The sequence below is a fragment of the Salarias fasciatus genome, chromosome 3, assembly GCF_902148845.1.
Source record: "Salarias fasciatus chromosome 3, fSalaFa1.1, whole genome shotgun sequence".
Lineage (NCBI taxonomy): Eukaryota > Metazoa > Chordata > Actinopteri > Blenniiformes > Blenniidae > Salarias > Salarias fasciatus.
The window spans coordinates 29,685,499-29,757,587 of record NC_043747.1 but is presented as its reverse complement, the minus strand read 5'-3'; the positions used below and the strand labels follow the sequence as shown (position 1 = coordinate 29,757,587).

General features: G+C 47.1%; 2 protein-coding genes across 2 annotated transcripts; both read right to left on the bottom strand.

The window, feature by feature from the left end:
* Positions 1-2,436: 2,436 nt before the first annotated feature.
* Positions 2,437-3,342, bottom strand: LOC115409419 (coxsackievirus and adenovirus receptor homolog). The gene is made up of 3 exons (XM_030120597.1): positions 3,295-3,342; positions 2,782-3,141; positions 2,437-2,675 (listed from the first exon to the last, which is right to left on the bottom strand). Exons 1-3 carry the CDS (start codon positions 3,308-3,310, stop codon positions 2,470-2,472), a joined length of 582 nt encoding a protein of 193 aa, XP_029976457.1. The 5' UTR covers positions 3,311-3,342; the 3' UTR covers positions 2,437-2,469.
* Positions 3,343-35,260: 31,918 nt separating this feature from the next.
* On the bottom strand, positions 35,261-58,768 carry LOC115382910 (uncharacterized). Its single transcript, XM_030084880.1, has 8 exons — positions 58,676-58,768; positions 58,172-58,525; positions 57,898-58,068; positions 38,294-38,458; positions 38,178-38,222; positions 36,068-36,316; positions 35,728-35,967; positions 35,261-35,385 (listed from the first exon to the last, which is right to left on the bottom strand). The coding sequence occupies exons 1-8, from the start codon at positions 58,755-58,757 to the stop codon at positions 35,273-35,275; spliced, it is 1,419 nt and encodes a 472-aa protein (XP_029940740.1). The 5' UTR covers positions 58,758-58,768; the 3' UTR covers positions 35,261-35,272.
* Positions 58,769-72,089: the final 13,321 nt, after the last annotated feature.

The window sequence follows — 72,089 nt, the reverse complement described above, 5'->3', positions numbered from 1 at the left end:
AATGACAAATATTTAACAGATGTTTTTCTGATACACATTACATTGCGGCTGACCTTGCACGTCGTCCCCAGAAAAGAGCTTCAAAATGCTGCTACGTGTCCTTTAACTGAGCATTTTATGCTGTGTGTGCGCATGCGTGCGAGTGTTCCATTACTGAAACCTTTATAAAGCCGTCAATACGGTGCTTCAAATGAACTGGTTTCCTTGCTAACTGGTGACTGACTTCCTTTAGCACTTCCTGCTGCTGCTGCTAGTAGCAGCAGATGTTGAAATCAGACTCATAAAAGGTCTGAACGGCTTTTTGTCTGGTTTTTAACATCTATCAGCAACAAGGGACGAGAAAGAAACCCAGTCGCCAGTTAACAGGGACTCAGTTATTCCAAAACACCGGCTCCTCTCCGGTTTCGCGACACTCCTCCTCCGCTAGTTAGCTGCTGCGTTCAGGTGACTGGAGCGAGCTGCGGAAAACTGAAACTCCGTCATTCACATGAAGGCAGCGGAGACAGCTGGACTCAGGAGACACTCAGGAGACATGTGAAGGAAGCGTGGACAGTTTGCACAAAGGAACGACTCTCAGACAGCTGTGAACCGGCTCTCGTCGTTCACTTGAAAGAGCCGTTCAAACGAACGACTCGTTCAATGAACGTCGCAGCACTACGAGGGTAGCACGTGTGTTTCCTCCCGGTTCCAGAGCTGCGGCGCACCAGCCAAATTACCGGTATTTTTTTCAACGTGACAAATACAATGTGTGCCGTGAATGCGTGACAACATACCGAAATGCGTGACACTTCAGAGCCCTGCTGCTGCATCGTGTTGTCAGACATGAGAACGTCCACGGTCCGCATTTATAACAGCGCTCACAGACGTCTGCAGCTTTTTGCGTAGTTTAATGAGGCGGAGCGTACCAGCGTATTTTGATGTCAAATTGCGTACCTGCTACGCAAAATGCGTACAGGTTGGCAGGTCTGTTTTTGGAACGAACCCGGGATTTCTTCAGGCACTAAACTTTACAAAGACTGAGGAATGATTTATTATTGCTTCAGTGTGTTTCTAATAAAGCTCAGCTGCAGACAGGCTGTCCTCACTGAGGCTCCAGGTCAGTGGAAATAGAACGTCTGGTCTCTGCTCTGCCCTGGGAATAGAACAGAGTACAATAGAATAGGATAGAATAGCCTTTATTGTTATTGCACGGGGGGGGGGGGGGGGGGGGGGGGGGGTACAGTACACCATAGTAAAAAGGTTCTGTAAAGACAGAAGGGACAACAGAGGCAACACAAGGCACCACCAGGTACAAGAATAATAGTTTAAACATCCAGGTGGCGACTGTGCAGCACTGAAGGCTGGGAGGAGGGAGGAGGGAGGAGGAAGGGTGGGGGACTTAGTTCATGGAGGGGGGGGGGAGGGGGTGGTGGAGACTGTTCATGAGTGAGTGTGTGTCTCTGTATCAGTGAGTGTATGGACACCATCTCGTCTTCGCCTCAGAAGGTTTGTAGTCGGGGGGGGGGGGGGGGTTGGGTTTGTAGTGCTTGCAGTTTGTTGGTGAGGATGTCTGGGATGATGGTGTTGACCGCTGAGCTGTGCTCCAGGAAGAGCGTCCTCACGGAGCTGTTCCTGTTCTCCAGGCGGCGCAGCGCTGGGTGGAGAGTGACGGGTTGACAAGTCTGGTGGTGGAGGAGGAGGGTCTAAAGCCGCCAAAAGTAGAACCAGCTGCGGAATGCCAACGCCAACCAGACACGAGCATCAACAGCCCTCCTGACATCTTAACCCGAACAAAACAAAGGCTAGCACCTGGAGTCTCTTTTAAATTTAACTGCACAACAACATAAAGTTCAATTAAAGCTTAAGGCAGCGGCAGCGAGACGCCACCGTGCATGTCCGCGACATGTTTGGAAGAAAAAAAAAAGAAATAATCAAAACTCAATGATGTCAAAATTATAAGTTAATACAGGTCTTGCTGCATGGTTCACAGAACATTACTTAGACAACCGTTTTCAATGTGAATAAATGGAAATGAAATACCAGAAGCGCAAATAGACACCAGTCAGAAACCAACTTCAACTTGCAAAAAAAAAAAAGAAAAAGAACTCTCCAGCCTCTAAAGAGAAAGGGTAAACAAATTAATCCTTATTGCTGTAATATTCTGAGATCACACTCAGTTTAGTAATCCTACTCGGGGTCATCTTCCCTCACATTCTTGGGCTGCAGCTTCATGTTTTAACGGAGAGAGATGAGAGCATCCTCATGCGCTGGATGAAGGCTGCAGCTGTGGGTGATCCGGTGAGAGAGAGAATAACCTACGACTGTCCACTCCTCCAAATTTACGTCAACTTGTGCGACGGGAGTCGACGAGTCGACATTTCTGTTAATGCCCTGCTACCTAATAATATGGAATACTACATTCTGAAAGTAACTTGCCCAACACTGCTGATCCAGCAGCAGCAGCAGGGTCCCTGGACTGTGTGACGGGCTTCAGAGTCCAGTCTGTCCTCCTGGGTCTCCAGCGTCTCCACCACGGAAGACGGAGAGTCCACAGCCTGCAGTCAGTGTCTCGGAGACGACCTGATTCTTCAGGTATCTTTGAAGCATCACAACACCAACAACAACCAGAGCAGCTACAGTCACACCAACAATCAGACCAACATGTCCTCCATCCCCTCCTCGTCCTCCTGGGTCTCCTGCAGACAGAAACAGAGTGAGGTAGAGGATGATGAAGAGCTGCTGTCTCTTCTCCAAACTCTCAGCAACAACATGAAGAAACAACCTGCAGCTGAAACTACTGACCTGGAGGAGGAAACACTGAGAGAGAGACCAAGCTGAGGGACTCGGTGTCTTCAGATCTCTTCTTTCTGGACTGTTCTCCTCCTTGGATGACGTAACACTCGAATGTCCCACGGTCATTGAAGGTCACGTTCTTCAGGATCAGACTCACGTCTCCGTCCTTCACGTCCTTCAGATCCACTCGATTCCGATAAGAAGGATGATTATCTGGATCAAAGTGTCCGTCTCTGTATAACAGAACAGGCTGGTCCTTCAGGTCCGGTCTGGTCCACTCCACCACTCTGATGGTCTCATCGTTCGTAGCTTCACACGGCAGAGAGACAGTTTGTCCTTCAACAGCTGAGACGGTTTTCTGGACTGAATCTGAGAAGAAACAGATTCAGGAGAGACTCTTCACTCCTCCAGCAGCCAATCAGAGAGGAGAACACAGAGGACCAATGGCTGAGGAGGGAGAACCCGTCGGTAGAACATGTCAGGTTATTAAAGTCACATGATAGAAGTCCTGAAAACACTGACCTGAGTCCACAGGCATCCCGCAGATCACAGTGAGGACCAGGACCAGGACCAGGACCAGGAGCCGGGCCATGTTCTAGAGCTCTGGACGGTTGAAGAACAGATGAAGACGACAGACTGCTGAATAGCTGAGAGGTCCGAGCTAACAGCTAGGAGCAGCTAGCAGAACAGAATAGGATTGAAGAAGACTTTATTAATCTCACAGAGGAGAAATGTACCGGAGCAAGAGGCTCACAGAACACAGGGGCTGCAGGAAGAGCTGGAAGGTGCAATAAGGACGAGTCACGGTGCGAATCGTAGTGAGGATTTATAAAAGAAAGCAAGAAACAAGGAAGATGTGACTGTATGGACACCATGGATCTTAAAATATAACAGGAACCTTACAATATGTACGTTATATACAATACAAGATGCAGTGTAGGTTACAGGTAGCAGCTAACAGCAGCTAGCAGCTAGCAGCTAGCAGTAGCTAATAGCACCGCCGGTCCAAGGCCACAGCTCAACACTCCTGCTTACCTCCGACAGAGTCGAGTCGTGGATCCGTGAAGAAACTTCTCCGTCTGGCGAGTTGGGCTGGGCGGATCGATACCAACACGTCCAGGTCGATCTGTTTGTTTTCTGCTCCGAGCGTAGCCTTTCCTTCAGCCCTCGTGTGCAAACAGCTCACTTTAGCATGAAGGCGCTTTGTGACTTCTTCTCATCACTTCCGAGGTCAGGGGGCAGTGCGAGAGCGAGAGGAAAAGCCATGGCGGACAGAAAGAAGTGCTGTTTGGATTTATTATTCCACAGCTTCAGACACTGCAGCATGGAATGGAATGTGTGCAGGAAGGAAATCCTCGTCTGTGGAAACACCAGCAACCATCACAAGCACTGAAAAGCAGCGTAAACAGAGGAGGAGGAGGAGGAGGAGGAAGAGGAGGAGGAAGACCCTGGACTCAGAGACAGGTCTGAGGCTTTTCAACAGCAGCCTCCAGAACATCAGGAGCTGTTTTAGAGAAGTGAAGTCAGGATTCTGGTGTTTCAGCATCATTTCATGTTGCTTTTCAAGCTGTAATTCTTGGTCAAAGATGTAATTTCAGCAGAGAATAAACTGTTTTCATAGATTTAGTCAGTGGAAATGAATCAGGATTGTGTTAAAGGTGCATTAAAGAGTTTTTCAACTTTAAAAATACTTATTTTCCACCATAAATATGTTACAAATATTCAACGATGGGCCACATGGTGGTGCAGTGGTTAGCGCTCGTGCCTCACAGCAAGAAGGTCCTGGGTTCAAATACCGACCGTGGCTCGGGGCCTTTCTGTGTGGAGTTTGCATGTTCTCCCCGGGTTCTCCAGCTTCCTCCCTCGGTCCAAAAACATGCACGTCAGGTTAATAGGTCACCCTAAATTGCCCCTCGGTGTGAGTGAATGGTTGAATGTCTGTGTATGTCAGCCCTCCGACAGACTGGAGACCTGTCCAGGGTGACCCCGCCTTCGCCCACAGCAGCTGGGATCGGCTCCAGCCACCCGCGACCCCGAAAGGGAGCAGCGGCAGAAAATGAATGAATATTCAATGGTGTGTACAATGTGCCCTGACATATTCATTGCTAGTACCGTTAAATTGCCACTTGAAAGTTGCAGTGCCGGTCCGGCAATTTCTATTTCTTGGGGAGAATTTGAGAGGAAGTGACGTAATGCGCCTCCCGCGGGCCTGCTCTCCGCCATTACTCCACCAGATGCTTAACTGAGCAGCATTGAGGATGGATCTTCCAGAAAGTGAGAACAGACCGGCTTCCAGCACTGCCACAGCTCCACACAGACCCACCAGGCAGGAGAACCTTAAAGGTTACTGCAGCGCTGCTCACAGAGTGAGGAGGGAGGCTGACCAAAAGTTACAAATGTAACTTTACTTACTTCAGTTGAAGCCATTCTGCGAATCCGTCACCTCTTCTGTGTGCCAAGGCTGCTCATGCAGTTTAGTTCCCCTCTTCCGTGCACGTACATGGACGCAAGCCACAGGCACCAGCGTTTCACTAAGCTGCAGTTACGTCCAAGGCCTGCAGGGGCCGCTGTTTCATGAAACGTCTAAAACTCCTGAATGAAGATGAGGAAGAGGAGCAGGAATGCTAGCAGCTACTCTACAGCGTCAGACGGAGAAGCTGGCTCCTGCTCTGGATGTAAAATCACGTTAAAAAATCTAATTAAAAAAAAACCTAGTAAAAAGGATCGGTACCGGCGATACTGGCCCAGTATTCACTTGGTATCGGACCGATATCAAATTTTGGCGTATCACCCAGGCCTATCACTCAGGTTAAAACCTCTCCTCTTGTCCTCGAGTGAATATTGAACTGTGTCCTCTGACCGGTTCATTATGAGAACCAGAGTCCAGCACCTCCCTCCAGCCCCCCTCCAGCTGCTACAGCCTCAGAGACCAACACCGAGAAGAACTGAACCCTGGAGCAAACGGCGGACCACCACTGGAGAGGGAAAACGCTTCAGTCTTTAAAGATGTTTTGCAGTTACTGTTTGGAAAATGGGACTTTTCTGAGCGACAGAGGACTGGGGGTTCGGCTGATGGAGGAGGGAGAACATGACAGCTGCTCCACATAGAAACAGTCTAAGTTCCTGAGCTGCTCATCCTCGTTCCTCTCTTCTTCATGTCAAACAAAGTCGTGCTGGATTCAGTCCTCTGCTCAGGCTGTGACCCGGTCTGGGTCAAAGGTCAAAAGACTGGTTTTTATTCAAGAGTTCAAAGAGCCAAACAGTAAACCATCAGTGAAAAAAATCAAGGTCACACACACACACACACACACACAGACACACACAGACACACACAGACACACACACACACACACACACACACACACACACACACACACACACACACACACACACACACACACACACACACACACACACACACACACACACACACAGCAGGACGAGACTGAGTCTCCTCCTGCTGCTGCCTTTATTTAAAGCTGGCATCCGGCATGGCTGAGGACAGGACCGGGACGGAGACGCTCAGAGAGCGAGAGACAGAAGAGAGAGAGATAGAAAGATAAAGAGAGGGAGAACGGGCGGGGGGGGGGGGGGGGGTCACAACCTATGTACAAATCACGATGCAAAACAGTGTTGTCGACGCACCACACGTAACCAAGAATCATCATTACCAACAATCTAGACAACACCAAAACAGAGCCGACAACAGAGGCGTCACTAGGTTTTAAGTACAAGGGGGGCTTAGCCCCCAGGAGATGCACAGGATGTGAACGAATGCGAGCATAAACGCTCACAAACAGCAAACAAAAACTGATAAGTTGTTTTTTCCACTTTTCTGGACAGATTTAACAGAGATACATTAGTATGTAAATGTTTTAAGCAACCTTCAGATTTTTCATACAATATAACCAGGGGTCATCCACCTTTTTGACCTTTAGAGCTGCTTCAGGGTCACCGAGTGCCGCGAAGGGCTACTTGTTACAAACTTAATGATTTTTCTAAGAGCTGCATAGTTTCTCTACAACCAAAATAATAATAAATGCATGTAAAAGAATCAACCACTCAATATGTGCAGGACTTCCCCTTGTCAGAGAGAGGGAGATATATTTTAACATGTCACATGACTCACTTTGCTTTTGAAAGTCATTTAACATGAGATCATTTTGTGGCACCTTTGAATCTACTCCAAATCACATCCGGTATATGTCTGCACAAAGTATTATTTCAAGAACATTTATTTAGAGAACAATATCCACACCTTCCAATTATTTTATGTTTTTTCTTCATTTTATTTTAATATTGTTGCTTTTAAATCCACTCAAGGGAAAATAATTCAACAACAATCCTCCCCAACTCAATTTCAGAGACTCAGCTTTCCAGAAGAGCTCTCTCCCCTCTCATCTCTAAGCTGCTCTGTCCTCCTGACTCCTACAGGTCGACAGGGATGGTTAAGTGATTATTGTTAGTGTATTATTATTATTATTATCCGCTGCATAAAAGACTAACAAGTTAGCTCAATAGCAGCGTGTTTTTTTAGCTGCTACTTAGCGGAAATCTCTCTCTCTCTCTCTCTCTCTCTCTCTCTCTCTCTCTCTCTCTCTCTCTCTCTCTCTCTCTCTCTCTCTCTCTCTCTCTCTCTCTCTCTCTCTCTCTCTCTCCTCTCTCTCTCTCTCTCTCTCTCTCTCTCTCTCTCTCTCTCTCTCTCTCTCTCTCTTCTCTCTCTCTCTCTCTCTCTCTCTCTCTCTCTCTCTCTCTCTCTCTCTCTCTCTCTCTCTCTCTCTCTCTCTCTCTCTCCCCCCCCCCCCCCCCCCCCCCCCCCCATCGGGAGTGTGCCAGCCAGGTTTTTATTTTTTATTAAATACACGGGGCTTTCTGCTGTTAGACAGGGGCTGGAGCTAACTGTTACTACCAGCTGTGATAAATACTGACTTTCTTGAAAACCCTTCGTATATCCATTTTTCCTGAATCTTCTCCTGATCTGAGGCTCTGAGCGCTGCGCAGCAAGCCAGGTGGCAGAGAAAACCTGGACTGGAGTTCAAGTGATGTGGGTGAACTCTACGTGAACAAGTGGAATGGACTGGATAACAGCTCTGACGGGGCTCTCTGCCTTAACCTGTGAAGTAAAGGGAAACTGACAGATTTATGATCATATTTGCGTTAATAATGACAGGTTATATGATTATTTAAACTCATATTGTGGGCACGTTATATTGAATTTGTCTGCACGTTTTTGTAAAAAAAAAAAAAAAAAAAAATTAAATAAAAAACCCCACCAAATTATTTAGGGGGGCTTGAGATTATTTTAGGGGGGCTGAAGCCCAAAATAGGCCTAGTGACGCCACTGGCCAACAACCAACACAAAAACTGACAGAACCATACATATACCTATATATAATCCCCCCTCCCCCTGACGAACCACAGCAGTGAACAGACCAGGCCACAAAAATAAAAAGAGGTGTAGGGAAGGAAATGCAAGGACACCACAAACCTTTTCTTTTTTTGTGAGAATAGAGCTAGTAGTAACTAGTAGTAAACTCGGGGCGTGCATCAACAGAGGGCTACTACAGATCACCATTAAAGCTCGGGTCGACGATCTTGGAAAACTAGCATGTAGCACGAATGTAGCATCTCCCAAGGCTCCGCCCAGCTGCCACCCCATTGGAGGAGCTCCGTTGGGAGCGAACGCACTGGAAGCGGAAGCGCCACGCGCACGGAGTTTGTGTTCGCCTCCAATGTCATTAACCTTTCTGACTGCCGCACACAACGCGCACAGGAGCGCAGCGCGCCACTCCGCTTCATTCTATTTTTCACGCGAGCTGCGAGCGCCGAGAGCTCCTTGGCAACGCGCGCTCTGAACCAGGGCCAGTGCACGCCATTGAAATGTACGCGCAGGAGGCTGGTAGAACGGCGAAGGGATTTGATTGGTTCCTTAAGAGCGGTCCGCGCCTTTCGATTGGTCGGAGTTTTTACACTCCTGTGGCCGCTACAGTGGTCAGATTTTTTCCGCACCTTTTTCCATCCACATAATGTATTGACTTCTCCCAGGGGGGAGGAGCATTTCAATCACTGTGACAAAAAGTGCTTTTGGACAACATCGTCTACCCTGGCTTTAAGTGTTGACGATTCTACCAGCTGGACTGCTTGATGGTTTTACCCTGGGAGGACAGCAGGGGGAGCCAGAGCACAGCAGCAGGTCTCTACTTCAGCCTGTCTTCATGTCCTGCTTGTTCCTCCCTCCGCCATAAAGAAAGGCTTTTGGAAAAAGAATGACTCTTCATTCTACACCTGCAGCCCCTCCAACAGAACACCACCTCCACCTCAAGACGGGGTGGAGCAACTACAGAACAAAAAAACTCATCAAGGCTGGGTGGAGCAAACAAATAAAACTCCTCCATCTCAAGGCTGGGTGGAGCAAAACAACCAAGCAATACAAGAATAAAGTCAATCCGTCTTTCCCTTTGTTGTCAGACAGCTGCTCTGAGTCTCTGGACCAGCACCACCCAGAGGGTCCAGCACCACCCAGAGGGCCCAGCACCACCCAGAGGGTCCAACACCACCCAGAGAGTCCAACACCACCCAGAGAGTCCAACATCACCCAGAGAGTCCAACATCACCCAGAGGGCCCAGCACCACCCAGAGGGTCCAGCACCACCCAGAGAGTCCAACATCACCCAGAGAGTCCAACATCACCCAGAGGGCCCAGCACCACCCAGAGGGTCCAGCACCACCCAGAGAGTCCAACACCACCCAGAGAGTCCAACATCACCCAGAGGGCCCAGCACCACCCAGAGGGTCCAGCACCACCCAGAGAGTCCAACATCACCCAGAGAGTCCAACATCACCCAGAGGGCCCAGCACCACCCAGAGGGCCCAACACCACCCAGAGGGCCCAACACCACCCAGAGGGCCCAACACCACCCAGAGAGTCCAGCACCACCCAGAGGGCCCAACACCACCCAGAGAGTCCAGCACCACCCAGAGGGCCCAGCACCACCCAGAGGGCCCAGCACCACCCAGAGGGTCCAGCACCACCCAGAGAGTCCAGCACCACCCAGAGGGCCCAACACCACCCAGAGAGTCCAGCACCACCCAGAGGGCCCAACACCACCCAGAGGGCCCAGCACCACCCAGAGGGTCCAGCACCACCCAGAGGGTCCAGCACCACCCAGAGGGCCCAACACCACCCAGAGGGTCCAGCACCACCCAGAGGGTCCAGCACCCCCCGAGAGTCCAGCACCACCCAGAGGGCCCAGCACCACCCAGAGGGCCCAACACCACCCAGAGAGTCCAGCACCACCCAGAGGGCCCAACACCACCCAGAGGGCCCAGCACCACCAGAGGGTCCAGCACCACCCAGAGGGTCCAGCACCACCCAGAGAGTCCAGCACCACCCAGAGGGCCCAACACCACCCAGAGGGCCCAGCACCACCCAGAGGGTCCAGCACCACCCAGAGGGTCCAGCACCACCCAGAGAGTTCAGCACCACCCAGAGGGCCCAGCACCACCCAGAGGGCCCAACACCACCCAGAGGGCCCAACACCACCCAGAGAGTCCAGCACCACCCAGAGGGCCCAACACCACCCAGAGGGCCCAGCACCACCCAGAGGGTCCAGCACCACCCAGAGGGTCCAGCACCACCCAGAGGGCCCAGCACCACCCAGAGGGTCCAACACCACCCAGAGAGTCCAACATCACCCAGAGGGCCCAGCACCACCCAGAGGGCCCAACACCACCCAGAGAGTCCAGCACCACCCAGAGGGCCCAACACCACCCAGAGGGTCCAGCACCACCCAGAGAGTCCAGCACCACCCAGAGGGCCCAACACCACCCAGAGGGCCCAACACCACCCAGAGAGTCCAGCACCATCCAGAGGGCCCAACACCACCCAGAGGGTCCAGCACCACCCAGAGAGTCCAGCACCACCCAGAGGGCCCAACACCACCCAGAGGGCCCAGCACCACCCAGAGAGTCCAGCACCACCCAGAGGGCCCAACACCACCCAGAGGGCCCAACACCACCCAGAGAGTCCAGCACCACCCAGAGGGCCCAACACCACCCAGGAACCCAACACCACCCAGAGGGTCCAGCACCACCCAGAGAGTCCAGCACCACCCAGAGGGCCCAACACCACCCAGAGGGCCCAGCACCACCCAGAGAGTCCAGCACCACCCAGAGGGCCCAACACCACCCAGAGGGCCCAACACCACCCAGAGAGTCCAGCACCACCCAGAGGGCCCAACACCACCCAGAGGGCCCAACACCACCCAGAGGGTCCAGCACCACCCAGAGGGTCCAGCACCACCCAGAGGGCCCAACACCACCCAGAGGGTCCAGCACCACCCAGAGGGCCCAACACCACCCAGAGGGCCCAACACCACCCAGAGGGTCCAGCACCACCCAGAGGGCCCAACACCACTCAGAGGGTCCAGCACCACCCAGAGGGCCCAACACCACTCAGAGGGTCCAGCACCACCCAGAGGGCCCAACACCACCCAGATAATTTACAATATACGCTTTTGAATGAAATGACTTTCAGACTGTATGAACACCACCTGCAGCTTCAGGATGGGTGGAGAAAACAAAGACTGGGTGGAGCAACAAGAAACACCTCCACCTCAAGGACAGGTGGAGTAACAGAGCCAAGCAACAGAAGAATAAAATAATCAAGTCCTACTTTTTCACGATTCAAGGTTCTCTGAAGGTTCTCTGCTCTCTTGTTTCTCAGCAGGTATCTAGAACCTCTCATGGTGTTTGGTTCCAGTTCTCTTCTCTCCAGAGCTGTGTTCTCTGATCCAGCTGGTTCCTGAAGGTTCCATCAGGAGAACATTAATGTTCCACATCTGAAAGAAAAGACACATTTATCAGACTCTCAACAGGAAGGATTCTATCAGTGGAACATTGGCTCCAGTTCTCCAGTTTGAATAGAACCCTCCTCTGATGAAGGTTCCACTCTTCTGTTCTCTGCTCTAGAACCACAGCAGTGTTGTGGTTCCGCCTGGAGCTGTGAAGGTTCTGGAAGGTTCTCCTCAGGTTGAGGAACCACAGCTGGAACTCATCACAATCATGGTGCGTTCAGGGAACCTGGGAAAAGGGAGAACTAGAGAGAAACGCTGACCTTCAGTAATCAGAGGAACCCAGCCTTCAGGGACCAGTTCTTCAGTCTGGACCTGAGCGGACCGTGGAACCAGACCTCTGAAGAACCAGGGAACCAAGACCTGATGAACCAGACCTGAAGAACCAGGGAACCAGACCTCTGAAGAACCAGGGAACCAGGACCTGAAGAACCAGGTCTCTCAGCTCTGCTCGCCTTAATGAGGCGTCCAGCCCGTCATAGTGGCGTTAGCTTTCAGCTAGCTTAGCCCAGCTGACTCTGTCCTGTCCAGGAACACAGCTCTACTCACTTCCTGGAGATCCTCCTCTCTGTCCAGGCCATCAGGAACCTGGGTTCTGCTCACTTTAGCCTTCAGCGGTTCTTCACACATCTCCTCTGCTGCAGCCGGAGATGTTGACTCCACACGGTTCTCATGGTCGGTAACACTTCACACACGTGACTAAACAGCTTCTGCTTCCAACAAAACTATAAACTTCTTAATATTTAAGGTTTTTTGTAACACAATACAGAATCCACACTGGAACAAAACTCATTAAATGAAGTCCTTCTTCTTGTCCTCGGTCCTGTAATGGAACCAGAAGCAGCTCAGAGCCTCATTATTCCATCTTCTAACAGGTCAGAGAACCAGATCTGCTCCTTTAGAAGAACCAGACGACTGCAGTTCAGTTCGGTTCAGTGTTTTAGATAGAAACCTGCTGCTGCCAGTTAGCTTAGCTTAGCTTAGCTTGTTGATACGACCAATCACGGCGGAGTCGTCAGCAAACTCCAGGAGGACGTTCTCCGGGTGGGAGGCCAGGCAGGCGCTGGTGAGCAGGGTGTAGGGGGCGGGGCTGAGGACACGCCATGTTGGTGGAGATGCTGTCTGAAGTTGTGTTTCCTGTCGTGACAGCCTGGGGCCTGCCAGGCAGGAAGTCCTGGTCCTAGCAAGAGAATGTTTAGCTTAGCGGGCTAGCACTGCAAACCCACATCACAGCTCACTTGAAACCACATCTGTTCCTTTAGCATGACGGCTAAACGTTAGCATGACTCGTCAAAACTATCATAACAGCACACCGCCATCCTCATGACCTCTGACCTTCAGTGGGTGTGGCTTTAGTGAAAGGGGCGTGTCCAAGTGGTGACGTGGAAGTTAGCTGCATAAATCCAAATGAAGCTCGCCCAGTGAGAGAATGGAGGGTCTGGTCGGTCTGCCTGGGGGGGAGGGGCCTCCGGGGGCCCCGCCCCTCACTCGTCCCTCCACACTGCGGTACGTCTGTCTGCAGGACGGCGGCAGCGGGGGCGGCCAGGAGACGGCCAGTTCCTCTCCAGGAAGTTGAAGGCCGGGTTCCAGCAGGTCCTGGACAGGAAGTTATGAGGAGCCTGACGCAGCGCCTGAAGGGAAATGGAGAAACTCAACACAGTCCAGACTTTCTGACACTAAAATGTTGGTGAGTGCACACATCACAACCACACACTACACACAAACACACACTACAACTACACACTACACACAACTACATGATACACACTACAACTACACAACCCCACCGTGGCGCTGCAGCCGGACGAGCGGTCACAGCAGCTCCCCCCTGAGTGGTGGAAGACCGCCGTGGCCCTCCTGGAGGCCGCCTTCAGCCTGGTCTTCATCGCCGTGACGACCACCGTGGTGCACGAGCGCGTTCCTGAAAAGTCGGTCTGCCCGCCGCTGCCGGACTAGTTCTTTCACTAGTGGAGCCCTGGACCTTCACCGTCACCGAGGTCTTCCTCCTCATCCTGGTGGGGCTGTGGATGCTGCAGTGGCTGCTGGGAGAACACCGGGACCCTGACCTCTGACCTCTGAACCCTCAACCCGAACAACTTATGCTATTTTCTGGTGTGTTTGTGTGTGTGTGTGTGTGTGTGTGTGTGTGGGTGCATGCTTGCATGTGTTTGTGTGTGTGTGTGTGTGTGTGTGTGTGTGTGTGTGTGTGTGTGTGTGTGTGTGTGTGTATACATACCTGTAGGTTGACCACAGCTTGATCCCACCAGAAGATGGTGGTGGTAACGCCATAAGCTACCAGCACAGCGCTGCTGTAATGCTCCTGTGTGGCGAGGATGAACACAACTCCTGAAACGCTGAGCAGACAGCAGAACCAGAGGTTGAACCTCATCCAGCGGGGCCAGTCTGAAGGCAGAACGTCAGAACGTCCATCTTCATATCTGGTCAATGAGAACGCTGTGGGGGACGCCACATTAGCTCCGCCCACCTTCATATACCATCAGTGAGATGAACACATGATTCAGGGAGGCGGCCATTTTGAATGACGTCATGAATCTCCCATGATTCTCGGTTCCCATCAGGTTTCTGGGGTCCCACTGGATTTGAAAAGTAGCTTTTTTCCTGAACTTGGCGTTCTGACCACGGCGGACGTCAGAACAGGGAGGAGCGAGCAGCTGTCACTGTGATGTCACTGTGATGTCACTGTGACATCACTGGCTGTTGTCCCGTCGCCATGACGTCGTCATGCTGTTGTGTAGATGTTGTGTAGTTGCGTACTCAGTCTTTGACAGGACACAGATGACAGTGTGTCCGCCGAACAGTTGAGAGCTGGTCAGAGACAGACCTGCACGCACACACACACACACACACACACACACACACAGTCTTGTATTTCTATCCTTGTGGGGACCGTCCATTGACTCCCATTCATGTCTAGCCCCTAACCCTGACCCTTACCCTAACCCTAACCCACACCACAACAAAGCCTAACCCTAAAGAAATGTTTTTGCACTTTTACTTTTTTCAGTAACAACAACATGGTCAAGAAAACACTGTTTCTCCTACTTAGGACCGGAAAAAGGTCCCCACAAGGCACGTCGTTCCACGTTTTGCTATCCTTGTGGGGACATTTGGCCCCAACAAGGATAGAAATACGAGAACACACACACACACACACACACACACACACACACACACACCCATTTTAGCGTTTTGATTTTCAGTCCAAGTGTTAAATGTCAGAAAGTCTGGACCCGTGTTGATTTTCTCCATTTCCCTTCAGGCGCTGCGTCAGGCTCCTCATAACTTCCTGTCCAGGACCTGCTGGAACCCAGTCTTCAACTTCTTTGATTGGAATGTCCGGACTACGGCGGTCTTCCACCACTCGTCCGGCTGCGGCGCCACGGTGGGGTTGGCGGCCGCGGCGTCAGCCTGCTGGAGGATCTGGACGGCCTCGTCCTCGTCCTCGTCCATGGATGGACACCCTGCTCCAATCAGAGCAGCCGGAAGGAAGAAAGACACACCTTCAGAACCACTTCCTGTTTCAGGGAACAGTGTAGTTCTCCTGGTTCTCCACCAGATGGAGCTGTTCTAGTACTGGAACCAGAGAACAATGACATGGAGAACACGGAGAACAACACACTCTCAGCATGAAGACTGGAGAACACGGAGCAGGACCAGAGCCTCTGTTTCCATTTTATAAATTCTATAAATGTAGTAAAGTTTTACTGGGGAGAATATTTATATGAGCTTTTTAAACCATGTGTGTCAACTGGTTTTATGCTTGTAGAGAAAACCCCTCAATAATTGGGAAAAACCTATAAATTGAAAAAAATAGAACATACATTGATTTCTAAAATAAAAACTTTATATCACTAAAATAAATAGGGGTGTCAAATTATCACGTTAATTGAGATGAATTAATTACGTTCATGTTTAGCGCATTATACTTTTTAATCGCGTTAATCTTATTTTTAATCTCAAAATTTACTCTTTCTCTATGCCAGTTGTCTTTCGTTTCTATGTATTCGGCTTGTTGTGTCTGAGTTGTTGCTGAGTTGTTGGGGGTGGAAAACAGTCAGTCACACCTTGAAGTGGACACTGATTGACTCTCATGGGGGTTGGGCTTGTTTAGCAAAAGGCCACCCTGAAATGTGCATTTTTTTTTTTTTTTGCTTTATTGGGGGTCTGGGGACTCAGAACCAGTCAGGATCTGGTGTGACCACCATTTGCCTCATGCAGTGCAACCAGTGGCGGACCGTGCATTTCACATTAAGGCCTTCAGAACAGATCCGCCTGAACCAATCCACCTCTCAATAACTATTTTGTCTACAAAAAAAAATCTTATTATACAGATATGCACATAAAGAGTTGTTGCACAGCAGATAGATACTTGTGCAGCCAGAATAAATGCCTTTGCTGAAGTGCACAATTCTCCTACTACATCTGTGCACATACAATGAGCATCAACAACTTAATAAAACAGCAATATTATTTAGGAAAAGAGGAACATTTTACTCACCAAAATCCCGATTATTTGAAAACAAAATCCATCCTCCTTTCCTTCCTCAAAAAGAGTTCAACTGCTCTGTCATATAGATTATCCAGCGTTTCAGTTCCATAAAGCCAGGACTGAGAGTCCAGCTGCCCTGTGGGATTTCTGGAGTAAGTTTTATTTCTCTTCAGGTCTTCTTCTTCTTCTTCTTTGGAATAATTTAGGTAGGCGACCAACAACTTAGGTGCATACCGCCCCCTACTGTATCTCTTGGTGAATGTAAATCAGAAGGCCTGGATCTGCTGTTGTTAGAAGCCAGAAGGCGCTGAGTCGCCAACTCGAAATCTGATTGGTTGAAGCAGCTGTCTGATTGGTTGAAGCAACTGTCTGATTGGTTGAAGCAACTGTCTGCTTGACGCTTTACTTTACTTCACTGCGCCATCAGGAACGGACAGTGAAGGCCTCGGGCAGATTTCTTTGACCCTAGCAACAGATGATGCCTGAAATCTGATTGGTTAAATGATTTAATGTGAAAAAACATGTCTGGAAGCAGCGCAACCACGGGGAAACTATGAAAGGAACTGGAACATACCGTTTGGAATCATTTATTAATTATTTATGGACAAAATATAATTTACATCAGTCTGTAATTCAGATCATTTTTAGGCCAGCAGAGAAGGCTTTGCAGGCTCTGACGGCCCACCACTGAGTGCAACACATCTTCTTGGCATAGAGTTTATCAGATTGTCAGTTGTGGCCTGTGGAATGTCGGTCCACTCCTCTTCCAAGGCTGTGCGGAGCTGCTGGATATCAGTGGGAACTGCTCCACGCTGTCGTATACGCCGGTCAAGCACATCCCAAACATGCTCCATGGGTGACATGTCCGGTGAGATGCTGGCCATGCAAGAACTGGGACATTGTCAGCTTCCAAGAATTGTGTCCAGATCCTTGCAGCATGGGGCCGTGCATGATCCTGCTGAAACATGAGGCGATGTTCATGGATGTCTGGCACAGCAACGGGCCTCAGGATCTCATCACGGTATCTCTGTGCATTCAAAATGCCATCAATAGAATGCACCTGTGTTCTTCGTCCATGACAGATGCCTGCCCATCCCATAACCCCCCCACCACCATGGGCCGCTCCATCCACAACGCTGACATCAGCAAAGCGCTTGCCTACATGACGCCACACACGCTGTCTGCCATCTGCCCTGAACAATGTACTGTAAACCCAGATTCCTCTGTGAAGAGAACACCTCTCCAACGTGCCAGACGCCGTCCAACGTGAGCATTTGCCCTCTCAAGTTTGTTACGGCGACGATCTGGAGTCAGGTTCAGACCCCGATGAGGACGACCAGCATGCAGTTGAGCTTCCCTGAGACGGTTTCTGACAGTTTGTGCAGAAATTCTTTGGTTATGCAAACCAGTTGTTTCAGCAGCTGTCTGAGTGGCTGGTCTCAGACGGTCTTGGAGGTGAACCTGCTGGATGTGGAGGTCCTGGGCTGCTGTGGTTACACCTGGTCTGCAGTTGTGAGGCCGGTTGGATGTACTGCTGTATTCTCTGAAACGCCTTTGGAGACGGCTGATGGTGGAGAATAGGGCTGGGTTTAAAAAATCGATGAATCGATTTTGAATCGATTCTCCTTTTAATAGCCCAATATCGATTCATAAAACCCTTGAATCGATCTATTTAATGTGTATTTTTCCCCCACAGTGTCATGTGACTTCTCGCGTGACACGACATCTCGCGCAACTAGTCCATAGCGGTACAAAACATCATGGCGGAGGCGCTGAAAGCACCGGACCTGCCAACCTGTACACATTTTGCGTAGCAGGTACTTAATTTGACATCAAAATCCGCCGGTGCGCTCCGTCTCATTAAACTACGCAAAAAGCTGCAGACATCTGTGAGCGCTGTTAGAAATGTGGACGTGCAGTACTCATGTTGACCACACGACGCAGCAGTGTAGTGCTGCAGTTTCAACCAATCTGCATTGAGTAGCGGAGAATATCGGGTCTGCCGAACCCACAGCGTCGGCCCGCTGTCTCCTGTCCTCCGCCTCCTCCTCCTCTCTTCCCGCTCCCCGTGCCCCCACCCGCAGCAGCTGGCGGCTGTGTGTGTGTCTGTGTGTGTGTGTGTGTGTGTGTGTGTGTGTGTGCCAGCGTGAGTGTACGTGTGTCTTTTGGCAAATATGTACTGTTAACAACGTTACTTTCACGTTGAAAATACGATGTCATAACGGGGAAATAAGCGCCGAAAGTTTTTTTTTTTTCCTATCGACATGAGCGCGAGCTGTGTGTGTATGTGTGCGTGCGTGTGTGCGCGCGCTTGCTAACGCCGGGAACGCACTGGACGCGGAAGCGTAGCGGAGGCGCCGTGCGCGCGCGAACGTCTCCGCGCCGGCGCTTGGCTGTTCGCACTGGAGGCGTATCTGCTGCCTGCCTCTCCGCGCTGCTCACATCGGCTGCACTCGGCTGATCCGTCAGCTCTCGGTTTTCACATCTGTTTCCTCTGTCTCTCTGCCAGGATGGATGTGTGTGTTCTGGTGACCTGTGGAGAGACTTTTTCTCCTCCTGTCCTCTTTCTTTCTGTATCACGCAAATCTCTGTCGCTGTGTGTGTGTGTGTGTGTGTGTGTGTGTGTGTGTGTGTGTGTGTGTGTGTGTGTGTGTGTGTGTGTGTGTGTCCATCTCTCTTGTGATTAGACCCAGTGCCAGACGGACGAGCAACAGCATAACTAATCCTCATTTTATTTATTTTATTTTGAAAACTGACCAGATTCTCCTTCCTTTTCTGTTTCCGACTTCCTGTCTGGTCCGATCTGCTTGATCTAGCTTGACAGTTGCTGCTCTCGCGGCTCGCGTGAAAAATAGAACGAAGCGGAGCGGCCGCGCTGCAGAGCGCGAGCCGTGGTGCACCCGGCGCCCCCCTGCGCGTTGTGTGCGGCCAGTCAGATGGGTTAACATGGGAGGCGATCAGAAGCGCCGTGCGCGGCGCTACCGCGTCCAGTGCGTTCGGGCCGTAAGCTAGCTAAGTGGTACTCTAAAAATTTACCAAAGTTGGCAGGTCTGAAGCACCAACAAAAAACTTAGAGGCAGATGTCTGGAAATACTTTGGATTTCATTTTGACTCCACAGCTAATGCGCGTACGAAATTAAAGGGGCGTGGCTTGGTAGGTCACTAAAGCAGAGGGAGGGCGGAACCTCAAGACGTTGGATTAAAAAAACTTCTCTTTCTTTCAAAACTCCGGACATGAGCTTTAACTGTAAAAAAAAAAAAAAAAAAATCGTCAAAGAATCGAATCGAATCGAAAATTGTGAATCGAATCGAATTTGGCCCTTGTGAATCGAATCGAATCGTTTTCGGAAATTCAAATCGATACCCAGCCCTAGTGGAGAAATGAACATTCAGTGCAGGAGCAACAGATCTGGTGGACATTCCTGCTGTCAGCATGCCAGCTGCTCCCTCAATGCTGAGACATCTGTGGCTTTTTGCTGTGAGACAAACCTGCACATTTCAGAGTGTCCTTTTATTGTGGACAGTCACACCTGTGCACTAATCATGGTGTCAGATCAGCATCTTGATGTGGCACACCTGTGAGGTGGGACGGATCATCTCAGCAGCAGTGGCGGCTGCTGGTCTTCCAAAGAGGGGAAGCTCATTTTCAGCATACATTGTAATATGTGTAATCTGTTTTTTGTATGTAAATTCTATTAGCTTTCATGCCTTTTGTATGCCCTGTCAAAGTTAGACAGACCCTCAAAGCCCACTTGTGACCAGACAACACCTCCCTGAGATGGTTTAACCAGAGGCATGGCCAGCAGGACATTTTATTGGTGACAGCGCTTCCAGTCAGCAGCTCACCTTGTCAGACCAGGACAGCTGAAAGGACCTGTTACTTTTCCCCACCTTTTGGCACCAGCTCAGTCTTAGGAGTTGACCTGTTCTGCAGTTTAACACCAATTTTCTCTTCGTAAGGAAGACTATCAAATGGCTTCACCAAAATCCGGTCCACAACACTCACATTGTCTGCCGTTGTGTGCAGCTAGCGAGCAGCTGGAGCTGCTGGAGGCTGGAGCTGTGTGAGAGAAGGGGAGAAGCTCCACAGCTGCTAGTCGAGGACAGAAACCACAGAGTGACCGAAACGAGTCTCCAAACACAACGCTAGTCGTTTTTCACAAACACAAAGTCTCCAGGGATCAGCAAAGCCTCCGAATCAACTCAGAACAACAGAATGAAAAACTTCAGAAGCACTTTGGTGCATTTTTTTTACTTCAAGATCGCTGATTTGCTCATTTCGCTGTCAATCAAGCTTCAGACAGATCATCCAATCAGCACGCAGCTCAGCGTCCAGGCCAGCCCACTGCCCCATAGACCCCCAGAGACGCTGAGCGTCCAATGGGCGGGACCAGCCCAGTATTTTATCCAATGAGTGTCCAGTTTCACTGCAGCAGAACAACCCACTCCAGCTTCCGCATGGACGCTCAGCGTCCGGCTGTTTAAAGCGCCGTGCCGCTGCGAGGAGGAGTGAGAAAAAAGCCGAGTCAATTACTTGAGATAAGTAGCTGATTCTGAACAAAAGATGAACGTGTTGTAGCGCATATTTAGTCAATGAAATGTTCACACAACAGTAAATATTGGACCACTTATTTTTTGACATTTTAGGGGAAGTTGAGCTTCCCTTGCACTCTTAGAGCAATCGCCACTGCTCAGCAGAGCAGAAGTGCTCACTGTCACACATTTAGACAGATTTTTGGACAACATTTGAAAGAAATGGTAATATTGTTTATCTGGAATGAATTTTAGATCTTTGAGTCCATCTCATGAAAAATGGGAGCAAAAACACAAGTGTTGCGTTTACATTTTTGTTGAGTGTATGTGCATACAAACTGGTGCAGCAATGGGACAATTACAGACACACACTGTTCCCCGGACCCAGAGTACATGTGTGTAAGATGCCGGCCTTTCTTCTGACCAAGAGAGCTAACTGTGGCGATCATCACGGCAGTGTACATTCAACCTCACGCGAATGTAAACACGGCGCTCTCTGTCCTATTGAACGCTATAAACCATCAGCTGCGGGTCCACCCAGATGGCGTGCACATTGTCGCTGGAGACTTCAACAAGGCCAACTGAAAGACAGTGTTCCCAAAATGTTAGCATTATGTCAAGTGTCCACGAGAGGGGAGAGCACATTGGATCATGTCTATTCCAGCATCAAGCATGCATATGAGGCCATACAACTGCCCCACCTTGGAAAGTCTGATCATTTCTCTCTTCTGCTTTCCCCGGCCTACACGCCCATCAGACGCAGTGAGAGTGTCGGAGTCACTCCAACAGTGGCCGCGGCGCAGCGCCGGCGCACATTAAAACCCACATTAATACTCTTTTCTCCGTTCGTCTGCTCCGTTCCCCGCACGTCTGGACGTTGTCTTCACAGCGGTAGTCGTGGGTGTACACTCGACCACTGCCAAATCATCTTCCTGCCATCATCTGTCCGCCTTGCTAACTTTTCACCAGTATTCACAGGGTCGGCTCTAGGCATAGGCGAACTAGGCGGCCGCCTAGGGCGCCACGTCCCGAGGGGGGCGCCGCGGTCGTACAAGGGGCGCCACGACGCTCTGTGTTCCGTGTGCCCTGCTGTGCAGCGGTCCGGGGAATCCCGGAAGTGATGTCATAATGACGTCACCGAAAGGTGTCGATTTTAGCATTAAAATAATTTATTTTATCGCTGACGTGTTCTGAGATGCAGTGCTACAACTGATAATAAATGATCACGAATTTATTATGGGGATAAATTATGTTTTATTGGAGAAAACTATGACTTCCCTGGTTAATTACCCGAAGGGAGGGGCCTGTGGGATTTAAAAGGAGGCCAACCTCCACCTGCAGGGAGAGAGACTTCACTCTGTCAGAGAGACTGAGAGTCTGCCAGCTCTGGTTTTGAATTGTTGGAATGGAGGTAACTGAAGATCAGTGACCTTTCCAAGAATTTTCCTTTTTCTTTTTCCTTCCTTTTTTTTTCTGTAAATAGTGTAAATAGTTTTGAGCGCCGACTTTTATTTCTGCACTTTGGGATTACGTTTGGTAAAATTAAAGAATTCAACACCATCTACCTTTGGCTGTGCCATCATTGTAACAACAGACAAGGATCCACATCACAGAGAGGCCCACCACAAAGACTGTCACAACCTGGCCTGAGGATGCACTCTCTTCGCTACAACACTGCTCCGAACAGACAGACTGGGACATGTTCGAACAACTGGACCTGGAAACATCTGTAAAAACTGTGCTGGATTATATTCTTTTCTGCATGAAAAATGTGACTGTAGAGAAACACATTCGAGTTTTCCCCAACAGGAAAGCCTGTACGAGGGGGTACCCAAAAAAAAACGGAATTTGGTCAGAAAACAATAATAATAATGAGTTCCGACTTCTGGCTGTCAGATGTGCTGCAGGTAAGCCTCGTGCACATCTGTGAGAAATCTGAGCTCCGAGAGTTACACTGACGCCTGTCAGGAGCTATTTATAGTAACAGAGTGCAGCGGCGGTCTGCGATTTTTTCCAAAATGGCGACATTGACGGTGAAGCCAGAGCAGCGCAAACATTAAATTCTGCTTTTTGCTGGAAAAAAACAGCAGCAGAAACACTCAGCTTGTTGCAGCAAGCCTACAAGGATGCTGCTCTGGGGAAGACTCAGGTCCATGAGTGGTTCGGGTGGTTTAAAAAGGACCAGATGTCGGCGCGTCAGGTGCGCTCAGCCATTAAAACAATGCTGAGCTGCTTCTTGGCTGTCCAGGGTCTCATCCACAGCGAGTCTGTCCCTCCAGGTCAGACTGTAAACCAGGACTACTACAGGAAGTCCTCAGACGCTCCGTGAGGATGTGAGGAGGAAGCAGAGCGTCGTGGCGGAGTGGAGCCGGTTGATCCACCACCACAGAGCGCCAGCGGACACGGCGCTGCGCCTCACGCCGTTTCTGGAGGAGAATGAGATGAATCTCCTCTCCCATCCGCCTGATTCTCCAGATGAAGCCTCCAGTGACTTTTTCTTGTTCCTCAGGTTGAAGAAGGAGCTGAAGGGACAGCGGTTTGCAGATGTGGAGGAGGTGACAGAAAAAGCGCAGCCGGCCCAGAATGACACTTTTACGCTCGGGTCTGACGACGCATTCGTGAAGTGGGAGACACGGCTGAAGCGCTGCATTAATGCGAATGGAGACTATTTTGAAGGCGACGGTGGTGTTTTATTTTGAAATGTCATAAATAAAAAGTTATAATCAAATTCGGTTTTTTTTTGGGTACACCCTCATATAACCAGCCAGGTTCATGAACTCCTCAGAGCCCGTGATGCTGGCTTCAGATCAGGTGACCGAACTCGGTACGCAGCCGCACGATCCGACCTGAGGAGGGGAATCAAGCTAGCGAAGGCCGACTACAAGAGGAGCGTAGAGTCCCATCTGTCCAGCAACAACATGCGGGAAGCATGGCAGGGCATACATAACATCACAGACGAGTCCCAGGCAAGGTGCTCAGAGCGTGTGCTCACCAACTCGCTCCCAGCTTCCCATTTTCAACCGTTCCCTGGCCCAAGCAGTCGTCCCGTCCTGCCTAAAATCAACCACTACCGTCCCAGTTCCGAAGAAGCCTGTGATCACCAGCCTGAATGATTATCGGCCTGTGGCTTGTCGTGGAATTTTATTTTAAAAAGTATCCTAGGCCAGTCACGGTGCAAAAAACCCCACAAACATATATTCCAGAAAAAACGTAAAATCCTCAAGTATATCCACTCTTGGGTCTTGAAGTCTTCCATCGTAGTTCTCCTCAGAAAAATCAGGCAGAGTCAGAGTCAGAATGCAAAAAGAAGGATTTTATTCCCAAAAAAACCCTCCGGCAGCCAGACCGACCAAAAGAACTGACGCGTCGATCGCTCTCCGCTCCATCTATTTATACTATTTCTTGAGAGTTTGTTGCTTCTCAATTGATTCTTCGTCAAAACACAATTGCTCAAAACCATTTGTTGCTTCTTAGTTGAGTCTTCGTCAAGACACAATCACTCAAAACCATTCATTGCTTCTCAATTGACTCTTCCCCCCTCCCCACAAAGGTCAATGTTCGTGACCCCTTGGGAGGCCCTCTCAGCCTCCATCAAGTCTCCATCAAGTCTTCCCAAATGCCAGGTGTTGTGCAACAAATCAGTGTCACATTTCTTATCCAATGAGCCTCATTTGCACCAGAGGGAGACAGAGAGAGAATTGACCTGTAGTCTTGACTTTAGAAAAAACAAACTATCCAGCTGCCAAGAGGCTGCCGTAAAAATGAAACATGGCAGGCTGGCGAACAGAAAAAGGATACATGTCTTTTCTACGCCTGTGTCTTACTAGCATACTATAACTCACAGAGACATGCATTACATGAACAATAGTAAATAACATAATATAATAAGCATGATGTAAAGAATATTATAAAATTATTCTACATTTCCCCCCTTTGAGACTAACAAGTCTCATACTACACCACTACAACTAATCAACTACAATTTATTCATAGCAAACATAAGCATTTGTCTGTAAGCGTGTAACAGCAGTATTTAACTGCGGCACATCTTGCACCTTTTCAAAAAGGTTATGTGGTTTCAGCACACACGTATGAATATACTAAAATCAACTACATAAAATGATTAATAACGTGATACACACTCCCATAAATGATCATACTAAGATTATAATACTAACTTCATGCAGAGATTATAATATTAATGGTTAACCATCCACTATCAATCAACCTCCTGACTGAAACCACCAAACAGAAGGATATGAGCAGCGATACACTACTCAGTGGGGTTTGGGGTATTATTGGGTGCAGCAGGAACTGCATCCCTCTGGGAGCGGAAGTGCTGAAGAGCAAATTGATACATCTCCACTCTTGTTTCGAGGGACTCGATTTGGAGCTTCATGATACGGTTGTCTGATATCAGGGTGCGGTAAGCTGCCCGGCGTTGGCTATGCCAACGTCGACTATACTGCCTTTGTATACATTGTTTACGAGCGGCAAGCATCGCAGCACGCAGGTGACGTGGTACATCTTTCACCAGCTCTCGTACACCATGTAAAGTCATGATGGCAAGGTCCTCCTGAGTATAAACACGACCTTTCAAATACCAGGATCCGACACGAGTGTTGGTATCGCTGTCGGTGCCGTCGCTGCTCTCAGATGATATTGGTTCATAAGTTGGGGAGAAAGGTGTGTCCCTGGGCTCCTCAGGGGTTCGAGGACCCGTGTGTGTTGGTGGCGCCCTTTGCTCCTGTGATGGAGTGCATTCCTGCATCGGCATGATGGGAGGGGAGGTGAGGAGAGGGTCTCCTGTGTACTGGTGACATAGGTTGGGAGGGGATGCTGGTAGTAGGTCTTCGGAGGCTGATAGCAGCATGGAGGTGAAGCCCAGTACACGCCGGTGGACTCTCGTGGACGAAGTCTGCTGGGTCCTGGTTGTAGATCCCCCACCCTCAGTTGCCATGGGACAGGCTCCGGCTGGAAGACACTGTCCGACGTCCTCTCCCCTGTTTGGTCTCGAGTCATCGATGGTATGTTGTCCAACAGGAGTGCATTCCCGTCAATATTGCTCTTCACCATGATTTTCCCTATAAAGACAAATAACCCATTAAGCTTTCTTCTAATGGTATCCACCATCGGCACATTGTTACCTTTTTCATTTTTTTTCTTCTTTCCATAAACATTTTCTTCTTTGTTTTCCATACTACCCCTATCTGGAGTTCTCCAGAAGTAGCTAGCACTCCACCTACTGTGGGGTGAGGTAGCGTAGCAACTTTATGGTCGCAACAACCTATTGGTTGCGTTAAACTTTTTCATAATCTATATCTTAATGGTCCTTCTCCTGACTCTAAATCTCCAGAGCCTATTTGTTTCTAACTTAGTTGAATCCTAACTGAATCACTCCTTTTCCTACTTGGTAACAAACCTCTACTCCTAGTTTCTTTGCTGCTTTGTTTGGAGATCAGTCTTTAAGATCTTATTTCTGTCTAGCTGCGCCTAATCTGCAGGGGAGGCGTCATCTTTTCCCTTCCTGTAGCTGCCTCTTCCCTGTATGGAGGTATTACCTTCCCCTTCCAGCTCAGGTGGTGTCTGCTGATGCTTTGAGGGCAGTCTGTCAGCCCTGCAGCAGCAGTTTCAGTAAAAACAAACAGTCTTACCCTCGATGTCCTGTGCAGTGCAACTTGGTCAGGAGAACTTTGAATGGACCTCCTCGTCTCAGTTGGTTCCATTCCTTCTGAAACCTTTTATGTATACCCCCTCTCCAGGTCACACTCATTCTAGAGATGGTGTGATTTCAGCCTCTCCATCTTCTTTGGCCCCTTTTACCTGTTGAAAAATCACCTTACAAATACAGGACAATTGTTGAACATAACTTCTCCAGCTGTTCACAAGATAGACCTTCCAAAAGCCCCTTCAAAAAAGGTATAGGCATGGGTCTCCCTATGCATATTTCATGCAGTGTTAGATGGGTTAGTCTGTTAGTTTAGTTAGTTTGACAACACTTAGCAAAACATTCTTAGACATCTTAATTTGTTCTCTCTGTTCGCTATGAACTTAATTCCCTTAGATTTCAAAATTCCCTGCGACTGTTGGTTATACACATCCAAACTTCTGCTGGATCCCAAGTATTTCATAATACGTTTTATTACCTCCACCACAAAGTGGGATCCATTGTCTGAACTACATGTGTCAGGAAACTAAACCTTGGAAAACCCCTCTACACAAAACTTTGCTACAGATCCACTGTCTGGTGCATAGTTTGGTACTTCTTCCACCCATCTGCTGAAACGACATATTACCACAAGAATATATCGCACGTATCCAATTCTTTGAGTCATATCTACAAAATCTATCATCAGATGATGAAATGGACCGTCTGGTGGAGGAATATGCGCAATAGGTGCCGAAAAAGATTTCCTTGTATTATACTGAGCACATACTTCACATTCATGCAGCACTCGATCGACTGTGGGTGCCAGAAATGGTGACCACCAAACATCTCTTAAGCGTCTTAACACTTCCCCCCTTGCGCAATGGTCCTGACCATGCGCATTCCTAATAGCACAGCGTAGCAGAGACAGTGGCAAGACAAAATGTCCAGTACAACTCCTCCACAAACCCCGCTGCGGCCCATCCAGGGTGTTCATGGTCATACCCCTTAAGCCACACCGTTTTTCCTTGCAGGACTGCCTTGTCCTGTGCTGCTATAAGAAAAGATAGAATAGTTAAGGTTTACAATCAGCTGCAAACAGTATGAGGCACATACTTACCCCTGCTGCCTTTTTTCCTCTTCATCAGTCAGTTGATTACCTTTAGCTATTAAGTTGTTTGGCTTTTGATTGGCTGGGCATTCAATCACTGTAACTGCCATTGAAAGTAACATTACTTGTAAGAGTTTGGCAATTTCATCTGCATGGGTGTCCTAAAAGCCTTTATTTCTGCCAATTGGGCAGAGCATGGTTTTCTCAATTTAGTACTTTATAATTCCATAAAGGTGCCATGTGGCTTCAGTTCAATTATGGCAAAACCCACATGGTTGTCCATGGCATCCTTTAAACAAGATCCATCCATAATTAAAGTCACATCAGCCATTATTGGTTGGTTGTGTAAATCATCACATTCCCTCATAAAGTTGTCTGTTTCTTGTTTACAGTCATATTGGATACCCTCATCAGGAGTTACCATTTTAGTGGCAGGATTCACCGCAGCACACCGCTGGATTGTGAGCTCAGGAGCATCAAGAATAACTTCATTACCTAGAACTGGTGCCGACTGCAGGTCCTTTTTTCCGTTTAATTGGTCTGCAGCTTTTTCTAGTGCACGTAATGGAGCATTTTTTTTTTCCTTTCTTTTTTTCTTTTTTCAGTATAGTCAATTATCCATGGATGGTTATATCCAGTCATCCCCAGAAAGGAAAGCATTTGTCCTACTGTTTGTGGCTGCGGAGCTCGAGTTATAGCCTCTATCTGATGGAACTATGTTCCTCTTTCCTATGTCATCTACATACTGCATTACTATGCTTGCAACATCTATATGCTGTAAGTCTTAGGCTAGTATTCTATCAAATACTGATGGACTTTCTACATAACCTTGTGGAAGTCTAGTATACGTATATTGTTGTTTCTGATATGTAAAAGCTAAAAGATACTGTGACTCCTTATCTATCGGCATACTGAAAAATGCAGAACAAAGGTCTATTACCGTATACTATCTAGTATCTGGTGGAACATTTGATAACAACGTATGTGGATCAGGGACAACATATGTGGATCAGGGAAAACAGTAGTCTCAGCATCGACAATGGCACTGACAGCTCTTAAATCATGAACCAACCTATCATCTGTAGAATTGTTTTTTTCTTGATTGGAAGATTAGTGTGTTACATCTACTTTTTGTTTTAACTAGCACTCCCATTTCTAGTAATCCATTTATGGTTGGTTCAATGCCTTTGATTGCATGTTGCTTCAATGGGTACCAATTTCTGTATGGCAGTCGATGGGTTTCACTGATTTGACTCTGTCCCCATCAGTCTTATGTCTTGACCATACTTCCAGTGACACTTGTTGGAGAATTAGCTCTTCGTCTTCTTCGAGAGTTGACTGAAGTTCTCCATCAGTCTGATCCAGTAGATCAGGGTTGTTGGTTTTTTCCATCATCTGGTTGTTGGCACATCATAGTGCTTGATTCTTCCATTTCCTTGTCAGGGAAATCCACATACCCCATCTGGTAGTGCACATTATGTTGGCTTGTAGTTGGCATAAAATTGTTGGCTCCATCTATCTTGAAAGATCATGGGGTTTTATGCCATGGGTCTTCAGTCAGGTCTACAGCATCAGGCATAGCTGTAGAGGCCTATACATGATCCATAGATCCTACCGCAGCCTCCGCAGATGAACTCATTGCAGCGTGGTTGGAATGTCATCTGTCTCCACTGTCTGCAGAGTCTCTTCTTCTCCAGCAGGCGTCTCTCCTCTGCCTGGCAGTTGGCTGTGTAGCCCCCCTTCTCATCCCTCTTCTTGGAATTTGATAGGTGGGTGGAGCTATTAGGAGCTGTGGGCCTGGCGGGTGTCAGCTGTCTCCGCCTCCTCTCCAACCAAATCCATTGCAGCATTCCTTGCTCTTGATTTACTGTCACAACTTGCTTGCTCTGTTCTCCAAGTTGCATTGCTGTCACTGTGTTTGTCAGTTCTTTATTCAGATCCTCTTCTCTTCTGTTGCTGTAATCTTCATCTTCATAATGCTTGATGTTTGATGCCATTTCATCACAACATTTCTCATCAAAGACTCCGAGAGGCCATTTTGCCCCTTTGGGAGTTCTGTTGTTCTATTTTCTATACATTTTAGAATTTCTTTTTCAAATTTTGGGTGCTGTCATATTAGTACCTGTGCCTCCTCCTCTTGATCCATTTTAAATCCCATGACCCTTTCCACACAGCTTCTGTGTCTGTGGGGGTAGTTTATATTAGTACAATAAATTATTTATTTATTTTTCTTTATTTAGAACTGCTGTTCTCAATACTAGTTCTCTAATATAATCATTAGGGATGCTGCAGTTTTCGGTTTTGAACCATACCCTTCTGTACGCCCTACATAGATCAATTCGCCTATAAACCACGGTCTGTCGTTGCTTAATTAATTAATTTCTTACAGCTGGCCACCTACTTGCAGAACAGATCTCTATGTCTGTCTACCTGCATAAATAAACACTCTGCTAAAGAAATCCCCACCCTGCGAGTAGCTGTCCAATCACTGGCTCTTCCACACCCCCCTCCTGCCTATGTGTGAAATCTGAGCCAGAGGAGCAAGAGGAGCTCTCACCTACAGATCGCTAATCACCCGTTTCAGAAAGCCATGGCGAGTGGAGGAGTAGAGAAGAACGAGAAGGAAAAGTTTGTCGAGGCATTTTTAAAGTTTAAATTTGTGTATTTTCTTTTCATGTAGTTACATTCAAACTTCAAAAAAAAAAAGAAAATACATTTTAAAGTCTTTTCTCTCTTTTTTTTTTTTTTTTTTTTTTTTTCAGAATGCAAAAATACATACTGAAATAAAACCGTAAGCTTAAACTGAGATACTAACCAATCCATGGAACCCTGTTACCCTTTCATGGAATGACTGATATCCAACCATGGATTTTACTGCCATTCCGTGCCGTAATAGATTACTTAGCAGCAAAGTAGCCCGTCTTGATGGTGCTTCACTTCAGCTGCGAAGATAACGCGTCCAACCCCCCTGCATTCCAGCAGCTCCTGATCCCCGTGTCCAGAGCACGTCGGGGAATTCCCCCTGTACTTGTTAGAATAACACATCTGGTCAAATGCCACAGTTTTCTGAATTATTTCCTGCCGATTTTGCCACAATTCAACTTTCGTTTTCATTTTTATATCTACATTCTATCCAATAATAAGTTATTTCATGCATCTCAATATCTCTCCTATGTTCTCAGGAGAGTAGTAAATACTCCTTATCACTGCTGCCTCTACTCACTAGCAGTCACTCCCCCATGGTTGACTCTCAGCGTACTCTTTTACGCAGCCCTGTACTATAGGGTTCTAAATTTGATCTCTTATTTTCTGCCATCATCCCAATTACAATTTCCTATCTATAATTATCCATACCTGTCTCATAATAAAAACTTTAACGTCACAAAAGCTGCAGTATTTAAATAAAATATTCTTTAATCGTCTCATTTGAAGGCAAACCTGCTGTAAATTTTCCACCTTCTCAATTTAGTCAGTCTTCCTTTTCTGTCTATTTACACTATTTATATAATTTTGCTAAAATACCCTATGACTACATGCGCATTTTATTTACATATGTACTTTTTTTGGCCAAAGTTTCTGCTCCTTTTACCATCTGCTCTCCTTCAAACTCTCACAGACAGTCTCACACGCACAGTCACCCCTTCTCCTTTCCTCACATCTTTATAACACTCACTTGCACATTTTTACACACTCTTACTTAGACATAGACACAATTACCTCCTCCGCGTCAGAAGGCTTTTTGTTTTACAACCACCCTTTCAGCCCCAAAATTCGCTTTGACGGTCCAGCTCACAGCTGAGCCGACAAATTGACCTTTGGCGGTAACCGCAGTTGGGACGGATCCATCCGTGCTCGACCCTCTCCTGGAGTCTCTTGTGTACACTTTCTCCTCTCCTGGGAGAAGGCTTACTGGTTTACAACCTACGCTTCAGACCCAGAGTTCACTTTGACAGCCCAGTCTCTCCGCTGGGTCAACAAATTAACCTCTCATAGGTTGGACCGGCCGTCCGTAAGGGACCCACTTCTGGGTCTCCTGTTTTATACCCTCTCCCTCCTAGAAGGCTTTATTTATGGCAGAGATTACCCATTCAGCCCTAAGGTTAAATTACACAGAAACAACACACTCACATCCAAAATAGTATGGAGCGCTATTTACTTAGAAAAACCTCGGCAAGCATTTAGACATAAAATTATGAGTAATTGTTACCTTAATTATTTCCAAATAAACATCACTTAACTGCAAAGTTCTCTTTTAATACAGATCACTTGGAATTTAAACTACTTAAATTTCAGACTTATCTAAACTTTTCTTTAATTTAATTGGGCAAATAATGTATGTTAAACATAGCGTTTTGTATTTAATATTCAAACAAGCAAATTTGCATGCATTTTACTCCATGTAAAATTTAGAACATTATCTAAAGTATTGATTTACAGTTGTTCCTGTCTAACAAACCCTTAGCGGTATCCGCATCTCCACACTGGCGCCTACTCCCGTCTTAGGAGAATTATCCTCAAGCGGCTCCCACTCTTATACTTAGCCGACCCTTCTCTGGCCGCTGTGTCACTTCCCACTCAGAAGTTAAGACACAGAGCAGCCTGAAGACAGTCCGCGCATGCAGGCGGCCCCTTTTTACCCTTAGCAAGCAGACTCTTTCTGCACCATGGTCATTACTCTTATGCAATTTGGTCGTTTTTTTGCATTCTGACTCCGAACTCCCCCTCTGAAATTCTTTTAAATCAAATTTTCTTTTTTATCTTTAAAAATCACTTTTTAACTTTATCTAGGTTCTTTTGGATTAATTTAATCCGGTTTTAGATTTCACCTGGGCAGAGACCAGACATCGAGCACACAAAAAATTTAGACGCAGAATAAATTAATCTGCTTACCTCCAATTGTTGTGGCCACAGTGTGCTGAATCAGTCCTCCTCCACAGATAAAAATCAATCTCCGGTTACTCCTCCTGGCTAGCTCGCCAATAATATGTCGTGGAATTTTATTTTAAAAAGTATCCTAGGCCAGTCACGGTGCAAAAAACCCCACAAACATATATTCCAGAAAAAACGTAAAATCCTCAAGTATATCCACTCTTGGGTCTTGAAGTCTTCCATCGTAGTTCTCCTCAGAAAAATCAGGCAGAGTCAGAGTCAGAATGCAAAAAGAAGGATTTTATTCCCAAAAAAACCTCCGGCAGCCAGACCGACCAAAAGAACTGACGCGTCGATCGCTCTCCGCTCCATCTATTTATACTATTTCTTGAGAGTTTGTTGCTTCTCAATTGATTCTTCGTCAAAACACAATTGCTCAAAACCATTCGTTGCTTCTTAGTTGAGTCTTCGTCAAGACACAATCACTCAAAACCATTCATTGCTTCTCAATTGACTCTTCCCCCCTCCCCACAAAGGTCAATGTTCGTGACCCCTTGGGAGGCCCTCTCAGCCTCCATCAAGTCTCCATCAAGTCTTCCCAAATGCCAGGTGTTGTGCAACAAATCAGTGTCACATTTCTTATCCAATGAGCCTCATTTGCACCAGAGGGAGACAGAGAGACAATTGACCTGTAGTCTTGACTTTAGAAAAAACAAACTATCCAGCTGCCAAGAGGCTGCCGTAAAAATGAAACATGGCAGGCTGGCGAACAGAAAAAGGATACATGTCTTTTCTACGCCTGTGTCTTACTAGCATACTATAACTCACAGAGACATGCATTACATGAACAATAGTAAATAACATAATATAATAAGCATGATGTAAAGAATATTATAAAATTATTCTACAGGCTCTCACGCCGATAATCATGAAGTGCTTCGAGAAGATTGTCCTCCTGCACATAAAGGACTATCTCCCCCCAGACTTCGACCCCTACCAGTGTGCATGTCGGGCCAACAGGTCCACTGAGGACGCCATCGCTGTAGCCCTCCGCACTGCTGTGAGTCACCTGGAGCAGGGAGGAGCTCCGTCAGGCTGCTTTTTGTGGACTACAGCTCAGCTTTAATACCATCATTCCCAATATCCTCGTCACCAAACGAGCCAGCCTCAACATCCCTCCTCTCACACATGCATGAATAAAGACTTCCTCACCAACCGACCTCAGTCCGTGAGACTTGGCCGCCACCTCTCCCCCACTCATACGCTGAGTACTGGCTCACCACAGGGGTGTGTGTTGGGGGGGGTAAAAAAAGACACGTGAATTCAGATCTCGGTTCCAAAAAAAGCCAACCTGCGCACAAACACAGCAAGACACGTGAGACAAGCTGCTATCAGACCAACAGATCAGCAGTCGCAGCTATAACATCAGCAACTGGGGGGCAGCAGAGCAGTGTGGTGGAGACGTTGAGAGTGGGGGAGGGAGTGTGTGTGGCAGTGTGGCATTTCAGTTCATTAGTCCATGCAGTGTGTGTGGTTTGGCCCGCCTCCCCTTTGCGCTCCAGCTCGGATGGTCACTGCCGGGACGGCCTGGAATGAAGAAGTCCAGAGGTGAAGTTGGGTTGCAGCTGGGAGAGAGAGAGGGAAGATAGATAAGCAATCACTCTGTCCTTGAATCTTCAGGGAGATGTTTAGAGTTCCAGGGTTCCAGACGCAATCAGAAGGTCTCTTGTTTTGGTGAAGGAGCCGTTTGACCTTCCTCTGCTCGGTTCTCCACTTTTCAGACAGAAGCTGGTTTCACCCTCACGGCGACATCCAGCTTAATTGCGTCTCCATCATCCAATAACCCAAATTGTCCACCTTTCGAAAGAGTTCGCACATCGCACAGGAGAACATCACCACCATCATCGAAAAAGCTCAGCAGCAGCTGCACTTTCTGCGGGTCCTCAGGAAACACAACCTGGACTCCAGCCTGCTAGTGACCTCCTGCTGCTCGTCAGTGAAGCGCATGCTAACATCCTGTTAACATCCTGGTACGACAACTGTACTGCAGCAGACAGGGCGGGGCTTCAGGGGGTCGTCAAAGCAGCACAGAGGATCATTGGCTGCCCTCTTCCCACCCTCAGGGACATCTACACCGCTCGCTGCTTCAGCAGGGCTAAAGCATCATGAAGGACAGCTCCCATCCTGCACCTGGTCCAACTCTTGCCTTCAGGACGACGCTACAGGTGCATGAAGGCACGAACAAACTGACTCAAGAACAGTTTCTTCCCTCGAGCCATTACCATCTCGAACTCAAACTGACATGTTTCTGTACGGGCGACGTGCAATGACATTTGTACTTAAAGCATTTATTATTATTTTAATATTTTATTCTTTTTTTTTTCCTAAGCGCTACACATGCACTGCTGGAGATGCATGTAATCTCATTGTACTTGTATAATGACAAATAAAGTAATTCATTCATTCATTCATTCATTCATTCATTCAAATTCAGCAAGACGTGTATTTTTGTTTGTGCAGGTCGCTCACCTTCCATCCACTACTGGAGCGCTCCGGAAAAGTCCCCTGAGGTAAAATGGCCGACCGGTGACCAATCAGCCATCCAGCCTGTCTTTGTAAATCTGTGGTCTGTGCACAAGATGCTGCCCCCTCCAAAAAGAAGTCAGACTGGAAACAAACTAACTGAAAGGTTCCACTTAATGAGAAAAGATTTAAGATTGTGTTGACATTTTCTCACATGCAATGAATCTGATATTTTCTTCATTTCTTCTTCATCAATTGTGAGAAAAAAAAGAAGACATAAAATAACAAAGCAGAAGAAAGAGATGTTTATTATCTTCAGTGAAAATATTGACCACAGATGACAGTGAAGGCCTTCAGACTGTTTTTTTGGATCATGTCTTTTCCTGTTTCCACTCCTCCACTGTTGCTGTGTTTAAATCTTCACATCAATAAAGTTTAAAGGAGTTTGGTTGACTTCAGAAGTGATGCTCCGTGCTGACCGCCGCCATGGCGTCATCGGAGTCTTCATCCAATCCCCGAGAGGCCTGAACCTCACCAGCGGTCGCCATGGAGACGGGCACACTGTCTCCTGTTGACGAGAGAGGAGGATGAGTGAGTGAGTGAGTGAGTGAGTGAGTTACCTTTGGATCTGCCTCGATATATCGGCACCATGAGCAGAGTGGAGATGAAGTACGGACAGGAAACCAGCAGGTGGCGGAGAACACTGAACTCAGCGGAATGAGAACCAGGAGGATCAGAGGAGGAACCAGGAGGAGGATCAGAGGAGGAACCAGGAGGAGGATCAGAGGAGGAACCAGGAGGAGGATCAGAGGAGGAACCAGGAGGAGGATCTGTCTTGTGGTTCCCTGAAATCAGTCTCAGTTGAAGGAGGTTCTCAGCAGCAGACCTGCAGCAGGTTCGTCCTCCTCACCTGAGACAGAGATCCAGCTGGGTGGAGACTCTCCAACACCTCTGAAGCTACACCTGTAGAGGCCTTCAGCAGAGCGGGAAACATGGCGGAGGGTCATGTGACCTGTGGACTCGGTCCCGATGGAGACGCCGTCTTTAAAGAACTCAGCTGAGAGGGTGGAGGGAGCGCTGGTTCTACAACCCAGAGTGACGTCCTGTCCCTCCATCACAGGGAGGACTGGACTCTGGAGGACCACTGTATCTGGACACAGAGAGCAGAGTCCAGCATCTGAGAGAGACAGAGAGACAGAGACAGAGACAGAGACAGAGAGACAGACAGAGACAGAGACAGACTCTCTTACCAGCTACAGTGATGTTGATGCTGCTTCCAGCTGCTCCCTCTCTGGACTCACACCAGTAAACTCCACTGTCTCTGGTCACCATGTAGCTGATTCTACAGGAGGAACCAGCAGGTTCTCCCCACCCGTCTTCACATGAACTCCTCTGTTCTCTGCTGGTCTTCCTCCAAATTGTCCATCCGTCCTCCTCACAGCTCAGAGACACTGAGTCTGTCTTAAGGAACTGAGATCTGCTGGGACTCACAGTCAGTCCTGCTGATAAAAGTCGTTCATGGAGAGATGGAGAACAAGACAAGTTCCAGCTAAAGATCCATCATCGAGTCTGTCGTTCAGAGAAAAAGTGAGAAATGTCCCTCCATGGAAGAAAACCCTCCTGAAGCTGAGAACATTTACGAATCAACAGACTAAGGTGTTGAGAAAAACACAGCATGAACAACAAACAGCAGAAGAGAAATTTCCCGTGACAGCAGTTAAAGGCTCAGGTTCTGGGAAGACGGCGGCTGAAGCAGGTCAAACTGGACTGGACTGCAGTACAGCATCTGATACACTAGCCACAGTCCAGGACCTGGACCTGGACCTGGACCTGGACCTGGACCTGGACCTAGGGATGGGAATTGTTAAGAATTGAGCGATTCCGATTCCATTGTCGATACTGCTTATCGATACGATTCCTTAGCGATTCTCTTATCGATTCTCATTGAGTGAGAAATGAAACAATACAAATGGGGTGTTTGCATTAACTCTTCAATATCTTCATCTTGACCTGAACAGAAGAAAAAAATATCCATGTCATGAAAACTTTGCAAGCTGCAAGTAGTCCCAGTTTCATCTTTTGGTGTGAAAAACAGCCAAACTCTGGAGCTTCTTCCTGACGCCAGGCAGGAAAGCTCAAAACCAAATTCCACTGGCCTCACACTGGATGCCCATGTCTGGTCCAGCTCTGCAGCTCTGTCACTCACACAGTCTGGGTGTGTCTGCTGTCAGCTGATGGAGGTTGCCAGATCTGCCCCAAATATAATTTTAAAACCATCCAACAATAGAAAGCAGTCCAAACCTCCATCTCTGTAGAAAACACATGTTAAAACTGTAAAATACGGATTTGCATTAAAAAAAAAAACACGTCACCAACACATAACCATTTCATCAACCCACCTCGGTTCAAAAGAAGCTTGTTTGTGCAGAAACCTGGCCAATCTGGCAACACAGCCGCTCCCGTCATGGAGCTTAGATTTGAGCAATTTTGGTGTCTTTGACTTTCCTACAAGGAGTAAGTACAACATCCTTCATTCTTCTAATGCATATAATGATTAGATCGCGTTGTTTGTCATATATTCTACCAGAAGAATTACAAAAAAACAATGTGAAGGCAAAAATGCTACACAGTTTTTTTTTTTTTTTTTTTTTTTTAACTACAGATTTTGGAACACGAAACTACTTTACATCTGGCACCGACTTGTTTCTGTTTAGATTGAAGCAGCAGGGCTCTGGGGTGAGGAAAAATATGATCCTTGCTGAAAGTTTCCAGTCCGCGGCTCTGTAGCTGCGGCAGAGCAGACCGCACCTGCACTGAGAGTCCATGCGCTCCGCGCATGATACGACGTCAGCACACAGTGGAATCGATAGCGGAATCGTTAAGGAGACAGCCAAACGATTCCTTGGAATCGAGACCTCAGGAACCGATTCTACAAAAGAATCGGTTCTCGATTCCCATCCCTACCTGGACCTGGACCTGGACCTGGAGCTGAAGCAGGTGCTGCTCCAGCCTGAGGGAGGATTTAAAGAGGATCTGGGAACTTTGAAAGGTTTTCAAGCTTCTGTTCACGTTCCAGGCTTTTATAGACCAGGATCTGGTCCCTGTGTCAGCGCCACAAAAAACCCAAGGGACACATTTCTTGGTGTCCTGCATCCTTGTGACGGTGCGGCCCGCACACACACACACACACACACACACACACACACACACACACACACACACACACACACACACACACACACACACACACACACACACACACACACCAGCAAACAGTTCACAACTTCCTGGTTCTTCGCTCCTCTAAACAACACACACAAACTGGATGTGATGTGATGGAGGAACGAGGCGTTCACTGACCTTGAAGAGACGGTAGAGTGGTGGAGATGAGAGCGAAGGTCAGACCTGCAGAGAGAGAGGAGCTGGTCTCAGGTTCTCTGGAGGAGACAGGAGAACCTGCAGAGAACCGTTCTTACAGAGCAGCTGCAGAACACGTCTTCCCTCCATCGTCCAGTCCGGCCGGTCTCTCCTCCTCCTCCTGCTCCTGCTCCTCTCTGGATGTCGGAGCTCCTTCTCTGGGTCTTTCTGGAGGATCTGGATCAGAACCAGCTGCTCCTCTCTGGCTGGACTCAGGAGGTGATCTGGAGGTTTTAGTCTCTACGTGTCTGAAAGCTTCTCTCAGCTTCACCTCTGAAATGTGGCCGGAAAGAGAAACTAACACCTCTTATTCACACTGCATGTTAAAACGCAGCTCAGCGGCTGAACAGAAGGGTTCCTGGTTAGAACCAGCGTCCAGAGGAGGGCGTGCTCCGACACTCCTCTCCTCTTCCCTGTTCAGGGCCGTCCGGTCTCTGTGCGACCGGAGCAGCAGTCTGGTCCTCCCTGTCAGCAGTCAGTCAGACCTGGTCCCGGTGCCTGCTGGACTCCAGCAGGGCTGGACGAGACCACCGGTTCTCTTCACAACTTTATTTTATTATTTTACATGTATGTATGTATTTATTTATTTTCTCATTTTACCAGTGTTCTATCTGCCTCTTCTATCTTCCTGATGTAATGTTGTCAACCTTCAACAGTCTCAGATTAATCTCTGTAACTGTACGATTGTTTCCTTGTCATCATGCATTTCACCAGCTGTTTCAATCCATCCACTTCATTCTTTTTTCTCTCATTTGTTGCTTCAGTAAAGTCGACCCTCTGTGCCCAGTGTTAATTTTGACATAAATTTTTCATTTCATTTTAGTTTTAGTCACTCACCAAAGACTTGATTTAGTTAAAGTCACATTTTAGTTTTTAGTTTAGTTTTGTTTTAGTTAAAATTTAGTCTGTGGAAATTAGTTTTAGTTTTAGTCTTGATGAAGTTTGACAGTTTTGTTGTACTGTAGTAGATAGATAGATAGATAGATAGATAGATAGATAGATGGATAGATAGATAGATAGATAGATAGATAGATAGATAGATAGATAGATAGATAGATAGATAGATAGATAGATAGATAGATAGGTAGATAGATAGGTAGATAGATAGATAACTTTATTGTTCCAGTGGGAAATTTGTCTTGGGCAAAGTGCAAAGTGCTACATCAACATACATATACATATAAAAACAACACAACATAAAACCACAGTAGCAGAAGAGCAAAAGGATATTTGTCACGGTTGTAAAAACTCCACTGTAAGCAGATCTTTAATTATGTTTAGATATTTAAATGTAGAATGTATCATATAACTCTTGTATCATAAATATGAAAATCTAAGGGCTTGTTAGAAAAAAATTAAATACATGTCCTACTTCAGTACTACTTCAGATTCTTTCTGTAAATTCTGACAACAAATGACAACCTGCAAGAAAAAGCTCCAATCATAACGACCAGCAGGTGGCGGTAATGCAACCAACGGGATGCAAGCTGCCTAAAGCATCACAGAAGAAGAAGAAGAGAAGCACAACAACAAACAGCACTGAGGGACAGTGCTGCGGCGCTGCGTCTCTGCACCGGAGACAGAACGGAGCTGGACCGGAGGGGATACAGGCAGGTCGGCACCACTCCAAGTCGGCCCCGGCCAACTCGGCACCGCCCCGGGATACAGTCAACTCGGCATCTCGCCAAGTCGGCCTCGCGGGCGGGGGTTCTCTCGAGTGGCCGAGTTGGTCGGTGCCGACTTGACTGTAAGCTGCTTACCAACTCGGCCAAAAGCCTCTTCTTTTTTTATAATCACGATGGTGGATAAAGTACCTGGAGCTTCATGTTTGACGTCTGAACCGAGTAGCTTAGCTACGAGCGCGCAGCGCTTAGTGGCTGTCTGGTCATGTGACTGGTCCCAAGGCATTCTGGGAATCGTAGTGCAGCGATGCCGGCTGCGCCGTGACGATTTGCAGTTTTTTTCGTGCCGGTGTCGTGCCAAAAAGTGATTCCCTGCCATAAAGTGATTTCCGGTTCGCGGGCAGCTGAAAAGCGCAGCTTCTGTGGCTCTGCAGCAGTCTTAATTGGGCTCAAACAAGTTTGTTTCTGATCATCCAACGATGTTTATTTGTGTTTGCGTTTGATAGCCTCCTGTACGTCCAGTTGCCTTTTATCGCTGTTAAATACCGGTAAGCTAGTTGACGATTTTAACCTGGCTTGTTGTTATGCTAATAAAGATGTGTACGGAGCTGACACGTTTTCTTTTCTTTTTTCTTTTTTTTTTTTTTTTGCACTAAAACTGCTAGATTGCTCGACAGAGTAATTTCATCCCAAGCAGTGCGTCGTACGGACATCACTTTCTGGCAGAAATCAAGTTTTGGCTGATTCCAGTCCGCGGAATCAGCTTTTAGCAAGCATAAGCTGATTTTGACATTGTAATGTCCCTTTACTAATTTTTTAAGTGGTATAAAGTATTGGTTTTACTCAAATGTTGTAAATGTGACTCTGCTGTGTTATAATAAATCATTTTGAGGCAAAATATCGATCCATATGCAATACCGGAGGCATGAATCAGGTTTTGGCAAGCAAAATAAGCTGTTTTTGACATTGTAATGTCCCTTTTCTCAATTTTCAAACCGTACAATGCACTGCTTGGGATCATCATCCCAAGCAGCCCTCATCATCACGACATGATTTACGGCGAGACAGCTCGTTACGGCAACTCGACTGGGACAAACTTTATTACGGTGTATGTCCGTTTAAAGTTTAGCAAAATTACATACTTAAAAAAGGATCTGTGTGTCTGTCTTGTTTAGAAAGATAAATTTATCCTATTATCTCACACAGAAATGATCATTTAAACATCTTATATTAAAAATACCATCAAGCTAAACTCTAAATGGTGAAACAAAGCCAGGTAATTTTATTTGTAAAGCCATTTTTACAAATAATTTGTAATCGCTTTACACAGCATCATAACAACATCCTCTGCCCTCCCTCACATCCACTGAGATAAAACTCCCAAGAAAACTCTCAACCAGGAATGATGGAAGAATTTGTGGGGTTTTGTCAAGAAGAAGCTGAAAGACACCAGACCCAACAATGCAAATGAGCTAAAGGCCGCTACTGAAGCATCCTGGGCATCCATAACACCTCAGCAATGCCACAGGCTGACTGCCTCCATGCCACGCCGCATTGATGCAGTAATTCGTGCAAAAGGATTCCCAACCAAGTACTGAGTGCATTAATGGACATTTTCAAATGTTTGATTTTGTTTTGCTGTTATAATTTTGTTTTTTTACTGAGGAAATATTCTAATATTTTGAGATAGGATTTTTGAGTTTTCTTAAGCTGTAAGCCATAATCAGCAATATTAAAATAATAAAAGGCTTGAAATATCTCAGCTGATTTGTAATGAATCCAGAATGTATGACATTTTTGTTTTTTTAATTGCATTTCAGAAAATAAAGAACTTGATCACAATATTCTAATTTTCTGAGACAGTCCTGTACTTACTCAGTGCTCCAGGAGGGTCAGGGTATCCCGTCCCAGTTCGTTGAGCCGACCAGATGAACCAGATTTTTCTAGAGCTGGTGATCTTGTGTCAGCTGCTCTGCTTCCTCCACAGCAGCTCCATGTTGTCGATCGCCCGCAACAACGTCAAGCCATCGGGTCCGGGGTTTCCCTCGTGGTCGACTCCAGCCTGAGGCCTTTGGGTCAAACCGGAGAATGGCTCGTGTCGGATGTTCCAGGGGTAGACCAAAGACACGGCCGAACCAGCAGGGCGGCGCTGTGCGACCAAGGAAGATGCTCGGGGCTGGCCTGTGTGGCTCTGAGCTCTTCATTGGAAACTCGCTGGGGCCTCCTGATGTTCTCCATGGTTCTCAGAGCCCCTGATGTTCTCCATGGTTCGAAGAGCCCTGCTATCAAAGCCATCGATTCTTGCGGCCAGAGTGTCGTTCAGGGGCCACATTTCTGAGCCATAAAGCAGGATGGAGAAGACGGCTAAGTTGTAAATCAGGAGCTTCGTCTTGGTGAGATGGTCTGGTACCAGAGTGGTTTCCAGAGGGACTGCAGAGCAGATGCTGCCAGGGCTCGTCTGCCATCAATCTCTGGTTTTAGGTCCCTGCAGTCTGTCACCATGTACCCCAGGTACACAAAGTTCTTGACAGGCTCTACGATGTTGCTCCTGGTTTGCATGGGAGGTGGATCCCCTGGAGGCCGGGCTGTGCTGCCTCCTCACTGTAAAGCCCAGAGCGTCTCTCAGCTGACTGTAGGCTGTGTTGAGCAGGATGGTATCATCAGCGTATTGCAGGACAGTCAGGTGGTAGCTGCCGAAGGACACTCCGGGGACGCCTCGCGGACCTTGGACAACAGATGGTCGATGATGCAGTTTAAAGATCAGGAGCCACACAGCCCTGGAGAACGCCGCTGGAGACGGTGAACCAGCTGGAGTCGAACCGTTCATACGGACTCAGCTCTCTGCTGTAGAGCAGCTGGAACAGAGCGGTGGTCTTGGGCGGAGCTCCGAGGGTTTGGAGGATGTTCCACAGTGAGGAGAGGCAGACGGTGTCGAAGGCAGCTTCAGATCAATGAATCCGATATACAGATGGCGATCTTTATGAAATTCACGGGTCTTCTCTATCAGCAGACTTACGGCAGAGATGTGGTCGACTGTGGAGCGATTGGGCATAAAGCCAGCCTGCTGGGGACGGCGGCGGCTTCTGGTCGCTGTAAGGACCCGGTGAAGCCAGATCCTGGTGAAGACCTGGCCAGGGATGGAGAGCAGGGTGATGCCTCTGTGGTTTCCGCAGACAAGCTGATCGCCTTCGTCTCCAGAAGGGCAGGATGACGCTCTGGTCCAGTCGGTGGTTCTTTTCCAGAAGGGCAGGATGACCCTCTGGTCCAGTCGGTGGGCAGCTGCTCTGTTTCCCACACCTGATTGAACAGGTGGGTTAGCCGCTCCACCATGGCATCACCGCCGGCTTTGAGCATCTCACCAGTGATGGCACAGATGCCGGGGGCTTTCCTGATGTTCAGTTTCTTCAGAGCAGCTCTCACTTCCCCGGGTGTTACAGGGTCTGTGCAGCAGGGGGCGCTAGGGGGGGCAGCAATGGCAGCCTCTCGGAGGGTGGGGTCAGCCTGGATGGTGCTGTGCTGCAGGAACAGGCTGAAGTGTTCCTTCCAGCGCTCGAGGCAGTTGGCTTCAGTTGTAATGAGATTACCGTCAGAATCTTTTACCAGGGCTGTCTTTATGTGTGGACCGCTACGGGCTTGGTGCAGTAGGCTGAATACGCGTCTCAAGTTATTGACCAGGACCTGCTGCTGTCCTTCTATAGGTGTTCTGTAGAGATGCTGTGGTTCCTGAGCAGCTCTCAGGCTGGCAGGAAGGCTCTGGATAGAGTCTGGAAGTCCCGTGACAGTTCCCACCTCGGACAGCCTGTTCTCACTGCTGCCCTCAGGGGGGAGGGGCAGCTCCATCCAGGCCCGCAACTCCAGATTCACCAGGTCCTTCTACCCCAGTGTAATCAGAGTACTGAACACAGTACTCGGTTAAACTGTCCACGTGTAAATATTTCTGCATAGATGTGCATATATTTATTTCTCACTGTACAGTGTGCAATACATATATATGGGCTTTCCACTGGACATGTGTACTTTTTCATATTCCTACACCCCCTTGTATTTTTTGTATCTTCTGCTGCTCTGTGTGTGTGTGTGTGTGTGTGTGTGTGTGTGTGTGTGTGTGTGTGTGTGTGTGTGTGTGTGTGTGTGTGTATTATTTATTGCCACTCCTATTTCTTTATTTTCTATTTCCACCAAGGAGTTATTTTTAACTGTCGTCATACATGCATGATGGCAATAAACGCGTTTTATTCTATTCTAACTGTCCAACTAATCCAGTCCTGAACAGACAAACTTAACCGGCCAATCAACCAACCAGTAAACAAAGTAACTGACCACCTTACCATTAAACAAACCATCAAACTAATAAATGAAACAACTAATTAATTAAACTAACAACCCAACCAGCAACCAAAACACTAACTAATGACCAGTTAAAAGTTGTATAGAAGATCTTTATTACTAACAAAAATCAATTAAAGCTAAAAAATGGCGTTATTAAGCTGCAGCAGCCTTGTTTTTATCGTGACCAAAAAAAAAAAAAACATTAATCAACTCTGGACACTGTAAAACCAACATAACTTTAGCCAATCAATAACGAAGCAGCGTCATTATATATTGGTTTTCTAACGTGTCAATCAACCTCTCTACATTTGCAGCGTAGCTCTCATGCTCCTACGCACTTTTCGTCCCCCCTCCCCCACCCCGCTCCCCCCATGCTCGGCTCTGCTGCCGCTATCAGCACCTTTTCACCTGTAGACTTGAGACAATTGCCACAAACAATGTATGTTTTAATCTTAAAACAAGACTTGTATGAAAAAGTCCGGAGAGTGAGAGGAGGAGGGGGGGTTGTTTACGCCTGCAGGCTGCAGCGCACAGATCAGCTGTGAGCTCCAGCGTCGGCTCCAGTCCTGCAGCTCCACACAAACCTCCTCGTCCTCCTCTGATCCACCGAGACCAGGGACGGCTCAGGGACAGGATTTGGCGCAAGTGCAGGATTTTACTCATATTCGCTGTGTTTTGTGTTTTTCAAAAGGACACGTTGGTGTCCTTTTATGTGTTAGCGCAATGATGCTAAGTTGCTACATGCTACTTTCTGCGTCAGGAGGAGGCGTTCCTCCGGAGAGAGCGGGGGAGGAGGGTGTGGGGGTCACGCATGCGCAGCATTTCAAAAAGGACTAATGGTGCGTTCACACCGGACGCGAGTAGCGCGGCGCGATTCGCGCGATTCGCCCCTGGTTGGCCGTGTGTGCATTGTGTGACCCAACAGCGGCTGCCGCTGAATTCGCGTCTCTGTTGCCGGCGGTCTGCTTAATTGCTTGATAAAGCCTGACAACGTCGTCGTCGCGAGTCCAGGCGACGTGTGTCGATTCATAATATTTTGCAGAGGCGTTCAGAGCATGGTGAGCTTCACCATTTACTCCAGGAGCTGCGCCAGGATGAAGGACGCTTTCAGCAGGACTTCCATCTCTCCCGGTCCGGTTTGACGAGCTGCTGTCCCGCATCGGCGCTCTATTCCCCCGGGGACCCGACCTCTCAGTAAACTCACGGTTTAACTAACAGTAAACACCGTTTCACCACAATCTCTTTACTCAGTTCACCGGGACCCGACCTCCTCACCAATCTTCCTCCAAGCAAGCTCCTTTTTATTCCTGTCCCTATAAAAATAGGACGATGGGCTCAGGGCGAGGCAGACCGGTGTGATCAGTTTCTCATCCATTTCTGGTGTTTCCCGGGACTCCGGTACGTCATAAATGACGTCATATAGAGTGTCTCTGTGATTGGTTCGCCGCGCGCGAATTCGCTCGAAAGTTCAACATTCCCAACTTTCAGTGGCGCGAGTAGAGCGGTTCGCGCGGCCGCCACTCAATTCGCTGAATTCGCACCACGTGACCGCTCACCGCTTCCTGGCCGCGCGAAAACCATATATTTTCTATGTAAATCGGCCGCTCTCGCCGCACTATTCGCGTCCGGTGTGAACAAACCATAACTGTCACTGGATTTCTCTCTCCGTGAAAAATCATCTATACAACCTTTAACTTCTGACTAATTAACCAACCGTCCATCTCTTGATGGTTGACAGCTTCCTGAATCTGTCGTGTAGTAAAATTTTCTTTTTTAAACCACAGGAACCAAACAAGCCGTCTCCATGGCGGCGCCCTCCGGCACCCAGGCTGAGCAGGGATTGGACGATGGAGTGATGATGTCATAACCAGTATAACCAGCCAGCCTCTGCTCTGGGGATAAGGAGCTGTTGTTGTCGTGCAGAATGAATAAAACCTTCAGATTTTCTGGAAAGATTTAGTGTTTGTGGTCACTTCCTGTTTCCTGGCTCAGACTTCCTGTTCCAGCGCGGTGCTATCTGACAGTAACTCAGTGCTGGATCAGAACCGGGATTCTGGCAGACCAAGCCAGAGCAGGACGGCTCCAGGGTGTGGAAAGTCCACACGGCCAGAGGAAGGTTCGGGTTCAACCTCACAGCTGCTCCAACGTGCCTCTGAGCAGACGACTGGAGGTCCAGCTGGGTTCGTCATGGGATCGAGGACCAGAGCACGGAACCTCAAGGTTGACAAAGGAAAATGTGAAGGCAGGATTTCTAAACTAAACTAAACTAAATTAAATTAAATTAAACTAAACCAAACCAAACCAAATTACACTAAACAAAATTAAACTAAACCAAACTAAATTAAACTAAACTAAACTATACTAACTAAATACTAGTTTAAACAGTTAAGTATCCACAAAGCTGCCCCAGGAGCTAGAATGCTGTGGGAAGTACGGTGCACTGAGCCCTGTCCTCCTCTAATGTCTGAATGTTATTCCCTTTAGTCCGTTCATTGCTTTTCACCTGTTGTCCCCCCCTTCGAGGGGGAGTCTTCTCCAGTTTCAGTTGCTGACTCCACTATTACGAAGGCCTATGAACAAGCTCCGTCCGGACCGGGAGGACACCCCTGTCGGTCCTGCCCGTGGACTGGCTTCGGTTCTACTGCTGGGATCCGTGGTTCTTGTGCTGGACCGTCCAACGGACTGTCCTCAACATAGTCCTAGGCTTTACTTCTTATTGTCTCATGCTAGCTGTTGCCAAAGCTGTCCGTCCCTGGGAGAGGGATCCCTCCATACTGTGGTTCTCCCCAAGATTTCTTCTTTTCCCACTGGGTTTTTGGAGTTTTTTCTTGCCGGATGTGAGGGTCTAAGGTGGTGGTTGCTTCGTTCTGTCTCGTTACTGTAAATATTGACATATTACCATTATGCTTATTCACTGTTTTTACTTTTACCGACAAATGTAACATCTTGAAGCCCTCTGAGGCAACTGTTGTTGTGATACTGGGCTATACAAAAATAAATTGATTGATTGATTGATTGATTTCTTGTTGTAACCCCCCCCTCACCCATAGACACACCTTATTTGTGGGGTAACTGGGAGTATGTTTAGTTTATGTTTTGTTGGGAAGAATTAGGTTTGTTCAAAGGTTACCATAGCTTATTATATTTGGGATTGGCCAATCAATTTAATCATCATCTTCATTCTTATACCGTGTAACAGATTCACATATTTAGGCTTTATTTTAATTTGTTTAATATATTTTGTTCTTGCGCCACCTAGTGGTGAAGTAGACAGGAACTTTGTTCAGGTGTTGGGTTCCACCCGCACTCAGCTCCACCGCGCTGCGACACCAGCAGTGTTTCTGCACGTCAAAGGAAGGAAAAATGTTCAAATAAGTTTGTAAGCCAAGAAATTGAAGATAAAAGAAGCAACAAGACAAACAGAAGAAGATTTAGCCCCTCGTGGATGGCAGCTCAAGAGGTTTGTCTTACTTTTGCATAGTTTATTTCATTTAATTGTTGACAAGTGTGTGTCTTAATTTGTATTTCATTGTGTTTCCTTGTGACTGGTTCTCACGGGTTGTGGAGTCAATAAACCCTGTTTCTTACACTACTCCTGCCTGTGATCAGTCCGTGAGGGAGCTACATACCGTATTAACGTCATCCCATCATTTCATCTTTTTCAGTAGTCATTAAAGGTGCATTAAGGAGTTTGCACGTTTCATTCGAAACAGCGCCCCCTGCAGGCCGTGGGCGTAATGCAGCTTAGTGAAACACTCGTGCCTGTGGCTCGCGTGCACAGTAGAGGGGAACTCCTTCCTCGCTCTTTAAGTAGAGCTCGAGTAAGATTTAAGTTTCTTCTCCCTGGTGGAGTCTGTGTGGAGCTGCAGTGCTAGAAGCCAGTCTGTTCTGACTTCCTGGAAGATCCTGCTCAGTTGTTGCTCACTAAGCATCTGGCGGAGGAACGGCGGACAAAACGAAACTTAAAGATAATCAGGTCAGCGGGAGCGCGCATTACGTCACATCATCTCAAATTCTCCCCAAAAAAAATCTGGTGCCGGACCGGCACTGCAACTTTTTTTATTTTTTGGTATTTATATTTTTTAATCTCATTAACAGCGTGCACTCAGGTATCACTCATACAAATCAAAAAATACCGAGAACAGAATTCAGCAGCTCAGTGTTCGAGAGGCACAACAGTCTGCATCGTCCTTATCTCATATTCATTGATTTTACAATTTTTCTCCCCGATAAAGCAGTCAATGGCTGGACTCCAGTCTGAACTTATGACCTCTTATATGTCAGGATTCTTCACTCGCTCTCTCCGAAAAAATAACTTCAATAATACATTTGTTTTGATCATCTTTTCTGCCTTCTCAGAATTCTTTTTTTCCATCAATCTATTTATTGAACTTTTTACATTTTAACAAACACGGGCTTCATATACGATTCCAAATGTGTAGAACCGGGTTCCTCAATTAGCGGACCGCGGTCCACGACCACACCGTGGCACACCTCGCTGCGGACCCAGGGCAAATGGCACTTTTCCACCAAAAAAATGAAAAAAAAATCTTTCTTTAAATGCTCCGTGTTCCGTGTGAGCACCGTTCTGCGCTGCGGCGCGCCGCCCTGCTCTGCGGCGCGCTCCATCGCACCGCACTGCCCGGCATCGCTTGGTATCGTGGTAATAATGAGAAATTATTCACATATACACCCATAGATGCATATACCGAGTATACACACACATATACACTGCAACTTATAAGTGAGAATTTAACGCTGTTCGAGGTACTTACACTGAATATGTCAGGGCACACTGTACACATCATTAAAATGGTGGAAAATAAGTATTTTTAAAGTTGAAAAACTCCTTAATGCACCTTTAAGTTATGATATGTTAAAGAGGAGTGGTTTATTAGTTTCTTTTCTGTGAGTGTGGGGGTTAATTAGAGCACCTGTGGGGAACCAGTAAAGAGGGAGGTGTGGCTGCAGGTGAGGAGTCCTCTCCAGAGCTTGGAGCTGGAGAGGCAGGTGAGGGGGAGATCTCCGTGAAGAGCTCCTCCTGTGTGCCTGTACAGTCATGGCCAAAAGTTTTGAGAATGACACAACTGGTAAGTTTGCACAAAGTCCGCTGCTTCAGGGTTGCTAGGCGTTTTGTCAGATGTTTCTATGGTATAATGAAATACAAATAGAAGCATTTCATAAGAATCAAAAGCTTCCATTGAGAATTAAACATTAAATTAAACAGAATTCATGCTGAATTCAAGACAGAATTCAAGTCAATATTTGCAGCGGTAACCCTTCTTTTTTAAGACCTTGCAGTCCTCCCTGGCTGCTGTCAATCAACTTCTGGACCAAATCCCGACTGATGGCAGTTCATTCTTGCATAATCAATGCTTGGAGTTTGTCAGAATTTGTGGGTTTTTGGTTGTCCATCCGCCTCATGAGGATTGACCACAAACTCTCGATGGGATTAAGATCTGGGGAGTTTCCTGGCCAAGGGCTCAAAATCTTAAAGTTATGTTCCTCGAGCCATTTTGTGATGACTTCTGCTTTATGGCACGGTGCTCCATCATGCTGGAAAAGGCATTCTTCGTCACCAAAGTGTCCTCGGATGGTTGGGAGAAGTTGCTCTCGGAGGATGTTCTGGTACCATTCTTTGTTCATGGCTGTGTTTTTAGGCAGGATTGTGAGAGAGGCCAGCCCCTTAACTGAAAAGCAGCCCCACACATGAATGGTTTCAGGATGCTTCACTGCTGGCCTCACACAGGACCGATGGCAGCACTCACCTCGTCTTCTCCGAACAAGCCTTCTTCCAGATGCTCCAAACAATCAGAAAGGGGATTCATCGGAGAAAATAATTTTACCCCAGTCCTCAGCAGTCCAATCTCTGTATCTTCTGCAGAATACCAGTCTGTCCTGGATGTTTTTCTTGCAGAGAAGTGGCTTCTCTGCCGCCCTCCTTGACACCAGGCCTTCCTCCAGAAGTCTTGGCCTCACTGTGTGTGCAGATGCACTCACACCAGCTTGCTGCCATTCCTGAGCGAGCTCTGCACTGGTGGCGGTCCGATCCCGCAGTTAAAGCGGCTTCAGGAGGCGGTCCTGGCGCTTGCTGGACTTTCTTGGGTGCTCAGGAGCCTGTGTGGCAACAAGTGAACCTCTCTTCTTGAAGTTCTTGATAATGTGATAGACTGCTGACTGAGGTGCAGTCTTACTTGCTGCTATGGACTTCCTGTTAGGCCCTTTTTGTGCAGTGCAATGGTGGCTGCACGTGTTTCTTTGCAGGTAACCATGGCAACAGATGAGGAACAATGGTGTCATGCACTGTCTTCCATTTAAAGTGTCCAGTCATGACAGAATGATCTCCAGTCTTTTCCTCATCAACACCTGTGTTACAGTTTTTCTCCACTGGTTTGGCTCATTTCTTCAAACTGAAATTACATTTTCAAAACTCGAAGATCATTTGGCAAAATGGTCTCACAGTTCAGCTCAACACCATAGTTCACTAGCAAAACCTCATCTCTCTCCCAAAACTGTTCACACATTTCAAAGCTTCATTTCTTTCCCATATAAACAGTCAGAGCCTCCAAAATGTAAAGATCCTTCTCAACAGCTTCGGCTCATTTTTCAAAACAGACCAGACGTTCTCAGTTCTCTTGGTTCTCTTGCCAAAAACAACCTGGACCGTTCAGCAGAACCACAGTTCACCTGTCAGAGATCACATCTCTTCCAGAACAGCTCACTTAGGTGGAAAAACTAAATTTCTTTCTCAAACAAATGGTCAATGCCCTCAAAATGCTTTGTTCTTTTGACATTGTGTGAGCTCTGACAGTCAAAATGTTTAGATGTTTTGTCTTTAAGGGCAGAGGACCACTGAAATAGTCCTCATCTACCTTTCTGTCTGAGCCCAGTGCTTCAGTCATAATAGTGACTGTGATAGTTTTTATTTTCTTCTTTGGGTTTTTTAGCTAACAGAAAATATTGTGTATAAGAAAATAAAGACAAAAAGCATTTTACAGTGAGAAGAACCTTCAAGTTCTGATTCACACATCGCTCTCATACCTCCAAGGAAACTGTTATTTTTATTTACACACAAAACAACTTCCGTCCATCGGAGTTCAATATGCTGTAAAATAAAAACAAAGAAACAAAAACAAAAAACTAGAATCTGACACTCGGAGAGGCGCAGCCCTCCGCCACAGCTCCAATCAGTCACCAACAACAGTAAGAACACCAGATGTGATTAAAAAAAACAAAAAAAAAAACCATTTTATTTCTCCCCAACACAAACAATGTCTGGGAGAAAGCTGTTTGCTGCTTGTTCATATCTCAGTGTTTCCTCACAGCGACTGACACTCCGGAATCCCCCTGTTTCTGTCTGTTCTGGATCCTGGGATCCGGGACACTTCCTGATCTGGATCAGCAGCTGATCTCTCTTAGAGTCCTTGAAGAACTTACTGTAATGTTTTTGCTGAGCCCCCTTGTCATTTATTGTTGAGTTATGCCCAACTATGTGAAAGACTGTCCTATCTCTCAATGATAAAGAATCCTTTAAAAAAACTCCTGGATCCAGACAGTGATCCGGATCGTCACCAAAATTTAATGGATTCTAAGTTAGCCCAAGACCCCCCTTTCCACAAAGTTTCATTGCAATCCGTCCATTACTTTTTCCGTAATGTTGCTAGCAAACAACCAACCAACCAACCAACAAACCTTTGTGATTACATAACCTCCTTGGCGGAGGTAATAAAACAAAAAGGAAAATTGTCTGTAGCCCAATGTGCTGTAAATGAAGCTGGAGTTTCACAGCTCACTTCTTCACTGGTCTCCCTCTTCACCCTCCTGACTGTCCTCCTCACCTTCATGCAAACACACCCATGCCTGGTATTCATGGTATTGAAGTGTGTTTTTGACTGATTCTGACAGCTGAACAGATGATTTTGCAGGTGGTGACTGATACAATGAAATCATGCTGATTTTTTGCTGATGTTTTGGAGAGAACAACCATTAGACTGAGAATCGATCAATCAGTTTAGATCAACATGATCTATTCACCTGGGAATTGTGCTAAATCTATCCTTACTGTGCTTGATCATTTGCAAAGGCACTGTCAGTTTAAGTTGTAAATTTTAAGTTTTCATTTGGTTCTTTCATTTCTTTAATGACAAATATTTAACAGATGTTTTTTCTGATACACATTACATTGCCGCTGACCTTGCACGTCGTCCCCAGAAAAGAGCTTCAAAATGCTGCTACGTGTCCTTTAACTGAGCATTTTATGCTGTGTGTGCGCATGCGTGCGAGTGTTCCATTAGGTGCGTTCGACATGAGAAAGCCACAGGCAGACCTTTAAGACTTTTGAGCCGCCCCGCCCAGATGTGGCCCGGCGTCACTGATACGTAGGACCTACGTAGGGCATCGAAAACTCGCGAGACCCAAACGAGATCGGTCACAGAGGTAGCCGCGTGAGCTGCTCGAGAGCAACTCACCGCGGCTACCTGGCCCACCTCTCTGTTTCATACAGGCAGGGGATTGGACCCCAGCCCACTCCTCATCAGTTTGATGACAACGCGCTTTATTTGCATAAATAAACACCCAGTCCCGGCTCCAGCCCAGTGTAGAGGGGGGAGGGGGGGCAGCGGCGGCGGCAGCTACAAACGGGGGGGGGGGCAGCGGCGGCGAAAAAGTAACGGAGCAACACAAAGACAGAATCCACAGATCAGAGGCCTGTTCTACTGTGTCCAACAACATATGATCATTAATCACATTGGTAAAAAGCACAAATAGTAATAAAACAAATGATAAAATAACCAGCCCTCACCTTTAGTAGAGCTGGAGTCTCCACTTTTTTTTTTTTTTTTGTAATTTTGAATAGCGCAACACTTCATATTGATTTGATCAAGCCAGTGGAGTTTGCTGTTGTTTTTTAAGCACAAAATAGACTGAAAACTTTATTTATTTATTAATTTTTTGGACTGAGGGGGCGAGGCAGTCTGCCCCCCTTGATGCATGGTTGCACTTGCAGCAGCAGGCACGCTTCACATGACAGAAGCCAAAACGTAACTTAAAATTATTTTGGTTTTTTTTAATTGTATTCATTTCAGTTAACTGAATATGAATTAACACAATGTGACACACAAAAGAAATTATGAATTCTTTTGTTTTTAATAAGAAAAACAAAATTACCCCTCTGACAGCCAGGGGGGGCAAGGAGGCACAGGCGGGGGGGGGGGGGGGGGGGGGGGGGGCATTGCCACCCCGGACGACGGGCCTGTAAACACCCCCCACAGTGGAGTCATGAGAAACACCAACATGGAGAACATAGGGTTGTCCGACTTGGAGGCAGACTTATAACTCCGCCCCACGGCTGCGCCGTCTACTTCGTCTAGCTCCGTCTACCTCTGGCTTTGCCATCGTGAACGCACCTTATCATAACAGCACACCGCCATCCTCATGACCTCTGACCTTCAATGTTTGCCTGTCTTGTGAACGGCCGATTTCAAAATAAAGATCTGCTTTTTGCAGACCTGCCAACCTTGGCAAAGTTTTTGGAGTACCACTTGCCGGGACAGTTGTTGACCGGGGGGGCACTGTCAGTTTAAGTTGTAAATTTTAAGTTTTCATTTGGTTCTTTCATTTCTTTAATGACAAATATTTAACAGATGTTTTTCTGATACACATTACATTGCCGCTGACCTTGCACGTCGTCCCCAGAAAAGAGCTTCAAAATGCTGCTACGTGTCCTTTAACTGAGCATTTTATGCTGTGTGTGCGCATGCGTGCGAGTGTTCCATTACTACAACCTTTATAAAGCCGTCAATACGGTGCTTCAAATTAACTGGTTTCCTTGCTAACTGGTGACTGACTTCCTTTAGCACTTCCTGCTGCTGCTGCTAGTAGCCGCAGATGTTGAAATCAGACTCATAAAAGGTCGGACACGGCTTTTTGTCTGGTTTTTAACATCTATCAGCAACAAGGGACGTGAAAGAAACCCAGTCGCCAGTTAATAGGGAATCAGTTCTTCCAAAACCCCGGCTCCTCTCCGGTTTCGCGACACTCCTCCTCCGCTAGTTAGCTGCTGCGTTCAGGTGACTGGAGCAAGCGGCGGAAAACTGAAACTCCGTCATTCACATGAAGGCAGCGGAGACAGCTGGACTCAGGAGACACTCAGGAGACACTCAGGAGACACTCAGGAGACATGTGAAGGAAGCGTGGACAGTTTGCACAAAGGAACGACTCTCAGACAGCTGAGAACCGGCTCTCATCATTCACTTGTAAGAGCCGTTCAAACGAACGACTCGTTCATTGAACGTCGCAGCACTACGAGGGGAGCACATGTGTTTCCTCCCGGTTCCAGAGCTGCGGCGCACCAGACTAATTACCGGTATTTTTTTCAACGTGACAAATACAATGGCTGTGTTCGAAACCGCATACTGTCTACTACATCCTTACATACTCATACTATCCATCCTGCATCCTGCTTACTCAGTCCAACAAACAGTATGCGAAGCGTTTACACTACAGCATACTACATAATAACCCACAATGCATTGCACTTCTTCCATGAGCAGAAATCGATCTGCTAAAGCTGATTTCACTTTAGCTCTAAACTCGTCAAATGTATAACTTCATCGAGATTTTTTTTAAATTAGGCGACAAAGTGGTGGTTTAGAGCCGAGTGTGTCGTTTATTTGTCCGAATATCAGCCGTTTAGGATTTTGTTCGGACGAATTCGGCGAAATTCAAGCCAGCCGCAGTGAGTAACGCACTTCCGGTTATTTTCACCAAAATAAAGCCCCCTTTCCCTTTCTCATGCAAAAAAACCTCAGTGATAAATCTGTGCTTTTACTTTGAAAACAAGAAGGCAACCTTTCAGCAATATATCTCGCTTAACGTCGCCGTTCGGACCGGTGTCCCGTTAACGGACCACTTATTATGCCAATTATGATGCTTTACCGACGGAGAGTTTTTTCGGCTCTTCAACAAAGATCGGCTCGCCGTCTTCGGTGCATCATGGTCGCTTTCAGCATGGACTTGTTCTCAGATGTAAGGGTTTTTTTTGTTTTTTTGTTTTTTGTTTTTACTATTTTTAATCATTGTCAATCCAATCAGAAATCTCGTAACATAACATACCTACGAGCACAAACAATGGAGGGAAGATTAAATCTAGAACCATACTCAGCTTGCTAAATGTACATCATGAAGAAACAGTCATTGTGAACTGAATAAAGTTTATTCAAATGTCCGTCGCGTTGCATCTTGGGCAATTTCAGTATGAGTAGTGAACACACGATGTATACTCAACATTTCTGGCGAATGCAGTATGCATCCGGGAACTTCTCGCATACTCAAAATCGCATACTGCCAGTGTAAACACACTGCATACTCAATAAGTTAGTATGAGTAGTACGTAAGTATGCGGTTTCGAACACAGCATTGTGTGCCGTGACTGCGTGACAACACATCGAAATGCGTGACACTTCAGAGCCCTGCTGCTGCATCGTGTTGTCAGACATGAGAACGTCCACGGTCCGCATTTATAACAGCGCTCACAGACGTCTGCAGCTTTTTGCGTAGTTTAATGAGGCGGAGCGTACCAGCGTATTTTAATGTCAAATTGCGTACCTGCTACGCAAAATGCGTACAGGTTGGCAGGTCTGTTTTTGGAACGAACCCGGGATTTCTTCAGGCACTAAACTTTACAAAGACTGAGGAATGATTTATTATTGCTTCAGTGTGTTTCTAATAAAGCTCAGCTGCAGACAGGCTGTCCTCACTGAGGCTCCAGGTCAGTGGAAATAGAACGTCTGGTCTCTGCTCTGCCCTGGGAATAGAACAGAGTACAATAGAAAAGGATAGAATAGCCTTTATTGTTATTGCACAGGGGGGTACAGTACACCATAGTAAAAAGGTTCTGTAAAGACAGAAGGGACAACAGAGGCAACACAAGGCACCACCAGGTACAAGAATAATAGTTTAAACATCCAGGTGGCGACTGTGCAGCACTGAAGGCTGGGAGGAGGGAGGAGGGAGGAGGAAGGGTGGGGGACTTAGTTCATGGAGGGGAGGGGGGGGGGGGGGGGGGGGGGGGGGGGGAGACTGTTCATGAGTGAGTGTGTGTCTCTGTATCAGTGAGTGTATGGACACCATCTCGTCTTCGCCTCAGAAGGTTTGTAGTCCGGGGGGGGGGGGGGAGGGGTTGGCTTTGTAGTGCTTGCAGTTTGTTGGTGAGGATGTCTGGGATGATGGTGTTGACCGCTGAGCTGTGCTCCAGGAAGAGCGTCCTCACGGAGCTGTTCCTGTTCTCCAGGCGGCGCAGCGCTGGGTGGAGAGTGACGGGTTGACAAGTCTGGTGGTGGAGGAGGAGGGTCTGAAGCCGCCAAAGGTAGAACCAGCTGCGGAATGTTTCTGCAGATATTCTGCTGGAAGGAACTCAAGTAATGCAAAGGAAGAGTAATCTATTTCAATTCAGAGGCAGTAGTGTTGCAATGGAACAAATGACTTTCAGACCTGAGTACCCAGTAGGGCATTCACGACTTTAGTTTTTTTCAAGTCAACTTATCCGTCAATAAAGTCGAAGTCGAGTCGACAAGTCGTGATGACGTCCTCACATTGACAGGGGGGACAACACGGACACACAGCTGTCCAGCGACGAGCAACTTCTATTAAAATTCACTCCAACGTACCTAATAGCTCGGGCGCCGCCCTGCGATTCAGAAACAGAAAAAAAGGCGAAACAAATTCTAATGCTAAATGACAATATATTGACAATGTATGTGCTTCATTTTCTATAAACAATCTGTAATAAAGGAGCAGATAGACAGTCTGGAGCTGGAAAAGCTCCTCGAGGATGTGTGGATCAGCGGCCTGCAGGGAACGCTCTGCTGAGCCCAAAAATGCAGTATGGGAGAAACCACCTGCGCGTCGGTGGAGCGCCAACGCCAACCAGACACGAGCATCAACAGCCCTCCTGACATCTTAACCCGAACAAAACAAAGGCTAGCACCTGGAGTCTCTTTTAAATTTAACTGCACAACAACATAAAGTTCGATTAAAGCTTAAGGCAGCGGCAGCGAGACGCCACCGTGCATGTCCGCGACATGTTTGGAAGAAAAAAAAAGAAATAATCAAAACTCAATGATGTCAAAATTATAAGTTAATACAGGTCTTGCTGCATGGTTCACAGAACATTACTTAGACAACCGTTTTCAATGTGAATAAATGGAAATGAAATACCAGAACCGCAAATAGACACCAGTCAGAAACCAACTTCAACTTGCAAAAAAAAAAAAAAAAAAGAAAAAGAACTCTCCAGCCTCTAAAGAGAAAGGGTAAACAAATGAATCCTTATTGCTGTAATATTCTGAGATCACACTCAGTTTAGTAATCCTACTCTGGGTCATCTTCCCTCACGTTCTTGGGCTGCAGCTTCATGTTTTAACGGAGAGAGATGAGAGCATCCTCATGCGCTGGATGAAGGCTGCAGCTGTGGGTGATCCGGTGAGAGAGAGAATAACCTACGACTGTCCACTCCTCCAAATTTACGTCAACTTGTGCGACGGGAGTCGACGAGTCGACATTTCTGTTAATGCCCTGCTACCTAATAATATGGAATACTACATTCTGAAAGTAACTTGCCCAACACTGCTGATCCAGCAGCAGCAGCAGGGTCCCTGGACTGTGTGACGGGCTTCAGAGTCCAGTCTGTCCTCCTGGGTCTCCAGCGTCTCCACCACGGAAGACGGAGAGTCCACAGCCTGCAGTCAGTGTCTCGGAGACGACCTGATTCTTCAGGTATCTTTGAAGCATCACAACACCAACAACAACCAGAGCAGCTACAGTCGCACCAACAATCAGACCAACATGTCCTCCATCCCCTCCTCGTCCTCCTGGGTCTCCTGCAGACAGAAACAGAGTGAGGTAGAGGATGATGAAGAGCTGCTGTCTCTTCTCCAAACTCTCAGCAACAACATGAAGAAACAACCTGCAGCTGAAACTACTGACCTGGAGGAACCACTGAGAGAGAGACCAAGCTGAGGGACTCGGTGTCTTCAGATCTCTTCTTTCTGGACTGTTCTCCTCCCTGGATGACGTAACACTCGAATGTCCCACGGTCATTGAAGGTCACGTTCTTCAGGATCAGACTCACGTCTCCGTCCTTCACGTCCTTCAGATCCACTCGATTCCGATAAGAAGGATGATTATCTGGATCAAAGTGTCCGTCTCTGTATAACAGAACAGGCTGGTCCTTCAGGTCCGGTCTGGTCCACTCCACCACTCTGATGGTCTCATCGTTCGGAGCTTCACACGGCAGAGAGACAGTTTGTCCTTCAACAGCTGAGACGGTTTTCTGGACTGAATCTGAGAAGAAACAGATTCAGGAGAGACTCTTCACTCCTCCAGCAGCCAATCAGAGAGAACACAGAGGAGCAATGGCTGAGGAGGGAGAACCCGTCGGTAGAACATGTCAGGTTATTAAAGTCACATGATAGAAGTCCTGAAAACACTGACCTGAGTCCACAGGCATCCCGCAGATCACAGTGAGGACCAGGACCAGGAGCCGGGCTAGGAGCCGGGCCAGGAGCCGGGCCATGTTCTAGAGCTCTGGACGGTTGAAGAACAGATGAAGACGACAGACTGCTGAACAGCTGAGAGGTCCGAGCTAACAGCTAGGAGCAGCTAGCAGAACAGAATAGGATTGAAGAAGACTTTATTAATCTCACAGAGGAGAAATGTACCGGAGCAAGAGGCTCACAGAACACAGGGGCTGCAGGAAGAGCTGGAAGGTGCAATAAGGACGAGTCACGGTGCGAATCGTAGTGAGGATTTATAAAAGAAAGCAAGAAACAAGGAAGATGTGTGTAGAGGTTTATGTCTGTGAGAGAATGATATCACTTACGCTGGGTGTCTTCAGCAAAAAGATACTTCCACAGGCAGTGTCCAATTAATCCAGCCTCGATCCAATAAATCCACTCCGGACAAGATGAAGTAAAAAATATAAACTTTCCATTTATTTTTGGTTCCAAAATTAGTTCCACAAACAGGAAAAGTGGCTGGCTAATACACTAATTGTATCTTTTGCAGAAACGCAGCAGGTAAGAAAACTGTATGCTCCTCTCACACTCTAGCACGGGCAGACAACCCGGAAGCACAGCAGTAAACAAAAAAAACTGTCTCTGCATAAAAAACTTTAAAGAGCAACTACACATTTCTGTCAATATCTTAACACACAAGATGAATTCTTAAATCAACATATTAACATGAAAATCAAATTACAGATTTATTAAACTGCTCCTTATTAAACTGCCACTACATACCCAGCCCCTAATTGCTTTCTGGGGTAGAAACAATTACAACTTATCCGAACATCTTTCATCTGGGTATCACTCAGGTACATACAACAGTCCATCTCAAATTGCTTCTTGAAGTAAGCAGAGCTTCGTTATTGGTCTATCAAGCTCGTTAGTCTTTGTTTTGACTCGAACCTTGCGGACCATTCCATGCTCATCCTCCATGGTCTTGATGATCCTTCCCATCAGCCAGGATCCCCTCGGCGCTGAGTCGTCAACGATCAAAACTACGTCTCCTGGGACGAAGTTTCGTGATGGATGGTTCCATTTTTGTCTTGTCTGAAGCTGGGGCAGATACTCTTTGGTCCAGCGCTTCCAAAAGAGATCGCTCATGTACTGGACTTGCCTCCATCTTCTTCGTGCATAGATGTCATCCTCATGGAAGAGTCCCGGTGGTAAGATGGGTTGAGTCTTCAGCAGCAACAAGTGCTGCGGTGTGAGAGCTTCCAGATCATCAACATCATTTGAAGGTGTAGTAAGAGGCCTACTGTTCAGGATAGCTTCACATTCACAGAAGAACGTTTGAAGACCTTCCTCGTCCAAGCGTTGTTCTCTCAGCGTGGCGGCCATGATTTTTCTGATGGAGCGGATGATTCTCTCCCACACCCCTCCGTGGTGTGATCCTGCTGGCGGATTGAACATCCATCTGATGTCACGCTGGAGCAAGCTTTTCTCAATCTGTGAAGTGTTCCACTCCTTCATAGCCTTTTTAAGCTCACGGTCAGCTCCCACAAAGTTGGTTCCATTATCAGATCGCATTTCCTTCACTTGACCTCTCCTTGCAATGAAGCGACGTAAAGCGTGAATAAAGGAGTCTGTGTCCAGCGACGTCGCCATTTCAATGTGAACTGCTCGGCTTGCAAGGCACGTAAATATGACACCGTACCTTTTCACAGATGATCTTCCACGCTTCACTTCGAACGGTCCGAACAGATCAACACCACTTCTTGTGAATGGTGGTTCGTCCGGAATGACCCTGTTTCTTGGTAGGTCTGCCATCATCTGTGTGCCTGATGCCCCATGTTGTCTTCTACAAGCAGTGCAGTGGGACAGTACTCTTCTGATTGCTGCAGGAGCATCTATAATCCAGTATCTCTGACGTATGTAAGACAAGACGTGATTGCGTCCATTGTGTCCCAGACGTTCGTGTGCGTCTTGAATAATCAGATCAACCACATGATGGTCTTTCGGCAGAAGCATCGGATGCTTAGCTTCTGTTGGCATACATGCTCGACTGAGCCTCCCTCCAACGCGAAGGAATCCTTCTTGAAGTTGTGGGTTCAGTCTGTAAATTCGGCTGCTTCTCTTAATGGACTCTTTTCTCCGAAGAGCAGATATTTCCTCTTGAAACTTCCTCTGCTGACAGTGATGGATAATAATCAGCTCAGCTTGTCTCAAATCATCCACCGTCAGGTAAGCCTGTTTGAGACTCCTCTTGAAGCTTGCCATTTCTTTGTTCACTTGTTCTTGATCCTTGTATACTTCACACATTTCCTTTCTCTTCTTTGACAGGCTCAGCAGGATTCCCTTTACTCGAGTGAGCCATGCCACTGCCTTCTTGAGCTGCATCCATGAAGAAAAGTACTCTGTTAGTCGTTGCATTCCATCGGCACTTTCTTTCACTGTTGTAGCAGTAACGAGTATGCTCTTCTTGACTTCAGGATCGATTACTGTGAGTTCCTCTTGATGATCCAGCTTGTCTGGCCATTCTGCTTCTGGCTTGCTGAGGAAGGCGGGCCCTGAGATCCATACTTTGTTATGAACGAAGACATTTGCCCTTTGCCCCCTGGAAGCGAAATCAGCTGGATTCAACTGTGTGTTTATGTACCGCCACTGCTTCACTTTTGATGATTGTAAGATAGTGGCGACCCTGTTGGCCACAAATGTCTTGAATCTGATGTTCTCGTTTGCGATGTACTTGAGCACAGCGGTGCTATCTGTCCAGAACTCTGACTCTCTCAGTGGCAGCTGTAGCTCTTTCTTCAGCATGACATCTACCTTGACAGCTAAGGCAGCTGCTGTCAGCTCCAACCGTGGGATAGTTGTGGACTTCAGTGGGGCCACCCTTGCTTTTCCCAAGACGAATGAGCAGTGTATTTGGTCGCTGCTGTTCTTTTGGACTAGGTATGTGACAGTACCATAGCCTGTTTCGCTGGCATCGCTGAAATGATGTAGTTGAGCCTCCACTGTTTCTCCAAACTCTGGTGGCTTGAAACACCGATTCAGTCCGAAGTCTGTGAGATGCTGAAGCTCTTCCATCCACCTCGACCACTGTTGTGCAAGATGGTCTGGCACTGCATCGTCCCATCCAGTTCTCAGTCTGCATAGTTCTTGCAGGATGTTTCTGGCAAGTAATATGACGGGGGATAACATCCCGAGTGGGTCATAAATTGAGCTCATCATTGACAGGATTCCCCTTCGGGTAAGAGGCTTCTGCTGGATGTTAACACGGAAGTAGAACTCATCTGACTGAATACACCATTGAACCCCCAAGGCCCTTTCAATGGGGAGCGCATCATGATCAAGATCAAGGTCTCTTACTTCTGTTGCCCGGTCCTCTTGAGGAATACTCGCCAACACGTTCCGGCTGTTTGTCATCCACTTCGTTAGTTTGAACCCTCCTGACTGACAGATGGCTTTCAAGTCTTGATGTAGCTTGACTGCTTCTTGTTCCGAGGCAACTGATTTTAAACAGTCGTCAACATAGAAGTTATGTAAGACTGTATCCACTGTGGCTGTGTCAAACCTGTTCTTGTTATCTTCAGCACATCTCCTCAATGCGTAACTGGCGCAGCTTGGGGAGGAGGTGGCACCAAACAAGTGGACCTGCATCCTGTACTCTTGCAGCCTTTGAGAGACGTCGCCATCAGGCCACCACAGGAATCTGAGAAGATCAGCATCTTCTGGAGGGACTCGGACTTGGTGGAACATTGATTCCACATCTGCCATGACTGCTACCTGCTCAAGACGGAACCTTGTTAAGACACCGATCAAACTGCTCGTTAAGTCGGGCCCTTGTAAGAGTTGTCCGTTGAGTGTGGCTCCTTGGTACGAGACTCCACAGTCGAAAACCACTCTTATTTTCTGTTTCTTAGGGTGGTAGACACCATGATGCGGGATAAACCACACTTTCCCATCGCTTCGGTTTAATTCTTCATCTGGTACCTTAACGGCGTGGCCCTTGTAGATCATTTCATTCATGAAGTTAACATAGTCTTCTTTGAATGTTCGGTTTCTTTGCAACTTCTTCTTCAAGCTGAGCGCTCGTTGCTCTGCCACGGCTTTGTTGTTGGGCATTTTCACGTCTTTGTTCTTCAACGGTAGACCAATCGAGTAGTGACCATCAACCAGCTTGGCTGATTCAGAGACTCTGTCCATGAACAGCTGATCTTCCTTTGACATCTCCAAGCATTCTCCTTGAGCATTCTCAGGGAGTCACACCTGAATTGCTGAGTCCATAATTCTTCCAGTCGAGCCACAGAGATGCGATTCGTCTTGATCAGTGGGAATCCATGTTTTGTCTGGCGTCTGATGTTGTCACGCAGGGGTCCGTTTATGGTCCATCCCAGCGCTGTGCGTACTGCATATGGCCCATTTTTGACGCTGCGGATCACTTCCTCTGGTTCTAAAGCCTTTGCTACATTGGTTCCAATCAGAAGACCGATGTCTGCATTAATCGAAGGGATACGTACACCTCGCAGGTGTGGCCACCTATCCACATCTTCTTGAGTTGGAATGTTCTCTTTACTCACAGGGATAGTCTTTTGAGCAAAAACCTCAGTAAGTTCAATAAAGTTGTTGTCTTCAAGGTTGCTCACTTCGAGTTCTGGTACGGCCTTGCAGGATACTGGCTTTTGTTCTCCCATAGTGGTGAGTAGAATGTTCACGTTTTTTCCTTGCAGGTGAAGGTCGTTGGCCAGCTTGTTAGTGCAGAAAGAAGCATTACTCCCTGGATCCAGGAACGCATAACAAGTCAGCACCTTGTTGCTTTTCTTTGCCTTTACTCTCACGGGAACGATGGCAAGGATGCTATCTGTACCCCCAGCCCCAGTCTGGGAGCTTGTGTCTCCTGCATCCACAAATCCACTGACCACAGTTTGCTCTTCTCTCTGGGACTCGTTCTCAGAACCCCCTTCTGAAGTCTCTTCCTTTGGTGAGCTTTTGGGTTTCTGTTTTATGTGTAGGAGCATAGGATGTGTTGCTGAACATATCTGACAGCTCTTCTTTTCTCCACAGTCCTTACTCATGTGTCCCGCTGTAAGGCAACTGAAGCAAAGTCCTTTGCTCTTGAGGAACTCCAACTTTTCTTTATGCAACATTTTTTGCAACTTCTTGCACTGTTCCATAACATGGTCTCCCTGACAGAAAATACAGGGTTTGATGAAGGCCTTGTGTGTTCCCTTCTCTTGTGTTTTCCCACTTCCACTGCTGACACCTTTCTCCGATTTCTGTGATCTTACTTCAGTGGCTAGTATTGTGACGTTTTCTTTCCACTTAACTTGTCAGTCTTGGTGTCTGAATGGCGTTTCGTGTGCCCTGGGATTTCACCGAAGACGGGGTGTGATGCCATTTCCGCCTGCGCGTTGATGAAAGTGACTACATCTTTGAACTTTGTCCGGCGATCCTCCCTCTTCTGGATATCTATGGCAACACTCCTGAACCTCTCTCTCAGTCTGTATGGGAGTTTTGCAATGATCGTGCGCATGTTGGCAGCATTTTCCATCTCATCCAAGTAATCGAGTTCTGACATCGCGTTACAGCAGCTTGTGAGAAAGAGGGCATATGAATCAAGTGCCTTGGTGTCATCTGTTTTTATGACAGGCCAGTTTAAAGCTTTGTCAAGGTAGGCCATGGAAATCTTGAATTTATCACCAAAACGTTCTCTCAGAAGCTTCTTTGCTTTCCAATAGCCCTGTTCTGCATCCATATGAAAGCAACTGCGCACAATGTCATTAGGCTGTCCATTCGTGTGTTGTTCTAAATAATAGAGACGATCCTTGCAATCTTCAGTCTTGCTCTCTACACCGTGCTCAAAAGCTCTTATGAAGAGGCGATACTCTGTAGGATCTCCCTTAAAAACAGGAATGTTCTGAGGTGGCAAGGTAGAGAGCTTCTGTTGCTTTATTAGACTTTCGGTGATGTCATTTTGGCGTTGCATGACTGTAACCAAATTATCTGTAGAAAGAGATTCGTCCACAGAGTACGCTGGGGCTTGTATCACGGGATCACCTGCATCCTTTTGCTGCTGACTACCGCTGCTGACTGCATCACCCTTGTGACTCACTTTCTTCAATGGAATAGATGTTAAAACATCCACCTTACTTCCTTTGGTTCTGCCTGCCACTTCAGAACCTTCATATTTTCTTAGTACAGCCAACTGAGCATCAGCTGCATCAAGCCCGGCTTGTAACTCCAACTCTTCCTTTTCAGCCTTTATTTGCAACTCATGTTCCTCCAAAGCCTGTTTTCTTTCAATGTAGCCGTCTTGGCCAGGAGCTCAGCTTTTTTCAGCTCAATCTTTAGGCGCTCAGAACGAGCTGATGATGTTGTTGATGCAGAGCTGACAGACTTAGATTTTTTCGATTTCTTTGATGTGACAGACACACTATCTTCAGGTTTTATCTCATCACAGATCTTCTTGGATTCCTCTTGGCGTAGGTTAACTGCCTGTAACCATGCATTTACATCTTTCAAAGAGTTTGTGTGCTCATGAATTCTTGGCTCAAACCAATCCCTTTGATCTGTGTTCATGTTCTCTTCACATCCTGCCTGGCAAAACAAATCTTTAACATGCACATTTATCTCACTGAATTCGTTTATCAGTCCTTCATATTTAGTTAACAGCTCACTTTTTATGTTTTCTGCGTTTGCATCATCATCCATTAAAGCCTGCAGCTCATTCCTCTTCTCAGTGAGCTGGCCCAACAAGGCTCTTCTTGAAGATATTTTCATTTGCAGATTATGCTCTAATCCTTTCTGTGTTGGTTTAACAATTCTTTTACTATCCTCCACATTCAGTTCTATTGTCTCCTCCTTTCCCGTCCCAGACATCATTGCCGCGATCACACCTTCCACAAATTAGACGGCTCCCATATGCGCTCATTACAGTCACGCAGCGGACTTAACGAGCCTCGTTAACTCCGTGCTTCGCCTTCCACACAACCTCTCCGATGCTCCTTTTTTTTCCATTTTTCTTTCCAACGTCGAGCGAGTTTTTCTTACTAATGTAGAGGTTTATGTCTGTGAGAGAATGATATCACTTACGCTGGGTGTCTTCAGCAAAAAGATACTTCCACAGGCAGTGTCCAATTAATCCAGCCTCGATCCAATAAATCCACTCCGGACAAGATGAAGTAAAAAATATAAACTTTCCATTTATTTTTGGTTCCAAAATTAGTTCCACAAACAGGAAAAGTGGCTGGCTAATACACTAATTGTATCTTTTGCAGAAACGCAGCAGGTAAGAAAACTGTATGCTCCTCTCACACTCTAGCACGGGCAGACAACCCGGAAGCACAGCAGTAAACAAAAAAAACTGTCTGCATAAAAAACTTTAAAGAGCAACTACACATTCTGTCAATATCTTAACACACAAGATGAATTCTTAAATCAACATATTAACATGAAAATCAAATTACAGATTTATTAAACTGCTCCTTATTAAACTGCCACTACAATGTGACTGTATGGACACCATGGATCTTAAAATATAACAGGAACCTTACAATATGTACGTTATATACAATACAAGATGCAGTATAGGTTACAGGTTGCAGCTAACAGCAGCTAGCAGCTAGCAGTAGCTAATAGCACCGCCGGTCCAAGGCCACAGCTCAACACTCCTGCTTACCTCCGACAGAGTCGAGTCGTGGATCCGTGAAGAAACTTCTCCGTCTGGCGAGTTGGGCTGGGCGGATCGATACCAACACGTCCAGGTCGATCTGTTTGTTTTCTGGTCCGAGCGTAGCCTTTCCTTCAGCCCTCGTGTGCAAACAGCTCACTTTAGCATGAAGGCGCTTTGTGACTTCTTCTCATCACTTCCGAGGTCAGGGGGCAGAGCGAGAGCGAGAGCGAGAGGAAAAGCCATGGCGGACAGAAAGAAGTGCTGTTTGGATTTATTATTCCACAGCTTCAGACACTGCAGCATGGAATGGAATGTGTGCAGGAAGGAAATCCTCGTCTGTGGAAACACCAGCAACCATCACAAGCACTGAAAAGCAGCGTAAACAGAGGAGGAGGAGGAGGAGGAGGAGGAGGAAGAGGAGGAGGAGGAGGAGGAAGAGGAGGAGGAAGACCCTGGACTCAGAGACAGGTCTGAGGCTTTTCAACAGCAGCCTCCAGAACATCAGGAGCTGTTTTAGAGAAGTGAAGTCAGGATTCTGGTGTTTCAGCATCATTTCATGTTGCTTTTCAAGCTGTAATTCTTGGTCAAAGATGTAATTTCAGCAGAGAATAAACTGTTTTCATAGATTTAGTCAGTGGAAATGAATCAGGATTGTGTTAAAGGTGCATTAAAGAGTTTTTCAACTTTAAAAATACTTATTTTCCACCATAAATATGTGACAAATATTCAACGATGGGCCACATGGTGGTGCAGTGGTTAGCGCTCGTGCCTCACAGCAAGAAGGTCCTGGGTTCAAATACCGACCGTGGCTCGGGGCCTTTCTGTGTGGAGTTTGCATGTTCTCCCCGGGTTCTCCGGCTTCCTCCCTCGGTCCAAAAACATGCACGTGAGGTTAATAGGTCACCCTAAATTGCCCCTCGGTGTGAGTGAATGGTTGTATGTCTGTATCGATGTCAGCCCTGTCCAGGGTGACCCCGCCTTCGCCCACAGCAGCTGGGATCGGCTCCAGCCACCCACGACCCCGAAAGGGAGCAGCGGCAGAAAATGAATATTCAATGGTGTGTACAATGTGCCCTGACATATTCATTGCTAGTACCGTTAAATTGCCACTTGAAGTTGCAGTGCCGGTCTGGCAATTTCTATTTCTTGGGGAGAATTTGAGAGGAAGTGACGTAATGCGCCTCCCGCGGGCCTGCTCTCCGCCATTACTCCACCAGATGCTTAACTGAGCAGCATTGAGGATGGATGTTCCAGAAAGTGAGAACAGACCGGCTTCCAGCACTGCCACAGCTCCACACAGACCCACCAGGCAGGAGAACCTTAAAGGTTACTGCAGCGCTGCTCACAGAGTGAGGAGGGAGGCTGACCAAAGTTACAAATGTAACTTACTTACTTCAGTTGAAGCCATTCTGCGAATCCGTCACCTCTTCTGTGTGCCAAGGCTGCTCATGCAGTTTAGTTCCCCTCTTCCGTGCACGTACATGGACGCAAGCCACAGGCACCAGCGTTTCACTAAGCTGCAGTTACGTCCAAGGCCTGCAGGGGCCGCTGTTTCATGAAACGTCTAAAACTCCTGAATGAAGATGAGGAAGAGGAGCAGGAATGCTAGCAGCTACTCTACAGCGTCAGGCAGAGAAGCTGGTTCCTGCTCTGGATGTAAAATCACGTTAAAAAATCTAATTAAAAAAAAACCTAGTAAAAAGGATCGGTACCGGCGATACTGGCCCAGTATTCACTTGGTATCGGACCGATATCAAATATTGGCAATCGCCCAGGCCTATCACTCAGGTTAAACCTCTCCTCTTGTCCTCGAGTGAATATTGAACTGTGTTCTCTGACCGGTTCATTATGAGAACCAGAGTCCAGCACCTCCCTCCAGCCCCCTCCAGCTGCTACAGCCTCAGAGACCAACCCGAGAAGAACTGAACCCTGGAGCAAATGGCGGACCACCACTGGAGAGGGAAAACGCTTCAGTCTTTAAAGATGTTTTGGCAGTTACTGTTTGGAAAATCGGACTTTTCTGAGCGACAGAGGACTGGGGTTCGGCTGATGGAGGAGGGAGAACATGACAGCTGCTCCACATAGAAACAGTCTAAGTTCCTGAGCTGCTCATCCTCGTTCCTCTCTTCTTCATGTCAAACAAAGTCGTGCTGGATTCAGTCCTCTGCTCAGGCTGTGACCCGGTCTGGGTCAAAGGTCAAAAGACTGGTTTTTATTCAAGAGTTCAAAGAGCCAAACAGTAAACCATCAGTGAAAAAAATCAAGGTCACACACACACACACACACACACACACACACACACACACACACACACACACACACACACACACACACACACACACACACACACACACACACACACACTACACAACACACAACACACACACACCACACACACACACACACACACACACACCAGAGACTCAGAGGCTGCCTGGACCAGTCAGATCCAGACGCAGGTTCAAACTTGTCCAGAGATCCGGACCTGGAGTCTCTGTGGGACTCTGACTGATCTGAAGTTCAGCAGTCTGGATCACACTGAGGCTGCTCAGACTGAATATTCTGAGAAAGTTTATTGGTCCGTCGGCTGAACTGATATAAACTGTGACTGCTGGTTAAATGTTGACGGCTCTCTGAGGGATGAAAGGGAGGAACTGGGAGGGAGAGATCTCCTGTATGGATGATTCAGAAACACCGTGTTGACGATTCTTTTTTTTTTTCCCTTGTCCTGTTCGGCAGCTGGGGCGGTGCAAATATTGTATGATTGTAGCCCTTTTACTCTCGAACGATTTTAATGTCAGCAGCAGGACGAGACTGCTGTCTCCTCTGCTGCTGCTTTATTTAAAGCTGGCAATCCGGCATGGTGAGGACAGGACCGGGACGTGAGACGCTCAGAGAGCGAGAGACAGAAGAGAGAAAGATAGAAAGCTAAAAGAGAGGGAGAACGGGGGGGGGGGGGGGGGGGGGTCACAACCTATGTACAAATTCACGATGCAAAACAGTGTTGTCGACACACCACACGCAACCAAGAACCATCATTACCAACAATCTAGACAACACCAAAACAGAGCCGACAACAGAGGCGTCACTAGTTTTAAGTACAAGGGGGGCTTAGCCCCCAGGAGATGCACAGGATGTGAACGAATGCGAGCTATAACCGCTCACAAACAGCAACAAAAACTGATAAGTTGTTTTTTCCACTTTTCTGGACAGATTTAACAGAGATACATTAGTATGTAAATGTTTTAAGCAACCTTTAGATTTTTCATACGATATAACCAGGGGTCATCCACCTTTTGACCTTTAGAGCTGCTTCAGGGTCACCGAGTGCCGCGAAGGGCTACTTGTTACAAACTTAATGATTTTTCTAAGAGCTGCATAGTTTCTCTACAACCCAAAATAATAATAAATGCATGTAAAGAATCAACCACTCAATATGTGCAGGACTTCCCTTGTCAGAGAGAGGGAGATATATTTTAACATGTCACATGACTCACTTTGCTTTGAAAGTCATTAACATGAGATCATTTTGTGGCACCTTTGAATCTACTCCAAATCACATCCGGTATAGTTCTGTACAAAGTATTATTTCAAGAACATTTATTTAGAGAACAATATCCACACCTTCCGATTATTTAGTTTGTTTCTTCATTTTATTTTAATATTGTTGCTTTAAATCCACTCAAGGGAAAATAATTCAACAACAATCCTCCCCAACTCAATTTCAGAGACTCACCTTCCAGAAGAGCTCTCTCCCCTCTCATCTCTAAGCTGCTCTGTCCTCCTGACTCCTACAGGTCGACAGGGTATGGTTAAGTGATTATTGTTAGTGTATTATTATTATTCTTATCCGCTGCATAAAAGACTAACAAGTTAGCTCAATAGCAGCGTGTTTTTTTAGCTGCTACTTAGCGGAAATCTCTCTTCTCTCTCTCTCTCTCTCTCCCCCCCCCCCATCGGGAGTGTGCCAGCCAGGTTTTTATTTTTATTAAATACACGGGGCTTTCTGCTGTTAGACAGGGGCTGGAGCTAACTGTTACTACCAGCTGTGTAAATACTGACTTTCTTGAAAACCCTTCGTATATCCATTTTTCCTGAATCTTCTCCTGATCTGAGGCTCTGAGCGCTGCGCAGCAAGCCAGGTGGCAGAAGGAAAACCTGGACTGGAGTTCAAGTGATGTGGGTGAACTCTACGTGAACAAGTGGAATGGACTGGATAACAGCTCTGACGGGGCTCTCTGCCTTAACCTGTGAAGTAAAGGGAAACTGACAGATTTATGATCATATTTGCGTTAATACTGACAGGTTATATTGATTATTTAAACTCATATTGTGGGCACGTTATATTGAATTTGTCTGCACGTTTTTGTAAAAAAAAAAAAAAAAAAAAAAAAAAAATTAAATAAAAAAACCCACCAAATTATTTAGGGGGGCTTGAGATTACTTTAGGGGGGCTGAAGCCTAAAATAGGCCTAGTGCCGCCACTGGCCAACAACCAACACAAAAACTGACAGAACCATACATATACCTATATAAATCCCCCCTCCCCTGACGAACCACAGCACGTGAACAGACCAGGCCACAAAAATAAAAAGAGGTGTAGGGAAGGAAATGCAAAGGACGCCACAAACCTTTTCTTTTTTTGTGAGAATAGAGCTAGTAGTAACTAGTAGTAAACTCGGGGCTGTGCATCAACAGAGGGCTACTACAGATCACCATTAAAGCTCGGGTCGATGATCTTGGAAAACTAGCATGTAGCACGAATGTAGCATCTCACCAAGGCTCCGCCCAGCTGCCACCCCATTGGAGGAGCTCCGTTGGGATGCGAACGCACTGGAAGCGGAAGCGCAACGCGCCCGGAGTTTGTGTTCGCCTCCCATGTCATTAACCTTTCTGACTGCCGCACACAACGCGCACAGGAGCGCAGCGCGCCACTCCGCTTCATTCTATTTTTCACGCGAGCTGCGAGCGTCGAGAGCTCCTGGCAACGCGCGCTCTGAACCAGGGCCAGTGCACGCCATTGAAATGTACGCGCAGGAGGCTGGTAGAACGGCGAAGGGATTTGATTGGTTCCTTAAGAGCGGTCCGCGCCTTTCGATTGGTCGGAGTTTTTACACTCCTGTGGCCGCTACACTGGTCAGATTTTTTTCCGCACCTTTTTCCATCCACATAATGTATTGACTTCTCCCAGGGGGGAGGAGCATTTCAATCACTGTGACAAAAAGTGCTTTTGGACAACATCGTCTACCCTGGCTTTAAGTGTTGACGATTCTACCAGCTGGACTGCTTGATGGTTTTACCCTGGGAGGACAGCAGGGGGAGCCATGGAGCACAGCAGCAGGTCTCCACTTCAGCCTGTCTTCATGTCCTGCTTGTTCCTCCCTCGCCGAAAGAAAGGCTTTTGGAAAAGAATGACTCTTCATTCTACACCTGCAGCCCCTCCAACAGAACACAACCCTCCACTCAAGACGGGGTGGAGCAATACAGAACAAAAAACTCATCAAGGCTGGGTGGAGCAAAACAACCAAGCAATACAAGAATAAAGTCAATCCGTCTTTCCCTTGTTGTCAGACAGCTGCTCTGAGTCTCTGACCAGCACCACCCAGAGGGTCCAGCACAACCCAGAGGGTCCAGCACCACCCGAGAGTCCAAGCACCACCCAGAGGGCCCAGCACCACCCAGAGGGTCCAACACCACCCAGAGAGTCCAACATCACCCAGAGGGCCCAGCA

Coding starts and splice junctions, on each gene's coding strand:
- LOC115409419 (XM_030120597.1), bottom strand. Junction 2,676..2,781: donor CTCAGTGTTTCCTCCTCCAG/GTCAGTAGTTTC, acceptor TTCTGTCTGCAG/GAGACCCAGGAGGACGAGGA.
- LOC115382910 (XM_030084880.1), bottom strand. CDS start 58,757: ATGGCCCGGCTCCTGGCCCGGCTCCTAGCCCGGCTCCTGGTCCTGGTC. Junction 58,069..58,171: donor CTCTCTCTCAGTGGTTCCTC/CAGGTCAGTAGT, acceptor CTCTGTTTCTGT/CTGCAGGAGACCCAGGAGGA. Junction 38,223..38,293: donor ACGTGTTCTGCAGCTGCTCT/GTAAGAACGGTT, acceptor CTCTCTCTGCAG/GTCTGACCTTCGCTCTCATC.